This window comes from Argopecten irradians, chromosome 14, assembly GCF_041381155.1.
Source record: "Argopecten irradians isolate NY chromosome 14, Ai_NY, whole genome shotgun sequence".
Classification (NCBI taxonomy): Eukaryota; Metazoa; Mollusca; class Bivalvia; order Pectinida; family Pectinidae; genus Argopecten; species Argopecten irradians.
Genome location: NC_091147.1, coordinates 35,495,277 through 35,554,613, shown reverse-complemented (window position 1 = coordinate 35,554,613; position 59,337 = coordinate 35,495,277). Strand labels below are relative to the sequence as shown.

The 59,337-nt window shown below is 35.1% G+C and overlaps 3 protein-coding genes across 4 annotated transcripts; all 3 read right to left on the bottom strand.

Moving 5' to 3' along the window:
• Window positions 1-16,243: 16,243 nt before the first annotated feature.
• LOC138307810 (amine sulfotransferase-like) lies at window positions 16,244-29,035 on the bottom strand. Its single transcript, XM_069248701.1, has 5 exons — window positions 28,306-29,035; window positions 22,101-22,412; window positions 19,064-19,167; window positions 17,210-17,396; window positions 16,244-16,666 (listed from the first exon to the last, which is right to left on the bottom strand). Exons 1-5 carry the CDS (start codon window positions 28,478-28,480, stop codon window positions 16,557-16,559), a joined length of 888 nt encoding a protein of 295 aa, XP_069104802.1. The 5' UTR covers window positions 28,481-29,035; the 3' UTR covers window positions 16,244-16,556.
• A 2,691-nt stretch (window positions 29,036-31,726) lies between these two features.
• LOC138307788 (uncharacterized) lies at window positions 31,727-43,284 on the bottom strand. 2 transcript variants are annotated; one of them, XM_069248672.1, is made up of 9 exons: window positions 43,176-43,284; window positions 42,135-42,167; window positions 41,697-41,779; window positions 40,489-40,566; window positions 40,054-40,159; window positions 38,057-38,145; window positions 36,322-36,390; window positions 34,565-34,688; window positions 31,727-32,118 (listed from the first exon to the last, which is right to left on the bottom strand). In XM_069248672.1, the coding sequence occupies exons 1-9, from the start codon at window positions 43,183-43,185 to the stop codon at window positions 32,078-32,080; spliced, it is 633 nt and encodes a 210-aa protein (XP_069104773.1). In that variant the 5' UTR covers window positions 43,186-43,284; the 3' UTR covers window positions 31,727-32,077. The 2 variants fall into 2 exon arrangements, with proteins under 2 accessions (XP_069104773.1, XP_069104774.1); XM_069248673.1 differs by lacking the exons at window positions 41,697-41,779; window positions 42,135-42,167; window positions 43,176-43,284 and adding an exon at window positions 41,442-41,624.
• A 4,541-nt stretch (window positions 43,285-47,825) lies between these two features.
• LOC138307979 (SCO-spondin-like) lies at window positions 47,826-59,116 on the bottom strand. The gene is made up of 14 exons (XM_069248931.1): window positions 57,859-59,116; window positions 56,360-56,459; window positions 55,989-56,039; window positions 54,763-54,957; window positions 54,212-54,382; window positions 53,891-54,061; window positions 53,348-53,518; window positions 52,970-53,140; window positions 52,469-52,660; window positions 51,748-51,918; window positions 50,929-51,099; window positions 50,230-50,426; window positions 49,318-49,483; window positions 47,826-48,940 (listed from the first exon to the last, which is right to left on the bottom strand). The coding sequence occupies exons 1-14, from the start codon at window positions 59,086-59,088 to the stop codon at window positions 48,873-48,875; spliced, it is 3,225 nt and encodes a 1,074-aa protein (XP_069105032.1). The 5' UTR covers window positions 59,089-59,116; the 3' UTR covers window positions 47,826-48,872.
• Window positions 59,117-59,337: the final 221 nt, after the last annotated feature.

Genomic DNA, 59,337 nt, shown 5'->3' with positions numbered 1-59,337 from the left:
AATTGCATATGAAATAATTCATTTTGCTTTTAGTGCATGCGCAATCAGTACTTAATTCCATAAAAGGCATAGAGTCATCGAAGTTTTTCAAGACGAAACAAATTATTTTTAATATTTTTATCTTGAATCAAAAAGAAGATCAAACTTTTCAAATGTGGTAATGTTATAAAGTTAGTAACTTTTGTAACCGAAGAAAAATACTAGATCGTCTGCTCCTGTTTTTGATAGAGAAAAAATGTCGTTCTTGAGCGGCGGAACATTAAAGGCAAGTCATCTTGTCAAGATCACATTTAAGTATAATCAATGTCAATACATTAGTTTACTCAATATAAGAATAGTAAAATGTTTATTAAGGTATTTAACACTTTCTATCAAGTCCTTTGTCCTTGTTTTTAGATGTCCGTTTCGAAGTAGTAGTCAGTCCGTTCTATCGGTGTCTTCTCACTTGGCCAACATTGTGAATTTTGAGCTATACAGGTAAGATATTTAATAGGAGATAATTACCTGTAAGACTAAATAAAACTTCCAACTTTTACGGGTATGTACTAACTTTATGTAAAGAGAAAAAACGCTGGATATTTAAGTATAACATGTATTTTTATTTCATACAAACAAATAACTTCATTTAAAATAAATATACATATATGTACATACATGTAGTATATCAGAATGCATACATACAATATCTTGGTGGTATTAGACCCCCGAATTATCCTCGTGTGAACGTTATGGATATAAACTATTAATGCATACTAAACCTAGAATATTTTCTGTAGAAAGAAGCTTTAAAGGCCCACTACCTTTCCGGAGCAAAATTTAAAGGTTTCTTAAAAACATTAATAACAAAAGAAAATATATATCGATGGCTTAAGATGAGGTTACAACACCAAACATATGCAAGATTTCCTGTCTAATGTACGATAACAGTGAAGATTCATTTCGCTGTTTTGCCGTCTGGCGCAGTGATAGTCAACTACCTCACGGCATTTAGGACAACGGCGGGAAACATAAAACGACCCGCGTTATGAAAATTAACATTTTATTTATTCTAATTAAACAGTTCTGAAGGTGATGATAAGTATGCTAGTAAACGTATAGTTAATAACAACTTCTGCGACTCTACAAAATTATTGATCTCGTTTTACATTCCTATTTTAAAAATTAAAAGCCGTTTCGGAAAGGTAGTGGCCCTTTAAAGAAATGGGTGGGGGGATACTCAGTTTCTTGAATTTCTACAAAATGTGTGGCAATGTGGACCCTTAATAACTCGAACACCATCGTCTCGAACCAAAACCGTCCGGATTACGAGTTTTTCTCTAGACTGGCGAATTCCCATCGTCGGTTACCCACGTTAATCAGCATATGGTCCTTGTCTGGCATCCCAGAATTCCAAGTTTTCAGTCAATTTATTTTTTGTCCTATACGAGTTATTCCCCCTGACCTTGTAATTGATACGTTTTGATTAGAATATATTTCGCCACACGTTGAAATAAGTTAATTTAACAGTATTAATTCTTAGGAAAGAATTTACAAATTATCTCTGCTGTATGCCGTACATACAGCATACAATTCACGTGTATAAAGAGGTATCAATTAGCAGTCCCAACATTATCTAAAACGTTCGTCCTAGACCTATTACATATAAAACAAGAGGTCCATGTGCAATAACGGTCTTCTTAAAAATATATGTCTGTTCAGGGTTACATTGGCAAAGAAATATAGGGTCGGTAAGTCGGGAGGATGTTTTTTGTCTTTCACTCTAAAATAATGGCTGGAACCGGAGTCTGAGATCAAAATCCCGACTTTTAAATATCTAAATTTTTTCGTTTCTAATATAATACGACGGTCAAGTTTGCTTGTTTGAAAAAAAGTGGAAGGGTCGGTGGAAGGTCGGTCGGGTAAACCCTAAACAGACATATTATTTTTTTGGGCCTTAGCACAACACAGTCAAATTTTACAGATGTTGCAAAACACTTTGAATCATCACAGAATAATAAAAAAGATTGAAGTTTTTCACCTTTTATTTGATTAACAATTTAAGAATTATGTACTAGAAACTCTCCCGTTCTTAGTTTAGCCTATTTGACCCATATGACCTTGAGTGAAGGTCAATGTTATTCATTTCAATAAACGTGGTAGCCCTTTATCACAGCATGTTACAGATCCAGTATTATGTATATTTGATCTTTTTTCAAATTTCATATGAAGCTTTTCCTAAGGCCCTTGTGCATATTGCATTTTGGGACCGATTGGTCTATAAGATGGCCGACCGCCCACCATCTTAGATTTTGATAGTTGAATGGCTCTGGAAGTTCAAGACGAGCAAATCGTTTTAACACGCCTATCCATCTAAAATAATTAAGTTTTTTTTTTAGACAGACAACATGCCAATCAGCTACAAGTGTTAGAAAGTTACATTTATTTTAACTATGGTTGGGATAACATTGTATTATCCAGCAGGAGAAATATAAAAAGCGACCGTATGACGCTCGAAAAATAACGCGGTTTTACAAAGTGTGAAAGTAATCATTATATCATTACAAAAAGACATCATCTTACTAGTTGTAAATTTTGCATACTAATAAATATTTAGTTTTGATAAAAATAGTATCCTTAACGTTATTATTTTATCAAAGCATTGGAATGATAAAGAAATAATGCACATTCTTACAATGTTTTTAACTTAATATATGAATATAATATATATATTTTTTTGCTATTATTTTACTTTAGTCATCTAAGAGTTACTTCCCTTCACTGACTACAGTATGTTGTTTCACACTGATCACAGGGGCCCGTAACTAGTTTTTATCTTATAATACATATTTTCAGTCACTGGGTACGTTATATCCCAATACTATTCGTATATAACGAAGCCAGACACTGAAAATATATATTATTATAAACGGGTCCCTATGGTTCAAGTTTAAAAAAAGTTTGCAATTAATATTGTCACATCAAAGCAATTCATCGCATGGAAATATCTCGTTGACATTAAAGATGCTCCACCGCCGACAGGACATAAATGATATTCATCATTTGAACAATAATATGCGTTTAATCGTGTCTGTTTATGTCTTATTAACACAAAAATAATATAAAATAATTTATTTCGACTTTGGTGCATGTGCAATCATTACTTCATTCTATATAGGATATAGCGCCACGGGATTTTTTTTCGGGATGCAATTAATTATTTTCCATAGTTTTAACTTAAAGTAAGATTAGAAGCTCAAACTTTTCAATGGTGGTAATGGTGTAAAGTAAGTAACTTTTGTAACTGAAGAAAAATACTAAATTGTCTGTTGTTGTTTTTGATAGTGAAAAAACACTATTTGTCAGCGGTGGAGCATCTTTAATATTTCAACTTCTTTTTTGCCTTTGGTTCCTTGCAACGATCTCAAGTGCACTTCACTTTCTGATTGGCGATAGTGTCCATTTGTCTCAGAATTCGGCAGGAAGAGCTATTAGAAGCCTAGATCGTCATATCGTAGCACGTAGGTGTTTTTCGCCATTATGTTTTAAAATTTCACATAGGAAGAACTATCTCAACAAATCTTCAAAATCGACTGGTCGAAATAAGAACTTCGGCATAGTCAAGTTACCGTAATGGGACTTAATACATTTCGATGGCAGAAATATGGCACCATAGTATCGCTCATTAACCCAAGCTCAAATATATAAAACCATTATTGTTATGCTTTTGCCCACTGTCGTCATCCAGGAAGTAAACATACGGATTTATGGTCCCCAATAGATTTCATACTCCGATACGACATAAATATTTATGAGCTTATGTATTTTTTTTTTATTTCTGACACTCGGGATTGGATTGCTTTTTGTAAAGTAACTTAAAGGATTTGTGCAGTCAAAAATGATAATTTCAGTTTATGCTGGAAATGGCTTTATTAGCACGTGTAGAAACCTCTCTGTGTCCGGGTTTGAGGATTCTCCTGTCTCGCTCCAAATGGCTTGAAAGATTCTATTTGTCCTATAAGAGTGACTCCCCCTGCCTTGATAACGATTATACATTTTGATTAATGTGTATATATATTGATACATTTCAACCACACATGAAAGTAAGTTAATTTCAGAGAATTGATTCTTAGGAAAGTAGAAACAAATTATCTCTGCAGTATGTTGTACAGACTGTATAGTATTCGCGTGTATAGAGAGGAGTATCAATTAGCAGTCCAAATTGAGAAACCTTCTTCATATGAACTTATTCATTTGAGTATCACATTAAAAATGCTACACCGCCGACAGAGCTTTAATGATATTCATCATTTGAACAATAATTGGTGTTTAATCGTGTATATATATATATATGTAATCAACGCAAAAAATAATATGAAATAATTCGTTTTGCCTTTGGTGCATGCGCAATCAGTACTTCATTCTTATATAGGATATAGTGCCACGGATTTTTTTCGGGATGCAATTAATTATTTTTCATATTTTTAACTTGAAGTAAAATTAGAAGCTCAAACTTTTTAATGGTGGTAATGGTGTAAAGTAAGTAACTTTTCTAAATGAAGAAAAATACTAAATCGTATGCTCCTGTTTTTGATAGTGAAAAAAAAACAACTTTTGTCGGCGTTGGAGCATCTTTAAGGTAGTCACACTCTAATTATGTCTTTTTTTTATCGTTCGTTTAATCTAAATTTTTCTTGTTGTTTTATAACAATAGATTACGCTTGTGAATTCTATCCACCAAATTTTTGGTTTAGGGTCGAACTATGGGAGATAAACACTGCTGAAGAGGTCAAGGTCAACAAATGGTAAAATCAGAGTTAATTTTGACAGAAAAATCACGTTTTAATTTTTTTTCTAACGCTTAATACATAATTTAGTAATTAACTCTTGAAGATTATTTATATATAAAAAAAAATCTTCCTGGTTATTCCGAATTTATTACAATATTTATCCCGATTATCTCCCTTTGCGGTTAACACAATATGGAACCAGAAATGTGGAAATAAAAATAAAAAATAAAAATAATAATAATAACTAGATTTGATCGCGATCAAAACACGGGATTTCCACCTATGTAATGATATAAGTAATGTTAGCGAACAGACGATTGCTTGAACGAACGGACGATCTCACTCAATATTAATCAGAGAGCGTTTCTTACGAAAGCAGTCTGGTTCAACCGAAAAACAGATTTAGGGGAATCCCCCTTTGGGCACAAGATTTCATAGAGAGGTGAATATATCGGAGCCTGCTGATTGGATATATTCAGGGTACATTAGTTAATGGTTAATGTGTGGGTCGGGCAATAGATGTAGATGTAAAATTTGTAAAGAATTTTGATGTGAATTTGTTTGGTTCTGTGGTTGCAAAACTGCCGTGTATTTCCCCAACATAGCACCGGTTTTGCTTAAACAGCCGGTGTCACATGTGACAGCTCTGCCACACACATAAAAGGTTTTGAAACTGTCAGTTATTGGGTTTGTGCATTACCTTTCTTTGATTAAATGTACATCCTATTAATAGTTAGGTTCACGTAAGGACGGTCTCCCATACATGCGGTGTAGCTACACATGTACATGTACGTGTATTAACGCAAACATGGCGATTGTGTACATTGTTCATGCAGAACTTAAAACATCTCGAAATTATAGTATTCAAGTTGGGTATAGGTAATAACCAGCCAAATGAGAAAAAAAGACCTTCGAAACGGCCCGTGTGTTACGAAGGTTGAGCCCAGGACAGAATTTTAACCCGGCCGCTGATTGGCTGGCTAATCTTGAATTTCAAAAGTAAAAATGTTTTCTGACAGGTAATTATTCCTTGATAACCATGATATGAATTTGGAAATTCAGATTGAGATTTAGGTTCAAAATATCAATTTTGATAATGAATAGGTAAAAACATTAGAATTTCAGGTTTTTTAAAAGTGCAAAAATTCTCCTTTTCTTATGAAGATCTTGGACCAATGCGGAATAACACGTACAGTTAGAGTTTTAGTATTAGATACCGATTATCTCCCTTTGGCCACATGCCACATCATGTAATCACAACTCAAAATCGCTGAAAGTTCTATACCTCCGCCATTTTGAATCATATGACATTGAAATTGGTCATTTTATGTGTCTGAAAGCATGATCTTTCACATCCAATTCAAAACATTTCACCTTTGAATTTTCATGAATTACGCTAAAATTTACGTTAAAAAATGAACGAAACGCCATATTCGGAGGTCTATATTTCCGCCATTTTCACATTCATGTCTTTGAAATTAAAAACCTGTACAGACAATAGGATAAAGCTTACATTTACAAAAATTCAACACTCTACATGAGATGATAAAGGCCCTACGAGCTCACAAATAACGGACAAAAATAAGAAAAAGAAACAAATTGCCATATTTGGAGAGCTATATTTTCCGCCATTTTTCTATATAACCCCTTAAAAATAAATAACTTTTGAAGACAAAAGTTCATACAACATAGGTATGAAAAATCAACACTGTACATACAGGTTTAAAGGCGCTGAAACGTCTCGGGCAAGGACAAATATAAACTAAAATTTCGATTTTCGATGTCCTATATCTCCGCCATTTTGAATCTTATGACCTTGAACTTGGTCATTTTATGTGTCTGAAAGCATGATCTTTCACATCCAAATTCAAAACATTTCACCTTTGAATTTTCATGAATTACGCTAAAATTTACGTTAAAAAATGAACGAAACGCCATATTCGGAGGTCTATATTTCCGCCATTTTCAAATTCATGTCTTTGAAATTAAAAACCTGTACAGACAATAGGCTAAAGCTTACATTTACAAAAATTCAACACTCTAACATGAGATGATAAAGGCCCTACGAGCTCACAAATAACGGACAAAAATAAGAAAAAGAAACAAATTGCCATATTTGGAGAGCTATATTTTCGCCATTTTTCTATATAACCCCTTAAAAATAAATAACTTTTGAAGACAAAAGTTCATACAACATAGGTATGAAAAATCAACACTGTACATACAGGTTTAAAGGCGCTGAAACGTCTCGGGCAAGGACAAATATAAACTAAAATTTCGATTTTCGATGTCCTATATCTCCGCCATTTTGAATCTTATGACCTTGAACTTGGTCATTTTATGTGTCTGAAAGCATGATCTTTCACATCAAATTCAAAACATTTCACCTTTGAATTTTCATGAATTACGCTAAAATTTACGTTAAAAAATGAACGAAACGCCATATTCGGAGGTCTATATTTCCGCCATTTTCACATTCATGTCTTTGAAATTAAAAATATTTACAGATAATAGGCTAAAGTTTACATTTACAAAAAATCAACACCCTACATGAGACGATAAAGGCCCTACGAGCTCACAAATAACGGACAAAAATAAGAAAATGAAACAAATTGCCATATTTGGAGAGCTATATTTTCGCCATTTTTCTATATAACCTCTTAAAAATAAATAACTTTTGAAGACAAAAGTTCATACAACATAGGTATGAAAAATAAACACTGTACATACAGGTTTAAAGGCGCTGAAACGTCTCGTGCAAGGACAAATATAAACTAAAATTTCGATTTTCGATGTCCTGTATCTCCGCCATTTTGAATCTTATGACCTTGAACTTGGTCATTTTATGTGTCTGAAAGCATGATCTTTCACATCCAATTCAAAACATTTCACCTTTGAATTTTCATGAATTACGCTAAAATTTACGTTAAAAAAATGAACGAAACGCCATATTCGGAGGTCTATATTTCCGCCATTTTCTATATTCATATCTTTGAAATTAAAAATATGTACAGATAATAGGCTAAAGCTAACATTTACAAAAAATCAACACCCTACATGAGACGATAAAGGCCCTACGAGCTCACAAATAACGGAAAAAAATAAGAAAATGAAACAAATTGCCATATTTGGAGAGCTATATTTTCGCCATTTTTCTATATAACCCCTTAAAAATAAATAACTTTTGAAGACAAAAGTTCATACAACATAGGTATGAGAAATCAACACTGTACATACAGGTTTAAAGGCGCTGAAACGTCTCTTGCAAGGACAAATATAAACTAAAAATTCGATTTTCGATGTCCTATATCTCCGCCATTTTGAATCTTATGACCTTGAACTTGGTCATTTTATGTGTCTGAAAGCATGATCTTTCACATCCAATTCAAAACATTTCACCTTTGAATTTTCATGAATTACGCTAAAATTTACGTTAAAAAATGAACGAAACGCCATATTCGGAGGGCTATATTTCCGCCATTTTCAAATTCATGTCTTTGAAATTAAAAACCTGTACAGACAATAGGCTAAAGCTTACATTTACAAAAATTCAACACTCTACATGAGATGATAAAGGCCCTACGAGCTCACAATTAACGGACAAAAATAAGAAAAAGAAACAAATTGCAATATTTGGAGAGCTATATTTCCGCCATTTTTCTATATAACCCCTTAAAAATAAATAACTTTTGAAGACAAAAGTTCATACAACATAGGTATGAAAAATCAACACTGTACATACAGGTTTAAAGGCGCTGAAACGTCTCGTGCAAGGACAAATATAAACTAAAATTTCGATTTTCGATGTCCTATATCTCCGCCATTTTGAATCTTATGACCTTGAACTTGGTCATTTTATGTGTCTGAAAGCATGATCTTTCACATCCAATTCAAAACATTTCACCTTTGAATTTTCATGAATTACGCTAAAATTTACGTTAAAAAATGAACGAAACGCCATATTCGGAGGTCTATATTTCCGCCATTTTCACATTCATGTCTTTGAAATTAAAAACTTTACAGATAATAGGCTAAAGTTTACATTTACAAAAAATCAACACCCTACATGAGACGATAAAGGCCCTACGAGCTCACAAATAACGGACAAAAATAAGAAAATGAAACAAATTGCCATATTTGGAGAGCTATATTTTCGCCATTTTTCTATATAACCCCTTAAAAATAAATAACTTTTGAAGACAAAAGTTCATACAACATAGGTATGAGAAATCAACACTGTACATACAGGTTTAAAGGCGCTGAAACGTCTCGTGCAAGGACAAATATAAACTAAAATTTCGATTTTCGATGTCCTATATCTCCGCCATTTTGAATCTTATGACCTTGAACTTGGTCATTTTATGTGTCTGAAAGCATGATCTTTCACATCCAATTCAAAACATTTCACCTTTGAATTTTCATGAATTACGCTAAAATTTACGTTAAAAAATGAACGAAACGCCATATTCGGAGGTCTATATTTCCGCCATTTTCCAATTCATGTCTTTGAAATTAAAAACCTGTACAGACATTAGGATAAAGCTTACATTTACAAAAATTCAACACTCTACATGAGATGATAAAGGCCCTACGAGCTCACAATTAACGGACAAAAATAAGAAAAAGAAACAAATTGCAATATTTGGAGAGCTATATTTCCGCCATTTTTCTATATAACCCCTTAAAAATAAATAACTTGTGAAGACAAAAGTTCATACAACATAGGTATGAAAAATCAACACTGTACATACAGGTTTAAAGGCGCTGAAACGTCTCGTGCAAGGACAAATATAAACTAAAATTTCGATTTTTGATGTCCTATATCTCCGCCATTTTTGATCATATGACCTTGAAATAGGTCATTTTATGTTCCTGAGAACATGGTCTTTCATATGCGCCCTTCAGAACATTTCTACGGTAAAGTTCATATTTGACCTTTGTTTGACCTCATTTGACCCTCTAGCGAACTCATGACCTAGACATAATCTCTGATAACATGTAATGAGAAAAAAACTTTCAATATCGCGATCTACCTGAATAACTAAACATGGACGATGTACAGCGTATAGTTATGAAGTTATGAGCATTTAAACTTCGTTCGAAAAAAGTAGTTTTTTATGTCTGTGACCTTGACCTTGACCTTTATCGTACAAAATCGAACGTACGTTTCAAGCACTCATGTACCTACATAACGTGTCCAAATTTGAACGTCGTACCTTGTTCCGTTCTTGAGAAAAAGTGTTAAGAAGGTTTCGTGGAAATAATAAGAATAATAAGAAAAAAACAGAACAATAACAATAGGGATTTCCATCCTGAATGGAAATCCCTAATAATAATAATAAAAAAATAACAACACAGAATCATTGGGGAAGATGTAATTAATAATTTGAAACCAATTATACAAAATTCTATCCATTCATTTTCTGTAAACTTGCGTTCGAAAGTTGTATCTGGTAATATCCGCCAACATATCCATTTATGTCCATTCAGCCATAAAGACCTTTGTTTTCATTCTACGCATTAGATAATGCATACATAAAATGCATAATGTAGGTTAAATATAAGAAATATCTTAAAAGTTCGTCCTAGATCTATTACATAGAGGCAAGAGGCCCATGTGCTTTAACGGTCATCTTACTATTGGCACAGCACAGCCAAATTATACAGTTGTGGCAATACACTTTTGATTAATACAAAATAATCCAATAGATTGACCATTCTGACCTTTCTTTAATTAATAATTTAAGAATTGTGTAATAGAAACTCCTCAGTTCTTAGTTAAGCCTATATATGTATTTGACCTCTGTGACCTTGAGTGAAGGTCAATGTCATTCATTTGAAAAAACATGGTAGCCCTTCATCACAGCATGGTACAGATTCAGTATGATATATATTTGATCTTTTTCAAATTTCATTTCGTGACCGATCAGTCAACACGATGACCGCCCGCCCGCCATCTTGGATTTAACACATTCGCTTTAATTATAATGAATGGTTTTTATTTTTTTTGTTCTTTACTGGTATGTAAACTGATTTTTTTATACAGATATTTCAACAAGACGCGCAATATTTTAAATGACGCGCGTTGGCGCGTCATGTTGAAATATCTGTACAAAAAATTCAGTTTACACACCAGTAAACAACAAAGAGTAAAAAACATTTCTTATACATGTATTTAAATTTCTACCGACCATTTCATTAAAATTAAATGTTCAAATACAATAAAACTTTATTTATTCAATGTTATACGATTGTTGAAACAGCCGGCCAATTAATGGAATCCCGGAAGAGCTGGCTTCAATTTGTCGGAAAATGTTGTCAAATTCAGAGAGTACACAAAATATCGTTCCAAAATAAGTTTATCTCTTTTTCCCATCCCATTAATACAATCTTTGTTAAATATTTTATTTCATGATATATAATTTAAGATTTAAATTACATTCATACTAGCATTATATTAAAGATTTGTCAATACAGATACAATAGGCCTAATCGGATGCTCATTCACGCTTCTTGCGGAAGTCAGTGTTCCGGTGTGTATTCTTGCGCGGCAACCACTGCGTTTACGCAAGTGTAAACGATTTCGCAGTTGGTAAGGTTATATAGCAAAGAGAAAACGGAAAAGGAAATATTACACTAATATTATTATCAAAATTATTAAAGGAGAAAGGTTTATTTAAAGAGATATTGAAATAACACATCAATTGTACATGCCAATCATCAACTATTCTGTATTTGCATATATATTGAAGAAAATTATCTGCCCTTGCGGATAGGTATTAATTGTGACGTCATGTGTTTGCGAGCGTAACGTCATACTTTTCAGACAATCTAATCAGCTTTTTAAATACGCTTACACTTCATAGCATAAGCGTATTGAAGAGCTGATTTTAATCAGATTGATTTTTTGGAGAAAAACGACGTGAATTGCGCTCACAAAATAATGACCTAACAATCGATACCTACTCGCAAGGGAGTTAACTGTGTAATGTACAAAGATAGACTTCTGCAAATAACAAACGTCTTTTTTTTTTAAATTTAGGTTTTGGGTGGGATAACATTGTGTTATCCATCAGGAGAAATATAAAAAGCGACCTTATGACGCTCGAAAAAAACGCAACGTAATAATGTGAAAATAATTATTATATGATTATAATAAGACGTCAACTTACTAATTGCTAAAATTAACATACTATTACATTTACTTTAATTTTGATTATAAAGTTGTATGAACCTCATTATTTTATCAAATCACTGGAGTAATTAAAGGATAATAAAAATTCTTAAATGTATTTATTTTAATTTACAATGTTTAAACTCATTTAATGATGTATTTTAATTTTGTAATTAAAATTTCAGTTTTGTCATCTAAGAGTTACTTCCCTTGAATCATACATAAACATAAAATATGAAGGCTCACACTGATTATGTCCCTTGCAACAATTCCATGTGCTCGAAAAGGTGCTCTACATTATCATTGGATTTTGATTTAAACATATTTTATTGCAAAATGTGCAATGGGATTGGGCACAAGTTATACAACTTAAAACATTCAAATTACATAGACAAGATGGCATTTATTAGATAAGATATACATAATATATAAAGTTGTATTTGAGACAGAGAGAGAGGGAGAGAGTGAGATGGGGGAGGGAGAGAGCTATTTTATAACCAGTAGGCTCCTCAAGGTGATAGTTTCACCTCCTAATATACTATCATTTTAAAATCTGCCCCTCCGATAAAGACGACAGAAGTTTTAAACACTTTTCTTAACTTTCGACTTCTCAATGTTCATATCATACTTTCCTTCGTTTGTCTTTCTTCTGGTCACTCTAGGCTTCCCTTGAATATACGTTTCTCTTTTGTCGTCAGTATCGGAGGGTTATACAAATTTAATTTACGTGTAAATACAAAAACAGTAAGATGTTGGGAGTAAAGCTTTGTGGAAATATTTGATAATAATAGAAGGACGAAGTTAAAAATCATGAGTATCTTTGATATATTGCTGAGTGTGCATGAAGATTAATTCGTTATCATTGGAAATAAGAGTATTGAAAATCTTCAACATAAAAAATGAAATCATATTAAAATAGAAAAAAAAAAAAAAAAAAAAAAAGTTGATGTTTTTACCGCCTTTTCTCAGAAAGTATCTGATGGATCTCTCTCAAATTCCATGTGTAGGCCACGGGTTCTTGGGCCCTAGTTGCACATATTTCATTTTGAGACCGATCTGTAGATTTTGATAGTTGAAGTTTGTTATCGCTATTTCTCAGTATTGAAGGGATATGTCTTAAATTTCATATGGCCGACAGGCTACATCTTGGATTTTGATACATATAGTTGAAGTTTGAAAAGCAGAGAAAAGATCCTTCGATCAATTGTCATACATATGCCATTCTTTGGTGGGCGCCAAGATCTATCTGAGATCTCTTGTGATAGTTGAGGATAGTTACAGCTATTTCTCAAAAAGTACTAAAAAGACCTGTCTCAAGTTTTCTATTCCGTCTGTGCATATTACACAGTTAGCTCACTTGCGGGTAGGTTTCCATTGTGACGTCATTATTTTGTGAGCACAATTCACGTTGTTTTGTCAAAAAATTATGACGTTACGCTCGCAAACAGATGACTTCACAATCAATACCTACTCTCAAATGCAGATAACTCTGTAATATGCAAATATATTTACAATTGCCACTGTTTCTGTATCGATAAACTAAGTTGGAGCAAATATGTTTATTTCCCAATAAATTGAGTGCAGAACGTGACCCGATTCGGTGCGTATGAATACCTGAAACATTGGCGGACTTCCTTTGACATTCCACAATATCACGTGTCAATGTTAACAGATAACACATATACGAGACAATCGGAGGCATGCAACTAAACAATTTAAAAAAAAGATCTGTTATTGCTATTGACATAAATAAAATAACTGAAATATAAGAACTATTTACTGTGACGTCATAGTAAAAAGGGCGGATGAAGCTGTCAGTCAACGGCGCGCTTTTTTTGAATGGCCGTTGTGCAAGGCAAGGTGAAACATGACGGCAGTATAATTTTGAGGACGAATAACGTTTGTGCGGAACTAGTATCTCCAGTAGTGATAGAACGTAACTCTTTGTAATATCCCCGCTGAAATGAAGTTATCCTGCGAAAACGTCATTTGACGTCATTCCATCACCAATAGATACAATAGTCCCGCACAAACGTTATCGGGTATCACGTGGTACGTGAATGAGTCCCAATAACCTCGTGCTCCATTGGGTTTATCATCTCATAAACTAAACAAAGTAAGAGGTTAATCCTTAAATAGAATTGGTTTCCCTAGGGTCCTATAGATGTACATATTATAATTTTGGGACTGATCAGTGAACAAGATGGCCGAGAGACAGCCATCTTGGATTTTGATAGTTTGTTACAGCTATTTCTCAGAAAGTATTGAAGGGATCGGTGTAATGGGTTTTACGTCATCGCTGACTCGGGGAACGCTGATATCTCGTCGCTTGGCTGAGAGGTAGCAAAACAACCATCTTCATTCTTTCCATAACTTTTTTCATTCACCTCCTTTTCAGAGAGCATCGCACAAGGGGAGGGAATACATACCACACCGTGAGACAACACATCATGATACAATGACATAAACACACGTGGATGGCTATATAAATATATATATATATTTGCTTAGGCAAGCTTAAAGTAGGAATTTCTGAAGCTTTGCATGAGATATCATTGACAGACATGCAACGTTACTATTTGTAATTCTTCTGTGCTCATTTTTGACAGATTGTATATTATCTCTAAGATAATCTAAGATAATCAGGCACCTGACCGTGTTTACACATGAATTATAAAAATGAATTCTTCCCTGTATTGGAAGGAAGGAACGAATACGGCGTAGTAAGCCCAAAGATTGTCTTATCTTTGCCAAAGTTTTATCGATGTGATTTTTCCATGACAGACAAAATATTTTTTTTATCCTTCTTTAAATTCTCTTTTATAGATGGATGTTAATTGTGAATCAAAGGACTATATATGGTTTGGGCCCTTTTTGGCCCACAAATCTGGCAAATTTATAAAACTATTATTTAGTATTTAAATTGTTTTCAATTTAAAATGTGTGTTAATTTCATATGAGATTTTAAGTAAGCCCTGATTCTCACAAAAGTTTGTAAACAAAATTTATTTTATACCCCGATGAAATATAAAAAGTAGTGACAGCAATGCTTATAATCAATTTTCCAGACTACTTGATAAAATAAAATACATTTACACGTACGCGTACATTCCCTTGAATTTCCAAAATGATTATTTTTCCGAATCAATGCGCAACTTCAGTGTTTCTATTGTGACGTCACGATGACATCGGGTTTTCGCGACAATCTGGGAATTAGAAAGCCAGATTTAGTATGAAAAATAAAGTTTAACGGTTCAGTACACTCCGTGATACTGTGAAGTCATTTATTGTCGTTGGACACGATTTTCGTGGATTACCAAACTTCATTGACTCTTACTTTTGTGGAGACGACCGTCATATTATTCTCTGAAACAGACTTTATGCAGTGGTGTACCACCCATCCTGTAAATGCATTATCTTATTAGTGCTTGACATTTGACATAATATATGACATATATTGTAAATTTTATCTCAAAGTTAAACTTTAAACATCTTTTGTGGTCATTGTATGTTTCATTAACATGTTTTACCGGGAAAAAAATAAAATCTTATTAAAAAAGGGTATGATTATTTGTTCTAATAGTGATTACGTTTGACGTCGAATCCCAGTAAAAAAAAGTCAAAAGACACGGAAATGTGAAATTGATTCACCGTGAAAATAAACTCGTCCACATTATTCATTTTATCATAATCTATATTTACATTCAATTTTCATTTTTTTTATTAAATCAAGAAAATTTAACTTTGATCAGGCAGAAGGCAAAGCCTATATAAACCCTTTTCAAATGATTGCATGCATGAATTTCTATGTATACCTGTAACCGAACCATGAGATGAATACAAGTTATACACGTGAAGGTGTATTTGTCCTGGATTGGATTTATATAACATTAACAATCATTTGAAGTATTGACATACATGTTACTTACAAACGCACAAATTTACAGTATTCAGTGTTAACCAAAACACTTTCCATTGCGTCAGTACTTTATTGTGTTTGTAATTCTATCATTTTGTAATTTTCAACGATTTTAGAAACATAAAAGACTTTTTTAATTCAATATTTATTTGGCCTCATTGCCTTAATCAATCAATCTGTTAACATTCATCAAAACCAGGCTACATTTTGCTACCTCATACCGTAATGTATGATGAGTTTTGTGTTTATGTTTTTTTCTTACTGCAATAAAATCTGTAATCTAAAGTATTGTTACTGTGTGATTTATTACAAATTAAAAGTGAATTAATTATATTTACAGATATGTAAAATCACTCTGGAGTTTGCTTTTCAAAATATGCGCCATCATCAAACATTTGAAATGTTAAATATAAATAATGTAAAAGTACTCTTCTCGACACTATCATTTTTATGTTTTATTTATTTTAAACAATGTATCAAATATTACATCTAACACCCCAGGTTGACAGCCAGACAAACATTGTGTATTAAATTACAAACTCTATCCGAATTTCACCTGTCTCTGGAACAAAAATTACTAAGCCAAATGTCTTTTATATTCCAGAGACTGGTGGCCAGTCTTCCCTCAATAGTGTCACGTGATGTTCTAGAACCCAAAGAAGGCCTTTGCAGGCCGCATTGTGATCGAAGACTAATATCATTTAAACTGAAAAGTGAAACTTGAGTCCTTCATCTTCTCTTCATACACCTTGTCAAAATATTCGTTTTGTGCAACTGTAAAATGATTCAACCAGTCACCAATTTGCCCTGCAATGAAATAAAAAAGGTAAGATTTAAAGCACACAGAGTGAATAACGTGATCTTAATATCACAAGAGAGAAACAAACATATACGAAGCCACCAAGGGGCGTGTACAATGGAAATTGACCAATCGCCAGGTAGTAATTTGTGTAGCAAATGTAACATACGCCATACCAAATGTAAAGGCATGTGCGGTACCCGGATAGTTTCGTTGACAACTGGTGATTCGTCAATGACATCTTGATCTATACATTATGAATTATAAAATTTCCCATTTTCATTTAAACGACACAACCTTTTTTATTCTAATATATTTTTAGTAGCAAAGATTAAAAAAAAAGTGTTTGACAATGTTTTGTGACGTTAGAGAAAGTGGTTGAAACCTTTCGTTGGCTTAGAAGTATTTAAGGGTGACTTAAATATTCATACTTTTTTATTGAAAACAATCCTTTTAGACATGCAGTGATATTTTCATTGCATTATCTAGGCTATTCTTTAACTACTGGAACCTTTTCCCTGTAGGCTGGAAGTGTTATATTTTAAGCCAACCTTTTCTATAGATAGGCAATGTTTTTGTGGATGTTACTTCTTTCCATTGATCAGAAGGTTTAAACGTCTTTGTGGCTTCCGCTGCCATGTTGCCGAAAGTACACTTCTCTGTCACTTGGTCAAGGAATTCCTTCCCCGTATCGGCTCCAAGGAACGACGCCATCTTTTCAACGTGCGATCGGAGATCCTAAATACAAGAAACGGCATATGTAATGATTGTACACGAGTGGAAATTTACACATTAGACACCACACTTAACATTGATTATCAAAACGTATTGCATTAAATATAATTTAAATATGCATGAAAATTAATTTAGACACTTCACAAGGATATGACATGTAAGCTAAGGTAATGTATCAAATTTAGCTGTCGTCTAAAAGTTGGAAATATTAAAACGGTATCTGACGTCTCACTCACAAATATTTCATAACTTACCTGGAAACTTTTTTCCAAAATAAGAAACACAAAACATAACAGTTGATCGTAGTTCCGTTATCGGGCAAGTATTACCGACAATGACCTTTACTCAGACATTGGTATTCTCTGCCTTTAAGTGTCATCGCCATGACGGAAAATTGTGCCATGAATTTTTCGCTGTCACATGACCAAATGAACGTTTTTTAATCTCCTTCTCAGAAGAGTTCCTTGTATCCTGGAATCGGCGTGTTGAAATGGGTATTTTCTCTGTTTGCAATATTTAGTACATCCCTGATTCAATTGCAATGGAAGTTTTCTTTATATTAGCTTTAAATACCTTGGTAACCATTCATAATATGCATAAATCAACTGTATTTAAATTTATTTTTGTCGTTTTGCCTATTTAGTTTATTGTTTCGCCTAAGAAAGATCAGAGCGAAATCCTCAACATATTTTTTTACCTAGAAAATGTAGCCATTTAAGATACATGTTAAAAAGAAATATAAAGTTTATTCAATGGTTTCTAGATGAAAAACAAACAATCCAAACATTGACAAAAATCCACATTTTCATTACAGATGGATACTTACTGTGGTTACCATATCAAATGCAGTTGCGAGATAAATAACCATCACATCTTTTGTATGAAGGATATTAGAAATTCACGTTTAATCACAAAATAACAAGTTCGCTAATTTGACGGATTTGGCTGCCTAAAAGTGCACAAATCATACGTAGTCCTTTTCCACTGAAAAGAATGTTTTCTGAATTGTATATCATAAAATTGTAAGAAGTTCTTCCAAAGTGGAATTATGAGTATTTTTTCTCTCTTTTTTAAAACTTATTTCGGATTAAACAATATCTGCGAATACGTTTGAGCGCAAATCTACCAGCAAGTGCAATTTGGATTATATGTACTACAGACGCACAGCGCGAAGATGATCACACCACGAACAGTTTGAATAGCGAAAAAGATGGTTACGCGAAAACATCGACATTAAGAGTCGTCAGACCTCCTTGGTTTCACTTTTTATGTTTTTTTTTCTAATTATATGAATTTTGTCTCTGTTTTTGTCTTGATCAGAGGGAATTATTTTTATCAACTCAAATTCATCCAACACATGAAAACATTGTCATCATGCTTTATTCATGATTCGCTGTCGTGTTTGTGAGTTTGTTTGTAATATCAATACAGTCAAGTAATATGACTGAATGGTGATATCAATTTGAAATGAGGGTGGTCTGGTGCAGCTGAACCAAGCATTAATGACTAACCTTTTTTTGTAATAAGGTAGTATTTTTAAATTTGATACATCAGTAGCAATGTGACATAGCGATCCAATAAACTATTTTTATCATAAATCCCATGTATGCGTAGAATAAAATATGAGATTATGCTGATCTGTTCTGGATAATTCAGACTGAACATTATACCTGTTTCATCTCCTCGTATATGAGATACATAATATTGTCTCCTTTGTATTCCTTCTTTGTCTTCTCCCAAGCCTTTATATGATCAAACCAGGACCCATAGACCACTGAAATAGAAATCATCATCATCATCATAACCACCACCACCACTATCATCATCATCATCATCATCATCATCATCATCATCATCATCATCATCATCATCATCATCATCATCACCATCATCATCATCATCATATCATCATCATCATCATCATCATCATCATCATCATCATCATCATCATTCATCATCATCATCATCATCATCATCATCATCATCATCATCATCATCATTCATCATCATCATCATCATCATCATCATCATCATCATCATCATCATCATCATCATCATCATCATCATCATCATCACCACCACCACCACTATCATCATCATCATCATCATCATCATCATCATCATCATCACCATTCATCATCATCATCATCATCATCATCATCACATCACATCATCCACATCATCATCATCATCATCATCATCATCATCATCATCATCATCATCATCATCATCCACCTCATCATCATCATCATCATCATCATCACCACACACACACCATCATCATCATCATCATCATCATCATCATCATCATCATCATCATCATCATCACCATCATCATCACACACCACATCATCATCATCATCATCATCATCATCATCTATCATCATCATCATCATCATCACCATCATCACCACTATCATCATCATCATCATCATCATCATCATCATTTATTATCATCGTCATCATCATTTATCATTATCATCGTCACGATAACGTCGGGTTTTTGCGTCATTCTCGGATTTTTTTCTTTATAGAGGTGTAAAGAAAATAAACAGGCCAATTTGTATGAAAACAAACAAAAAATTATTATTATAATAGCAACTTATTTCCCTTGTCTTTCTTTATTTCCTTTTTCTGTTTTTTCCTTTTTTTTGTATTTTTCTCTGTCTTTCCAAATATTAAACTTTCCATAAATACTGACTTTTGTAAAGTTCGTATTGGTAAGGTTATGAAATAATGAAACAATATATATTGTTTTATGTAAAAATTGAAAATATCTTGAAAAACTATAATGTCATCAATGTCGGTCACACATTGTATGTTTTACAACAGTTTGTTAGAATGGAAGATAAATGAAATACAATTTTAAAGATGCTATAACGCTGATAAATGGTATTTACTCTCTATAAAAAAAAGGGACAGACAAATTAGTATTTTTCTTCAGTTACAAAAATTACTTCACACCATTACTACCATTGAAAAGTTTGAGCTTCGTATTTCATTTCAAAACAAAAATATTAAAAGTAATTAATTGCATATCGAAAAAAATCCTTGGAACTATCCCCTATTTTGAATGAATTACTGATTGCGTATGCACCAATAGTAAATAAATAATTGTATTTTTGTGTTAATTAGACACGTTTACTGTATACACAATTAAAAAATAGTTGTTGGTCAAATGATGCGTATCGTTTATGCTCTGTCGGCAATGGAGCATCTTTGAATAATTGTAATTCGTATCCTACAGGCAAACGTTATGAGGACTCCCTGTTACCGTTGATATTACTTCGTTAACCAAGATATATGTTGATTGACCTTTGCCTTTTTTATCGGTTTTTCCTTTCAGATGCTACCTATTTGCTATGCTTACTACATTTATGTTTTACAGTGAATATGTGTATACTTTTATGGAGAAACATCCGCGAAAGTCCAGGGACTACTATCACTGTCGTTATATCCACCCCTGGAATATGTCATAGCAGAACTGAAGGCTCTGTGTGCGACAATAGATAAACAGGTATGGTTTAGTCCTTTGATGTACATCAAAATATTTGTATAATGGTACACTGTGGTTGACTGTGTTGCTTTGAAACCGGGTGTCACTGTCACTTTAATCTTCAAAAGAAGACTCTGTAGCCCCGTGGTTGGTCAGAGTTTTATTCATGAAATGCCTCCAATTTCACTGATAGATAGTATATAGGGTTGGGTATTACGACAGTGACAGTTTCCCCTGGAATATTGAGGGTGATGGAAAGACGTCATATTGTAAACTAAAATCACCACACTAACTGATTGTTGATACTTAAAACAGTTCATAAATGTTAAGTTGGTTGGGTATCCATGTTTGTTTACAGTATCTTATCACAACATCAGCCGTCACCTACTTCTAGTACAGAGACCATCGTCTCCTACCATCCGTAAACCATATTAGCTGATAATGAATAACTAATATTTCATAAAGTACGCCCTTGAAAGAATAAACGTACCCGGCCTACTATACCTTTTGGCCTGGTACGAAATGGTGTCTATGTGTCCTAGTGGAACAGTGCCTCAGAAAATCACTCGGGCACAATTTTCGATAATTCTTTGTAGGTTTCCAATTATCTAATGCGTATACATGCATTTATTTTTGCCCAAAACAAACATAACTACCATTCTTAATATCTACCGTCCCGCTCACAAGACGTGAACAAATTCTTTCCAGAAAGACCTTCATATGTATATGTAAAAAAATAATATCTCGCTGAGAATTTGATATTTTGTTCGGTTCAGATATTCCTTTGTTTTAATAATACATTACAAAACATTAACAAACTTTAACACTGTGGTCTATGTAAAATTAATTAGTTGGTTGTTCTCTATAGGGTAAGTATTTAATGTGACCTTACGAGTATGTTCGTATGTGTTTGCGAACGTAACATCACAGTTTTCATAGAAAACGACGTGAAATTTGCGTCACAATGGAGACTTACCCGCAAGGGGGATAACTATGTAATATACAAAGAAGAAATACCGCCGTCACTTTCCCATAGAATTTTTTTTTCAATGTTGGTAATGATTTCTACAGACTTCGTGACAACTCATTCACCTCTGAAGACACACTTGGCTCTCTGATTAAAAGGTTGGAACAGTTCATTTTGAATTTTCAGGGGTTAATTTGCAATATAGTCAAGGGGAAAGCATGACAATAAAGAAACATGTGCTTACTTTTGCCGGTGAGGAAGAATTTAATAAGACCGTCCCAAGAGGCGATTATATCGGAATGATCCAACTTCTTGATGAAAGTATGAAGAGACACGACAACATCCTTGGGGTTCCTGAAAACGGCCAATATTTTCCCCTTCCCTTCTCTTGCCTGTTTCGGAAGTCGGTCAAAGGTCATATGAGTCGCAAAAATTCTAGGAGAGGGCATATTCTTTAGCATTTCCATCTCATTGAAGTCTAGGAATGTTGGGGAACCGTGGTAGGTGGTTTCCCCTGTTCGTAGCATACTGCTTAAGGTGAATGTCCAATGTGTTCCTAAAAATAAAATGTAAAACAGTTGGTACTCGTGATACTTTGGGTTAATGCGTGACAAAGCAAGTTAAACCATCTGCGTTATGATGAAAAAAAACCAACAACTTTTTTTTTCGAAAGGTTTGCAGATGCGCTATGTATATTGGTCATCGTTTCTAAGGAAGTTGACGGCCATTTTTGTTCTAACTAACCTAGTTACAAATGTTTGAATTTATGGGTACAAAATGTGCACCTGTGTAAAACCGGCTTTACTTTCAACTCAGAACGCACATATAAACAGAGGATATCTGCAAACCATTTGAATTTTTTTTATCTCAATATGAACGTTTTTTTAACTTGCATTGTAAGCTGTAAACATCGGTCTTATTAAAGTGTGCCAGATTTAGAAGATGGCAAAAAACTGGAATACCCGAAGAAAGTCCACCGACATACGATCTTTACCGAGCAAGCCAGATGTGGATTACTAGTTATTCACTTCGGCCCATATTAACCACTCAGAAATCTCGACGTCGCATGCCAATTTCATCTTTAATATTCGATATGACATTTTAACATAATACGTGTATTTGGATCTGAGATTGATTCGTATTGGAAAAATCATGTGGCATCAAAATGAACACAAAATGGAGTCTCCACGAAAACGGCTTTAAAGACGCATTACTTTTCCGAAACAAAAAATTAAGGTTCCCGAAGAGCAATGATAATATATGAAAATCTCTATTGATGGCTGAAGATGAGGTTATAACACCAAACAAATGAAAGATCTCATGGATGATCTTTGTTAATTACAGTGACGATTCATTTCGCTGTTTCGCCGTCTGGCGCAGTGATAGTCAACAAATGTGCGGTAATTAAGACGACGGCGGGAAACGTAAAACGACCCGCGTTACGAAACTTAAAAATTGATTTGATTTAATTACATTGTTCAGAAGGTGGTGATCAGTGTAGTATTAGTAGTTAAACTAGTAGATTTTTCCTCTCTACACAATTTTATCAATCTCGTATTACATTTTTAAAATTTACAAAGGTAATGAGTCTTTAAAGTGCAAAAAACAAAATTGCCTCGAAGTCAAAAAACATAGTTAGAAATTAATATGGGACCAACGAATTAATACAAACCTGATTTTGGGTACGATAATACAAATGTATCATTGTCTCTAACTTCCATGTCTTCTATTGCCTGTAGATGATCTTTAACGTTTCCAATAAAATGGGAAACATAGTACCTCCCGCCATACACCTTAGTGTTAAAAACATTTCCCTCCTCATCTTTTTCATCTACCCATTCGGCCATTGTCCTTGTCTGACTGTTAGTTTTCTTTCTCAACACATTTATCTTATTTTATCTTGAATATTTTTCAAATCGAAAGCTCAGTAGGGCAGATAGATTTAGAATCTACCCTTATCGGGTATATACATATATTTAGGTTTTCATAATCTACATTTGTATATAATTAGCCTTGTCGTGAACTTTGACTTCTGAGATAATAGCTATAACATTGAGAGTCCGATAGTTTATTTCTATATTTAACTTATTCTACTTTATTTTCTTTTCTTTTTTAACTTTTCGAGTATATTTTTATTCATGCCGTGTTCATGTATATATATATTTATACATATACTATATAAAAGGACAACCGAATAGCTGAACGAATCATATCCCTATCTTAATGGAAGTTGAGGTTGTTTGTATCACTGTGACCTGCCTTCAAATGTCTAATGTAGTCAGTTGTTTGCAAATATGACGAAAATCTCTCTCGTCGCCATTACAAACTTGCAAAGGAAGTTACGTGTTGTAGGCTGAACCCATCCCGCTCTAGTGGAGTAAATTACCTTACTACTTTACATGATGGCTCTAACTAATATCTTATAAGAAAAGACGCTCATAAATGATGTTAAACTACACATGGGTGAAATACTTAATTAACAATATTTTACAATGAAGTGGAGGGGCCAGGGTATATGATACGGCGTACAGGGAAGAGAGTAGTAGATATTACAAGGTAGAGGGTAGAGGGCACACGGGTATATGATACGGCGTACAGGGAAGAGAGTAGTAGATATTACAAGGTAGAGGGTAGAGGGCACACGGGTATATGGTAAGGGTACAGAGTAGGAGTATGGGTTAGAAGGTAGAGGGGTAGAGGTAGATGGTAGAGGGTAAACGGGTACAGAGTAGGAGTATGGGTTAGAAGGTAGAGGGAAGATGGTACAGGTTAGGGGATGCAGAGTACAGGTTTATGGTAGAGGGTACGGGTAAAGGTTACAAGTTAGGGGGTAGGAGGTAACGGGTACAGGGCAAATGTAGAGGGGTAGAGGTAGATGGTAGAGGGTAAACGGGGGTACAGAGTAGGAGTATGGGTTAGAAGGTAGAGGGAAGATGGTACAGGTTAGGGGATGCAGAGTACAGGTTTATGGTAGAGGGTACGGGTAAAGGTTACAAGTTAGAGGGTAGGAGGTAACGGGTACAGGGCAAATGTAGAGGGGTAGAGGTAGATGGTAGAGGGTAAACGGGTACAGAGTAGGAGTATGGGTTAGAAGGTAGAGGGAAGATGGTACAGGTTAGGGGATGCAGAGTACAGGTTTATGGTAGAGGGTACGGGTAAAGGTTACAAGTTAGGGGGTAGGAGGTAACGGGTACAGGGCAAATGTAGAGGGGTAGAGGTAGATGGTAGAGGGTAAACGGGTACAGAGTAGGAGTATGGGTTAGAAGGTAGAGGGAAGATGGTACAGGTTAGGGGATGCAGAGTACAGGTTTATGGTAGAGGGTACGGGTAAAGGTTACAAGTTAGAGGGTAGGGGGTAACGGGTACAGGGCAAATGTAGAGGGGTAGAGGTAGATGGTAGAGGGTAAACGGGTACAGAGTAGGAGTATGGGTTAGAAGGTAGAGGGAAGATGGTACAGGTTAGGGGATGCAGAGTACAGGTTTATGGTAGAGGGTACGGGTAAAGGTTACAAGTTAGACGGTAGGGGGTAACGGGTACAGGGCAAATGTAGAGGGGTAGAGGTAGATGGTAGAGGGTAAACGGGTACAGAGTAGGAGTATGGGTTAGAAGGTAGAGGGAAGATGGTACAGGTTAGGGGATGCAGAGTACAGGTTTATGGTAGAGGGTACGGGTAAAGGTTACAAGTTAGACGGTAGGGGGTAACGGGTACAGGGCAAATGTAGAGGGGTAGAGGAGGTAGATGGTAGAGGGTAAACGGTAAGGTACAGAGTAGGAGTATGGGTTAGAAGGTAGAGGGAAGATGGTACAGGTTAGGGGATGCAGAGTACAGGTTTATGGTAGAGGGTACGGGTAAAGGTTACAAGTTAGACGGTAGGGGGTAACGGGTACAGGGCAAATGTAGAGGGGTAGAGGTAGATGGTAGAGGGTAAACGGGTACAGAGTAGGAGTATGGGTTAGAAGGTAGAGGGAAGATGGTACAGGTTAGGGGATGCAGAGTACAGGTTTATGGTAGAGGGTACGGGTAAAGGTTACAAGTTAGACGAGGGGTAACGGTACAGGCAAATGTAGAGGGGTAGAGGTAGATGGTAGAGGGTAAACGGGTACAGAGTTTATATGGTAGAAGGTAGAGGGAAGATGGTACAGGTTAGGGGATGCAGAGTACAGGTTTATGTAGAGGTACGGGTGAAGGTACAAGTTAGAGGTAGGGTAACGGGTACAGGGCAAATGTAGAGGGGTAGAGGTAGATGGTAGAGGGTAAACGGTAAGGTAGGAGTATGGGTTAGAAGGTAGAGGGAAGATGGTACAGGTTAGGGGATGCAGAGTACAGGTTTATGGTAGAGGGTAGGGTAAAGGTTACAAGTTAGACGGTAGGGGTAAACGGGTACAGGGCAAATGTAGAGGGGTAGGGTAGATGGTAGAGGGTAAACGGGTACAGAGTAGGAGTATGGGTTAGAAGGTAGAGGGAAGATGGTACAGGTTAGGGGATGCAGAGTACAGGTTTATGGTAGAGGGTACGGGTAAAGGTTACAAGTTAGAGGGTAGGGGGTAACGGGTACAGGGCAAATGTAGAGGGGTAGAGGTAGATGGTAGAGGGTAAACGGGTACAGAGTAGGAGTATGGGTTAGAAGGTAGAGGGAAGATGGTACAGGTTAGGGGATGCAGAGTACAGGTTTATGGTAGAGGGTACGGGTAAAGGTTACAAGTTAGAGGGTAGGAGGTAACGGGTACAGGGCAAATGTAGAGGGGTAGAGGTAGATGGTAGAGGGTAAACGGGTACAGAGTAGGAGTATGGGTTAGAAGGTAGAGGGAAGATGGTACAGGTTAGGGGATGCAGAGTACAGGTTTATGGTAGAGGGTACGGGTAAAGGTTACAAGTTAGACGGTAGGGGGTAACGGGTACAGGGCAAATGTAGAGGGGTAGAGGTAGATGGTAGAGGGTAAACGGGTACAGAGTAGGAGTATGGGTTAGAAGGTAGAGGGAAGATGGTACAGGTTAGGGGATGCAGAGTACAGGTTTATGGTAGAGGGTACGGGTAAAGGTTACAAGTTAGAGGGTAGGGGTAACGGGTACAGGGCAAATGTAGAGGGGTAGAGGTAGATGGTAGAGGGTAAACGGGTACAGAGTAGGAGTATGGGTTAGAAGGTAGAGGGAAGATGGTACAGGTTAGGGGATGCAGAGTACAGGTTTATGGTAGAGGGTACGGGTAAAGGTTACACAAGTTAGAGGTAGGGGAGGTAACGGGTACAGGGCAAATGTAGAGGGGTAGAGGTAGATGGTAGAGGGTAAACGGGTACAGAGTAGGAGTATGGGTTAGAAGGTAGAGGGAAATGGTACAGGTTAGGGGATGCAGAGTACAGGTTTATGGTAGAGGGTACGGGTAAAGGTTACAAGTTAGGGGGTAGGAGGTAACGGGTACAGGGCAAATGTAGAGGGGTAGAGGTAGATGGTAGAGGGTAAACGGGTACAGAGTAGGAGTATGGGTTAGAAGGTAGAGGGAAGATGGTACAGGTTAGGGGATGCAGAGTACAGGTTTATGGTAGAGGGTACGGGTAAAGGTTACAAGTTAGACGGTAGGGGGTAACGGGTACAGGGCAAATGTAGAGGGGTAGAGGTAGATGGTAGAGGGTAAACGGGTACAGAGTAGGAGTATGGGTTAGAAGGTAGAGGGAATATGGTACAGGTTAGGGGATGCAGAGTACAGGTTTATGGTAGAGGGTACGGGTAAAGGTTACAAGTTAGACGGTAGGGGGTAACGGGTACAGGGCAAATGTAGAGGGGTAGAGGTAGATGGTAGAGGGTAAACGGGTACAGAGTAGGAGTATGGGTTAGAAGGTAGAGGGTAGATGGTACAGGTTTGGGGATACAGACCACAGGGTAATAGTATATGGTACGGATAGAGGTTACAAGTTAGAGAGTAAGGGGTAACAGGCACAGGGTAGGGTGACTGTACAGGGTAGGGGTAGAAAATACGGGTAGAAGTTATAAAGAAGAGGGTAATGGGTAACGGGTACATGGCAAATGTAGAGGGTAGGGGTAGATGGTAGAGGATAAACGGGTACAGAGTAGGAGTAGAGTGTTAAGGGCAGGAGGTAGTGGGTAGAGGGCTGATAGAATGTAACGAGTAAGTTACATGGTAGTAGCGGTATTTATCTAGTTCAACTGAAGACCTTGTTTAAATGTGTGTGTGTGTGTGTGTGTAATTGATTTCAGGATATTATATTTGCTATACGTTACCGACAACGAATAAATCTCATGTAGCATGGTCGAAAAGCAAAGTAATGCTTGCTTACCATCAAGACGACCGCAGGTCGATTCCTCGTTCGGAATAAACATGGTGTCGCTTCTTGACAGCGTGAATTTTCCCAGGTTTTCCGACTTTCTACCTCATTAAGGTTTCTTTAATATTTGACCTTGAGGAGAATAAAATCAAACAAGATATCTACAAACCTGACTTGGGGTACGACATGACGAACGTATCGTCGTCTCGAACCTCCATTTCCTCTATCGCAGCTAGATGATCTTTGACGTTTCCGATGAAATGGGAAACAAAATATTCTCCGTTGTATTTCTTCGTCTGTAGCATATTGCCTGCCTCATCTCGTTCCTCAACCATTTCCGCCATTTTTGTAGATTTTGACTTTTTGTGTGACTGATCACAAATCTTCACCGATTCGTTTATGATCTATTACGTTGTTAATGCTATCATGTGAGATAAAACGCGAAGGATAGCTGTTCTACTAAACGATATTCCTATCTGAGAGAGCAAACATATTTTCCGTATATCACAACATGTCGTCCCGGGTTTAACTACATTTTGTGACTCTTGCGTAGAATATCCCTACCCTTCATATCTATATATGAAAGCGTCTTATAATATTATCTATCCATGCAATAAAATATACCAATGGATTTTTAGATATGTCTGCCATATGCATTTAGTTTGTGTCTATGAATTTAACATTGAGAGATGCTTCATCGCCTACGATTGATTTATTTTCCTATCAAAAATCGGAGAAGACGATTAAGTATTTTTCTTCGATTATAAAGGTTCCTTAGTTTACTTATTGGAAAGTGTGAGGTTCTTATTTTACTTCAAAGTAAAAATATTAAAAATAATTAATTGGCACAATGCGGTAAATGGAATAAAGAACTGACTGCGCATGTACCAAAATAAACTAAATTAGTTTATATGTATTTTAATTGTGTTAATAAGATACATACTTACACGATTAAACATCGGTTACTATTCAGATAATCAGTATCGTTTATGCTCTTTTGGCAGTGGAGCATCTTTAAAGTTGTATGGTCTATTATTTTCGCTCTTTTTGTCATAGTGAAAACTGTTTAAGTGTTATACATATTTTTCTCCATTTCTCTGAGTTTTAAACTTTCTAATTTTACCACTTTTTATAAAGCTGCAGCACTGTAAGTATTTTTAATTATAAAAGTAAAAAATCTTTTTAACGTGTCACGTGAAAAATAGGCTCGAAAGAGGCCGAATCATTCCGAACTCTTCCGAACATCGTCGCAACAATCTCGAAGTAACACGAGAGTTGTGAAACCAAGAGAAATGTCAACTGTATTTCGTAAACAAAACACGTGGTCGACCTCAGCAGACTGGATATACAAAGAAAATAATGCTCGCACATTACAATGTTTGATACACACATTATTGAATTACGGCAATGTGTGAATTAGATGTTTCAAGTACTCGCACTGTGGACATTTACCAGCACAATTTGCTCATATTAGCCAGAAGTAAAACGTAAACAAACACATGTGCGCTTACGCTAGTTACCTAGATCACAACGTGCAGGACGTGTAGACGTCAATCACGTGATACGATTCGGATATCCGACAAAACCCGAAGGCACTGAACATGGCGTTCATTTGAAGGCGTTTTATTCAAAACCAGGAATATATGATCCCTAGATTTCGGCTCTCTTATAGGCTGACATATGGTTTTGGAGAGCTAAATCATCAAGATACATGTCCATGTTCAAATATCAAATGTTAAAACTAGATATCGTTCCAGTGAAAATTACAAGCAATACAACTTTAAAGTGCAAAGTCATCATAGCCAGAGTTTGTGTTCGGAGAAGACCCATGTAAAACACTAAATGTTAAATTATGATAAGAAAATTTGCATGCATTACATCAGATGATGTAACAACAGACACGAACATATATGAGTTATCCCATTATTACGCTGTATGTATAAGAATGTCAATCGCAACAACTCGGGAGAAATGGCCACCATTCTACACACTGATCATATGTGAAAGTGCGTGTCTGATGGATAACGTGCTTGGCTAACAGTAAAATAGAATTCAGTGTTACTATTTCACAATATAAAGTCATGTGCGGCAATCTCATTTGAAATTTTCAGGAATTATGCCACGTGATGTATGACTAATCTGGCAAAATTTTTGTGCTAGTATTTTTAGCTCACATGGTTCTATAAGAACCAATGCCAAACACGTTGTACTATTATTATATAACCTATATTCAAGATAACCATGTATATAAATAAGTCAAATGTATATAAATAAGTCAAATTGAATTTTAAAGGGCCACTACCTTTCCGAAACGGCTTTTAATTTTTAAAATAGGAATGTGAAACGAGATCAATAATTTTGCAGAGTCGCTGAAGTTATTAACTATACGTTTACTAGCACACTTATCACCACCTTCAGAACTTTTTAATTAGATTAAATGAAATGTTAATTTTCATAACGCGGGTCGTTTTATGTTTCCCGTCGTCGTCCTAAATGCCGCGCGGTAGTTGACTATCACTGCGCCAGACGGCAAAACAGCGAAATGAATTTTCACTGTTATCGTACATTAGACAGGAAATCTTGCATATGTTTGGTGTTGTAACCTCATCTTAAGCCATCGATATATATCTTCTTTTGTTATTAATGTTTTTAAGAAACCTATAAATTTTGCTCCGGAAAGGTAGTGGCCCTTTAAAGCAATATTTAAAAACTAAGGATATATCAAAAACAGTTACATTAATTGTTTAATTATCTAAACTGAGCTACGGTGGCCGATCGGTTAAGATGTATCGACATATTACCACATGCACTCCACCTCTGGGTCGCGAGTTCGAATCCCATGTGTAACCGCTGATCAGTGGGTTTTCTCCGGGTACTCCGATTTTCTTCCACCAACATACCTGTCACGTCCTTAAATGACCTTGGCTGTTAATAGGACGCTAAACTAATCAAACCAAACCAAACTAAACTAAGCATACCTCCAACCCATTATGTTATTGATGTAGAATTTGCTTGTCGCAAGCTATCCTGTACCAGTCTGTATGTTTGTTTCTAAAATCACTACCAACTTTACTTTAGTTATCTAGATATGTTTGAGGAGTAGAGTGTTTAGTTTTACGTTCTATCAACAGTAAGGGTCATGTACGAACGTGCTAGGTTTGATAGCGGAGAAAAATCGGAGTACCTGCTATGTATCCGGAGAAAAACCACCGAACAGCGGTAGTTATCTGGCACTTGCCTCATATGGTATTCGAACTCCCGTCTAAGACTGAGATGTGGAGGACTTGTGGTAACTCGGCCATCGCAGCCCCGGCTATCTTTGAACAAAATTATTTATTGCAAACCAATCGAAAATGGTTTATCGTCGGTAAAGACTCAAATGTTTTACTTTTTATATATTTAAGCGTTTCTACATATGTCTTTCTTAAATATGATATTTATAAAACTATTAACATGCTTTTTGAATACATGATATCTATTTTGTGACATTTGAATGATTTAATGTGTTTTGAAGATTAACTTTAATTTTTCTATACCAAATATGCTTCTGATTATAGGTCTAACGTATGCTGGTTTATTATATTGGTTGAAAAAAAAAAAAAAAAAAAAAAAAAAAAAAAAAACATGCTGAGATTCATCGATAACGTCTTATTGCCTTCAAAATGGCCTTTCACATATTCCACTTCAAACAGTCAACTATAACCACCCTGTGCGACGGCACAAAGCATAATGGGCGATAATTTCTATCTTTATTCGTTGTAATTTAATTTCGATTCTGAAACAGTGATGTGTGACCATCGGAAACAAATTACACATCATTGAATACTATAAGTAGGATATGCATTTGCCATGTGCAATGTAGAAATATGTGTAGTTTAACTACAAAATTAAAACGGTTCATGATATCAGTATATCATTTATGTTTCATTCATATACAACCCTTAGTATCCTGGCGTTGATGTGAACATGTCTTGCGTCATACCTGTAATCAAAGAACAGTGGAATAAATAGTTTTTAGAAATTGATACGAATTAAATAATTCATAAATAATCACTCTGGTAAGATATTATTTGTTTTCTAATATTCCGAATTTGCATATTACAGAATTATCTGCACTTGCGGGTTGGTATTGATTGTGACGTCATATGTTTGCGAGCGTAACGTCATACGTTTTGGAGAAAACGACGTGAATTGCGCTCACAAAATAATGACGTAACAATCGATACCTACCCGCAAGGGAGCGAACTCTGTTATATGCAAAGACGGAATAGACGGACGACAGTAACTGATACAGGTTTTGTCATTAAAGAACACTGTCAGAATTATTCAGCACACGTTTTATCATACGGGTATTTCCCGTGTTACTTCACTCAAGCACAATACTACATAAGTGAACCTAACAATATTACTTCACTCAAGTAAGATATTATTTCAATCGAACGAACAGTAACCTCTGTCTGCATTGTTTGTAATGTGTCTTGTAAGATGGTCTGCTTATGCAATTTAAAGACTGCCTGAGTAAGTTCGCATTGTGTCTCCTTGTAAAAGTGAGAACAAAATTCTCCGTTTAAGTGCTATCTAATGAACATGTCAAGATCTTGACGTATCTGTGCTTTGCGGGTTGGTCAATTCTCTATATTGACAACGATAGTGTTTGGCAAATGGATCTCGCAACTCCTTCGATCACTTCCCCTCCTTTAACTCCCAACCCGTACCTCACAGTATCTCTCTCTTTTTCTTTTCTTTACTTAAAAACCCACTTCGAAATAATTGTGCTGACTTAGCGTCAAGCTACAGGTGTGGCGGTACATGCAGACCGTTTCATGATAGTAAAAAACTATCTTAAATTATGCATACTTTCTTTATATTGTTATATTGTACGGCTTTATTATTTGTTATGCGTTATCTTTTAGTTTTGAAGAAAATGCCGAAGACTTTCGAGAATTCATGCGTAATACTAAGCAACGTAACAATGACGTCAGCGTCACCGCTGTTTGTGGCACAATTATTTGCATATAACTGAGTTATCTGTCCTTCCGGGTAGGTAGTGATTGTGACGTTATGTGTTTAGGAGTGTAACGTCATACGTTTCGGGGAAATTGACGTCAATTGCGCTCACAAAATAATGACGTAACAATCGATACCTACCCGCAAGGGAGCTAACTCTGCAATATGCAAAGATGGAATAGCGACAGCAGACGGTAAATTCCATCGTGTTTGGGGTATCGGAATCGTTGAAAATTTAGATTATTGGGGAAAAAATGGGTTACTGTGCTCTAGTACCCGTGCCTTCAGCCTCGTACAATATAACACGTGTTGATACCACCACCTCGGGTTAAATAATATGAACTAGAGATCATTGATCCATGAAAAAATTGTATGATATGACACTAATACAATATGACCTTGATTTACTTTGGCTGTAAATCTAATATGACGTCATGACAGACACAGTAAAAAGACATCGTGGAAAATGACGCGACTTCAGGATTTCGAAGACAATGGGACAAAATAGTGATCTCCGCTGACTTTTTGCGATATAATTTGTCGTGACATTCTTCAAAATGTAGGTTGTTGTAGTTCTGTGAAAAAAAAATATCTAAAATTTGTGCGTGTTTATAAAACACGTCTCGAAATTTTAATTTTTGCTCACCGGGGCTTGCAAAAATTAAAAAAACAAACTTCTTAGACTCATTTCATAAAAAAATGCATATGAAACGAACACTCATTTAAGATCCTATATATATCCGCTGTGTCACAAATCGCACAATCTGATAGATTGTTTGCTATCGTAGAAAGTTTGTATTTCACCGCCTAATTCTAATTAGTGTGAATTTGAAGTAATATGTAGTCATTGGATAAGAAAACAGTATAGTTAGAGAAGACAGAAAGGTCATTCTATAATGTAACATTAATATATATGGAATCGTAACATTGATAATTGACATTGGTAATTGTTTATTTATTGGTTTATTAACTTATTTTTCATACAGGCCCCACTCGAATATCTTAGACAACTTATTTATTCCTTTTTTTCTCTCTTCTCATACCCTTATCCCCTACCCCTTTCCTCTTTCTCAGTCTTCTTTCTTTTTCTTTTCCTTCCCCCTTTCTGATAATAGAAAATAATGTAAGTTATCTATAATGTATGAGAGAGCAAAATGCCAGAATGGAAGGAGACTAAGCAATTAGCATGTATATGTGGCATTAATACATTCTGTGTTGAAACATTGTTTTAAAAATATTTTTTTTTAAATACATAAAAAATAAAAAAAAAACCCATTGTATTCGAATTAAGCATGGACAGTTGTTTAATGAATTTGATTACGTCACAGTCACTCAGAATTCAGATTTGGTTATTGTTTAAGTCAAATGTCTCTAAACATCTCTAATGAACAGTTTCAGACGGATAATGAAGGACAACTTACTATGATGTAGAGTGTAACAGTCGTCGTTCTCATTGCAGTTATTGGTGACACAGCATGCGGAACATATGGTTACTCTTTCATTATTGAAATTTCGTATGTCTGATGATAGGAATGCTGCGCATAGCTGAAATATGAAAATTAAAATGCATCGTGACGCTAAATTTGAACACCTTTTGAAGATAATTGTAAAAAAAAATTCTAATGTGTGCATGAATCCAAATTTTTCTCTTAAATTTCAACAAATAGATATTTTTAGTTTTTAATTTCATGATTTGTTTACTTGTCAGCATTGCATATTTTTTAAATAGAGAGCTTAAATCATGCCCGGTCTAGCCCCGTGTTTCAGCAGGTTCGAGTACCCAAAATGGAACACCTCCTAAATATAGTTTGATTAAAAAATGTATAGACCTCATTAATAATGTTTGAATTCATTTAAGGAAAGTTCAAACATTTTTTAGTTTATTTAAGTCACATATCTGTCAAAAACATCCCATTGTACATTTGTTTTTCTTGTTTTAAAATAAGGTGTTTTCAGGGTTGTCGTACGACGTCGTTTGCCGGATTTTTTTCTCACAATTTCATTGTTTTCGTTTTTAAATACAGGTAATAGGCAGCTGGAAAGAAAATAACATCTAAAAATTGTCACATTTACTATTCAACACCTGAATTTTGTTCAGGACAGTTATTGGTTGTTAAGATTGTAAACACAAAATTCTGTATCACATATTTTAAAAGTGTTTCATTTATAGTAGCGTTCCAATTTGGGTAGCGTCACGTTCGACGGATCGCCAGCTGTCAATCAAACCGCACGTGACTTTGCATTTTGTATTGTGTGTGCTACAATGTTTGCTCCGACATTGACTAGAAACACGTGCGTTTGTGAGCACGAGGCGTGGCTATATTACACCTGGCGATCGGTCAAATGTGATGCACACCGGAAGAACATAGACACGAATGATAATAAAAGAATATTAAGTCCGAACCAGTCGGCTATCGGTAGGTATTGATGATGAAGTCATGTATTAGCGAGCGTAACGTCATACTTTTCATAGAAAACAAAGCGAGTTTCGCCTACAATACAGTGACGTCACAATATATACCTTCCTGCAAGGGAGGTAACTCTGTATTATGCAAAGAGGGAATTGACAGATAAAGCACAAGTTTACCCGACAGTAGTTATCTGTCAGTATGTGGGACAGTTGCAGGATTAATACCCGGTACATGTATCTTGGTCAAGGAATTAATATCAAAGGTTGTTTTCTAGATAACACTATATCCTTATAAACGCATGTCTGTAGGATACGAATAACTAGCAGTAGTAAATATGGGACAAAGAAGTACTTCTAACTGTGGACAGAATATTGTCGAGTTTTCGGGGCGATCTGCTCGTTCAAAAGGAACAAATACAATTATATACTAAGGATAGTCACATATGTTCACAAAAATATAAACAATGAACACATATAGAACATACGGATAAACTATAGAGCCAATGACGATGAATAATGTCTGGATGATTCCTTTGGTCAGTCGCTATATATAGTTAGAAGGGTTATGAAGTTTATCTAATGAAAGGCATAATAAACTTTTGTTCAGTTTAAATTAAAAAATTGAATAGATATATATACTAGGTGATACTTACTGTTTGCAGTAGCATACAGTATATAAACGTTTGCCTCATTAATTTTAAAAATCTTCATTCCTATTTTGTGGAGGTCTGGTTGATTAGAAAATTGTCAATAAAAGCCTATAGTTACATGTTTCTGCTCGCATCCGTATTCGTACCGTATTACCCCTCCGATGACATGTATGGCAGTCTTACACGCCTTGCAAAATAATTAAGAAAATTAATTATTATTTCTGAACACAGCAAAGACAAGGTATGTGGGTCATCAGTGATAACGATATTCAGGCCTCAGACCACAATCCACTGCATTATATGTTATACTAAAGGAAAATGAAAATGACATATTTTTAAAATATTGCAATTCTGATTCAGATATGAATAAAAACAACTGTTTAAGTAGAACAATATAGTAAATTCAAGAATACCCCAAAACTTGGTCGTTTTCAATATATTTTCATTTTAATGAGACTACTATGCAAAGTTTAGGAAAATTCCGGAAAAACGCACTAAACATCACTACGCGAGCCTTCTAACTGACTGTGTCCTTACCACAAAAACGTAGGACATGTGTTAAAATGTCTATCAATATAATATGTACTGTTTTACATGCATATGCTAATAAAGCATATAATTGCAAAAGCTAAGACAGGGAATGTTTAGTAATATACCTAAACTTTCCTTGTGCACTACATTTGTTTACAGCGACCCGGAAGTGTTATTGTGGTCTGAGGCCTGTATAGAGATCGCAGAACCAAATATTTGGTATAGACGACAAATTTAACATTTGCCACTGTCCAGGTTAAATGAGGTTTTCATGTTAGGTCATTCATCACTAACTTTGAAGATGGCCATCTCACACAACTGTGAATAAAACATGTTAAAGAAGTACAATCTTGCTAGACTGTTATGTGGGGGATTCCATCTGTTGTCGAAATTCGCACTAAAATTTGACCAACATTTTCATAAAATTCCGATCTTGATTACCTCTCCTGTATGAAACAGACTTAAAAGAATTCCAAAATTTCTTAACACATTTTACATCTAAAATAAAGTAAACATTATTACCCGACCCACACATTAAACATTTGAAACTGATGCAATCATAATACCCAAATCAGCTGACTCCGAAACATTCACCTTACTATCAAATCTTATACCCAAAAAAGGATTTCCAGACATTTTTTTTATTGTGCGGTCGCTATGTCATAGAGTCAGATGTTAACTGTGTAGCACTTTAAATTCGATCAGCATTTCGCCCTTTTCTGAACGGAACATATTAATGGGGGTTGGATTTTGCGGTTCACCGATCCTCATACTTCTTCCATTAATACGATATTATTGTTCTTAGATACTCTTTCTGTATATTTCACCGTTGGTTCCATGTGGAATTTACAAATTGCGATGATAATGCGAATGTAGAGTAAATAATTAAACCATGCACGTAAGTAAAACACTACACAGTAAGGACAAATAAAATATATATGTCTGTTTAGGGTTAGCCGACCGACCCTATTTTTCCCTCACTTTTCTACGAAAAAAATAAAAGTCGGGATATCGATCTCAGACTCCAGTTCCGGCCATTACTTTAGAGTAAAAAAAACTGAAAAATATATAGCGGTCTACCAACCCTATATTTGCCAATGTAACACTACACAGACATATATTTTTTTTGGCCTAATAGATTTAATTTTGGAAACGTAAACAATAAACAATATATTTTCACCTTCTGAACTTTGACCTCGAGTGATATACATTGCGCAACTCTGATTCTTGATAATTAATCATTAATTAATTCATAACCGTCTTAACAATATCATCCTACTTAACGTATACTTTATTAAGCGACAATAATGTAAAAAATGTACTTCTGTTGGATCACAGGTTGTGTGAGTAGGACAGGAACTTAGGCCCGGGACAAGATAGTTACAATACCGGCAACTTAGAGTCGTATCGTCTGAAAAGCAAATTCAAACAGGTTTGATACTTACAAATACGCAAAGCTGCAATGAAAGTGTGAAATACAGTAGCTGGACAAACTCACTTGAACACTTCATATTTTTGCTATATATTTCTTGTGTTTATCCTTTTTTCCGCTTTGAATTGTCCTAATCTAATCTATAGTCGGATTTCAACTAAAGGTATACGTTAAGTGAATTGTTCTCACTTTCAGTTCATAATATTTTCATAATTTTACCTTATGTCTTTTTTGAGAAAACCTTGTCTTAGCACTTTTTTGTTGCCATTTTGGTAAGAACAAGGATTTATAAGTCCTTGGTGAGAGCAATGAAGGAAATGACGTCAAAATAATGAAGCGTTGCACAAAAAGATAATGTTTTGAAAACGGAACATCGGAAAATTATGATAATATTTTGAACAAAAAATGTTAATACTTTTCAATAAGTATGCCAAATTTGGTAAAAAATCGATCCATAGATGAAATAAAAAAAAAAGAGAGAAAAAAAACAAAAAAAACCCTCCCCCATCGTCGGAGACCCACGGGTGATCGCACTACACAACGCTACACTTATCACCCGTGGGCAAATGCTAATTCACATACTAGAAATGTCCAATTAGAATACTCGATACATAGTTCGGAACTCTTCAGAATGAAAGCTGGTTTATTAGCTTGAAGATAAACAAAAAAATGGCGGCGCCCATAAAAAATGTAAGTTTTGTATAAAACGATCAAGGTCAAATCATACAGATCTCTATCTTCCCAAACTAGTCAAGTGCAATATGGGGAAATATTTCGGTATTTATCATTGAGTCGGTGAACGAACATGTCTGGAACGTAACCAGTGTGTAAACAAACTGTACAAAATATATAAGCTGTATGGAGACATCCAATCCAAACTGCAAGGTCACACAGACCAGGCGTTATTGCGATAACATTGACGAAAATACCTTATACCTAATAACATTAAGACTATTAGTATAAAACACTCATATGACAATACCTATTTCTGCCCTAATAAAGCATATTATTATTACAGAAATACCTAATAAAGTCCTATACTGCTATGAACGAAGCTAACAACGCTTTTGTTCATAGTTTACCTGGCCCATACACACGTGTATACACCGCTCGTGTGCCCACAGTATCGCGTACCCAAACATTCGCCAGGTGCAAGTGTTGTCCACCTTTGTTGTACTGCCGTGTACTTTACATCACGCTTACTCTGATTGAATGAAATCCCGTCGCAAAAATGAAAAATTCTTCATGCATATAAATTGTCTACGATGATTTTACGAGGAGTTTGCCCACGGGTTATATGTGTAGCGTAGTGCAGTGCGATCACCTGTGGGTATCCGACGATGACACCTTCCCCCCCCCCCCCCCCCAAAAAAAAAAAACCCAAAAAACAAAACAAACAAACCAATGGAAAATTTGTATGAAACAGGGTAAACGCAGTATTAAAATGTTTTATCAAAACATTATTTAGAAACTCCAAAAAGATCCAAATATCGATATCTTAAATGTCTGTAATATTAAATGCAGCAAACATGTTTTAGACATTGACATCTATGAATCTTCACGAATTTACTACATATTGAAATTTCAGAGTGCATAGGCACAAGAAATGTCTGATTCATGCGTTTATCTTATCAAAATTATATTGCAGGAAGAGAAAAATAAAAAAAAACACATGCACAACTTGTAGCATTGCCTCAATTATTGAAAATCAACATAGTTATTGTGAAAACATCGAAAGAAAATTTACGCAATGAATATCTTAATTTATTTATGAATAGACTAGACGAATGATATACATGTGTTTGTTTTCAAATCATTCATTACATGAAAATCAACATTTTACATTTCATAACTGCTGACAATGATTTAGCGTGCGATCTTACATACTTCCCGAAAGTCCACATAGTTTTTGCTGACAATTTCGTCCAGTACAACATGCCCCGCACTGACCTCCGCTTCTACGGCCGACCGAGTGGGGTGTCACCAAACAAGCCTGCAATAGAAATAAGACCCATTTATCATAAACATGTTGTGTTAGATGTCATATAAGGTCATGTGTCAGACTAGATATGTCGATATCTTGTTGATTAATTGTGAAATTGATTTTAAATATGTTGAGGTAGAATTCAGGTGATCGATTACCAATTTTCCATCTTTTAATTTAACATATACACTGTACATACAACCGGAGGGTATATGAAAATAATGTCTAATGTCACCAAAATCGATTGCATTCTTGCCAAAGTAAACTCAACATAGACAGTAGCGTAGTCATAATCTGTATTTGTATCAGTGATCTGCTGTAAAAACTATAATACATACTATAGCTGTTTTGGACCTGCATCCTAGAGTGTATAGATTTTCTGCATGTCCGTTCACGAAACGTTCAACAAAACACACCTGCACATTAATGAAATAGTATTATATCGTTGTTTTATTATGCATTTACATATGTACCTGAGACGTAACGAAGCATTATAAATGTCCATCTTTCTAGACACACAGTCCAAATATTTATATTTGACTGTCCCTATAGGTAGAGTACAAGAGGTTGTAGGTAATAGATTAAAAATAACATTTATCATCATGTCTGTATAAAACTTCATATGAAAACAATTATCGTATAGACGATCTAGATTGATAAGCCTATTACTATCTCTCTCAACGTTAACACGTAAACATTTAGATAAGAATTGTTAATTGAAAATTGAATATGTGTTAGTGTCTTGGTTAGTGTAGCTAGTTTTTCATGTTTTCATTGTTCAAATACTTTGCGATTGATATATATATATATATACATATTTTTAAATTGAACATTGAATTTGTTTTAATGTATTGGTCAGTGTAGCTAGTTTGTAATGGAACAACAACATATAAACGCAAGAGAGGCGGATGGCAGGAGCAAAGCAAATAAACCTTAACACAATAGAGAAAGAGTACTCGGCGAAAAACCACAGCAAGAGAGCAGATGTCACTAAAGGACATGAATACCTCGAGAGCTCGCAAACTGAAAAAAATTTCTAATCCGAAATACGTTGAAACTGATTAATTATTTGAAAAATTACATATTTTAAATAATTACCTAATGAGATGTCCATTGAATAATAAGTGTAAATTAGCTAAAAATACCGAAACTGTAAAAACACTGTAAAAAAATCACATATCGTGCCTGGTTATACACTGTAAAAGATTGGGCGTTAAGTGCTAATATAATGTACAATATAAACAGTTTTTGGAGATAGCTCATGATTTTTTATCCACCAATTCCAACTTACTAATTGGCATAGAATAGACCAAAGATGGCCGTCACTTTCGTAGAGACGATGACCTGTATCGCAGGTGCATCTGCAAATTGACATTTGACATTTTTGTTTTTATATCAACAATATTTTAAATTTCATAAGTACGCAAACATTATTCTTTCATACGTATAAGCAATACCAGGAAGATCAACCAAATAAGCCGGATTTATTGCATTTCACTTTTTTTCAAAAGAGTACAAAAAATAGAATATAAATAGAATATAAAACCTCATTAGCACCGCACGTGACTGTTTGACATGTAGAAATGTCAGTCACAGCACTACACTGAAGACAGTGTTCCAAACCGTGCACTGAAAGAACAATATGGCAGAAATAATTTGTTTTTGTATAACAATACCATTTAATTCATCGGTTCGCTAAAAACTGAAGTTCATACGTTAAGGGGGAAATGTATAGCTTAATAATGGATATAATTTTGTTGTTTATTGAGGCATATATGTAACCAATGTTCATATTAATCAATAATGCTTCTATTTTATCAAGATTTCTTAGAATATCCAGTTTTATGTAAGATAATGACAATTTTTGTCGATTTCAGACAGCACATTAACTAAATACTTTGTGCTATCATGGATATCTTTTATATCAATTTTAGACAGAAAGGCTCATTTTTATTTATTCAGTGGAATATAAGAAAAACATTACCTGCATGTGATGCGCAAATGAAAAGGAGAATCTCTGCAAAAAAAAATTTCTAGATCCACACAATTAATTTAAGAACGGCCTTATCTTTGAGCGTCTCGCCGATAAGCAAGGAATGTTTTCTCTTGTGTAACACTTATCATGTTTTACCCTCATTCTAATTTAATCTATTGTCTGGTTATATTAAAATGTTGATCAAATTAGATTACGTACATCAATGCTACATGTACGTGTTTTCTCATATAACGTTAGATTTGAATTTGGATCATGGTTCCGTTACAGATAATTCATAATAGGAAAATAGCTATATAATTGTATGATACTAAGGTAATGTGAGGAATTAATCCTGTTTCAGTTTGTTCATTAAAAGTATATAAAAATAGTAGTTATAAAGAGAAAGACAAGTATTTGCCTTAGCAAATAATGGATATGTATCATAGCTGTAAATGAAGTATAAATCATAAAACAAATTGTTTTCAATGTATTTCTATCTATGGAACAGATTTGCATCCGTTTCCCAAATAAACTTGATATTATATTATGTACTCCAGGAGTTCCAATCATTTACGATCTCTACACCCTTGGACTCCCTCATAGTAAAACTGGAGGCAACAAAATAGAACAGGTAATTTAGTCCTTTGATATACATAAAAAGAGCTGTATAACGGTAAACTGTGGTTCACTCTGTTGAAGTTGGGCTTCGCTCTCTCTGTAGTCTTCAAAGGAAATAATTGGTTTAGACGTTTTCTGCTGAGCTGCCTTCAGTTTTACTATGAGATTGGGATGTAGAGATCGTAAGTGATCGGAACCCCTATAGTATCGAGCTTTTCAAGAATAGGGAGAATATAATTGCTGCGTATGGTTCTAACTTACATACATCATGCATATAAAATAATATATTTTTATCGAATAACATTGGAATTCAAATCTATAGTTTATATATATATATATTTGTTAAGAATGTATATATTCCAGGTAATTCTATAAAATAAGCGTTGGCTTCTTATGAATAACACAAGCATTTTATCAAAAAATGAAACTTACGAATAATCATTCCGCTTCCTCTGAATAGCTCTGACTTCAACCAAGATAAGATAGTGAAAGGTCGTGTTTTTGATGTAAACTCATTGGGCGTCTCTGTGCGCGGCGTCTTTTATTTAGCCATGTGCTTCTAAATCCAGAGTGAGGCTCATGCATAAGATATATGAAGAGCAGCGGAAACTAGTCGATAATTATCTCTAGATACTCGGGCCCTGACACTAGACTTAGACATTATGACATATAGATGTCTGGTGTGTAGGCGTCACCGGACACATATCTCATGAGCCTCACTCTGGATTTGAGAGCACATGGCTAAATGAAACTTTTTACAACCCCTTTCTTTTTAGTTATTTGAACATGGTATAAATCTACATATATTTTGGTTAACATTTAACAAACTGTATGTCAATAATAAATTAACTGCTAACTGCTCAACTCACAATAAAATAGAGACAATCTTTAAACATTAACAATCTTACTTTGAATTAAACCTCTGTCTACTTGATCATAACTGATTAAACTCATGAAATGTCATCTGTCCTCATCCTCGATTCATATTTTATTTTTGTTCTTTACTTATACTAACTAATGAATTCCTTGATATGGTGTCATGCGTGGGTGAAGTGTGAGTTGCGTAGTTTGAGAGACTGGTATATTCATTTTGTCTTGTATAGCGAACTTTTCCTGCCGCCAAAGACAACAAGCAACATATCCGACCCCATCCTCGATTCGCCAGGAGTTACTATCATTGACGCTGGACTATCTCATAGGGAAGGCAGTTCAGTAGAAGAAAATGACCTATCATAGGCTTCAGAGACTTCCTTTGAAGATAACAGATAGAGCGACGCCCGGCTTCAAAGCGACAAAATCAATCACGGTATACCATTATACAATTCATTTGATGAACATCCAATTATTAAATTGCATCTGTCTTCTGCTGCCTCCAGTTTTACTATGATATAGCCCAAGGGGCCGCGGTGGCCGAGTGGTTAAGATGTCCCGACATATTGCCACAAGTCCTCCACCTCTGGGATGCGGGTTCGAATCCAATGTGGGGCAGTTGCCAGGTACTGACCGCTGGCCGGTGGTTTTTCTCCGGGTAGTCCGACTTTCCTCCACCAACAAACCTGGCACGTCCTTACATGACCCTGGCTGTTAATAGGACGTAAACTAAACAAACCAAACCAAACCAATGGAATAGCCCAGGGGTTGATAGTGCGTCAGTGATAGTAACCCCTGTAGTATCGAGGATGACCCCATTCGGTCACATTATACTGACAATACTGAAATAGTCCAGGGGTTTAGAGATCATAAGTGATCGGAACCCCTGGATTATCGAGGACGTTTAATTGTGACACCAATCGTCATGTATTACGCATTTGTGTTTTATCTTTATGTTTGTTTACACAACACGATATTTTGTAGTCTTGGTGGTCTTTGATACATTAAAATGTATATATCTTAATAGCCAGTTTGTATTGTTTGGATAAGGATCATATAAAATTTGACATGAATTACATCAGATAATGCAAAAAAAAATAAGTACATGTATACGAGTTGTCACCCTTATTACGCTGAATAAATAAGAATGCCAATCGCAACATTTCGGAGATAATTTTCCGCCAGTCTTGGGGAAATAGATTGCTGGAGATATTGCGATTTTAAGCATGTTAAATGTTTGGTGTATATACAGAAAGCTGAAGTTGTATTGGTGGGCGAATCAAATGAAGATTTTATTTTTAGCTCTAGCTATAAATCGAATACGTCGGTTTCAAAGGAACATGCATTTAAATGCATAAATTACTGTGTATATTGTTATACCTTGATATGGTGTCATGCGTGGGTGAACTGGACTATCTCATAGGGAAGGCAGTTCAGTAGAAGAAAATGACCTATCATAGGCTTCAGAGACTTCCTTTGAAGATAACAGATAGAGCGACGCCCGGCTTCAAAGCGACAAAATCAATCACGGTATACCATTATACAATTCATTTGATGAACATCCAATTATTAAATTGCATCTGTCTTCTGCTGCCTCCAGTTTTACTCTGATATAGCCCAAGGGGCCGCGGTGGCCGAGTGGTTAAGATGTCCCGACATATTGCCACAAGTCCTCCACCTCTGGGATGCGGGTTCGAATCCAATGTGGGGCAGTTGCCAGGTACTGACCGCTGGCCGGTGGTTTTTCTCCGGGTAGTCCGACTTTCCTCCACCAACAAACCTGGCACGTCCTTACATGACCCTGGCTGTTAATAGGACGTAAACTAAACAAACCAATCCAAACCAATAGAATAGCCCAGGGGTTCATAGTGCGTCAGTGATAGTAACCCCTGTAGTATCGAGGATGACCCCATTCGGTCTCATTATACTGACAATACTGAAATAGTCCAGGGGTTTAGAGATCATAAGTGATCGGAACCCCTGGATTATCGAGGACGTTTAATTGTGACACCAATCGTCATGTATTACGCATTTGTGTTTTATCTTTAAGTTTGTTTACACAACACGATATTTTGTAGTCTTGGTGGTCTTTGATTCATTAAAATGTATATATCTTAATAGCCAGTTTGTATTGTTTGGATAAGGATCATATAAAATTTGACATGAATTACATCAGATAATGCAAAAAAAATAAGTACATGTATACGAGTTGTCACCCTTATTACGCTGAATAAATAAGAATGCCAATCGCAACATTTCGGAGATAATTTTCCGCCAGTCTTGGGGAAATAGATTGCTGGAGATATTGCGATTATAAGCATCTTAAATGTTTGGTGTATATACAGAAAACTGAAGTTGTATTGGTGGGCGAATCAAATGAAGATTTTATTTTTAGCTCTAGCTATAAATCGAATACGTCGGTTTCAAAGGAACATGCATTTAAATGCATAAATTACTGTGTATATTGTTATACCTATATAGGAAGATAACCGGGTTCATTATTTAGTTGTCTAAGCAACTGCTGGCCTTTTAATTTTCAATTTGCAGAGTGTCAAAAATACCCCATTGAAGATGTTTTAACTGATCGATAAAATACAACAAACTGTTGCGGTCGAAATTCAAAACTGTAAACTTCGATAAATCCAAAGGCAGTATTTTCCTGCCTGAAACAATAGCTAAAACTCCCGACTGATATTCGGAGGTCCCGGTTTCGAACTCTGACTGGCTACATTTTCTCTCAAATTACCTTCTTAACAAAAATTTAATTCAATTAGCCGTCATTGAGTAAATCAGTATTTGTTATAGAGATGATAATTGCCTTCTTTAATATTTTTTCGAGGTGTTACTGGGACATGGATTGCAATTGGCAATGCATAAGTTTGCCACTTTATCACAGAATCCGCATGGTATCCAGTCTTTTCTTCAGTATCATATTTATGCAATATATAACACTAGTGTAATATGACCTGGAGCGAGATGTTTTCATTGGCTAAGCCGGGCAGGAAATCCAACGTGACGTCATGACAGAAACAATACATTGACATCAGGAGAAATTTGTTTTCATTTCATGTGCGACTTTATGAAGCTCGTCTCGATTTATTAATTTTATTCTCCAAAAAATGTTATATGAAATAGGCAATCATTTTAATTTCTATATGTACATGTATGTTGTAATGTAATCGAATTCAAATGATCCATTTTGTTTTACGTTTTATCCGATTTAACTCCGAACGATTTGGTAATCTTTTGCCGGTCACTGTTTAATAATACTCTATAATCTCAGGTCAAGAGTGTTAGATATTTAACTCGGGTACATTTCACACCCACAGACCTGCCAGGTTTACCAAATATACCACATAATTATTACAATCACACAATAAAAGAAACATAAGTTAAGAAGCTTTCATGTAGATCGGTACATATTTTTTTACAATAATGCGACTACATGATTAAGATAGTTGACCCGATAGGGTCACCTGAAAGCGTTATGAAAATGTACTCTAAGTTTACCTGAACGAGTTGGATGCCAATCGGGGTAAGGTATTATCGAATTATTGTATTATTATTGTATGTTGATTTATATATGGACGTAATCCAATTCTTATAGGAATAGGCTTTAAAAATGTAATCCCGTCTATAAAAATATGTTACGACTAGTATTTGGTATAGTTTCACACAGTATTGGTAAAATATAAATAGGGTCATTTGATGTGTCCGCAATAAACAAGACAGAGAATAATTTACGAAAAGGCGGTCGTATTAAAATGCAGGAAAAAAACCCACACTGGATTTCAAAATTAAATCGACTAAACCGGAATTACGACTCAAGCGATTTTGAGATAGCGAGTTAAGACTGTGTTACAAATATTAATGTTATTGAATTTACTTGAAGTGTTTTATCTAGATAGCAAATTTTTCAGGAAATCAGTATACATTTTTTTTGTTTTATTATGAATTAAAAAAAGTAAACAATGTAACAGGTGATGATTGAATTTGTTAATATTTTCAACTAAAAATGTGACAGAAATATCTCGTTCTTGACTAACTCAATATATCTAAATCTATAATAAAACAACACTTTCTGTTGATTTTTCTCCATAACATTTTACATATCATTCTCCATTTTATTGGATTCGCTATGTTTAATTTAAAAAATAAACCTGAAAACGTCACATTAAGATATATATCGCCTGGATAAAAAAAGGCAAAAGCTTATGTATAGCGAACATTTTTATTATATTTCAAAACAACATTTAACATCATGACATTATGCTTCACAAATGTCATGGAGAATATCTTCCCAATTATTAATAGAATCATTGATTGTATTGAAATAAATCACAAATAGTATGCTACATGTATATACAAAAATGCGGTAAGCTCTATTTGTTATTATCTTATAATAAAAGTATTTCCACTATCACATTTTGCACCAACGACACCAATTCAGTTTTCTTAACAAATAAGAATTTTAGTAATAAATCTGTTTATAAGCAAAATTTTATTATTCAAATTCACTGGTATACCCTAATCAATGAAGTTATCATTATTGGGGACAAACACAATGTACATGTTATGGTTAAAGGATAAAATTATTCAACACAATGCACTTAATACGGTAACGTAAAAATGTAGATCGCACAATTTGTCACCAGAATATATACTGACCAGTCTAAAATAAGTATGACAATTAAAGACCCAATACCTTTGTGAAACAAACATTAAGTTATTAAAAAACACACACAAAAAAACCCCAAAAACCCCCAAAAAACAATCATGTTCCAAATTGATGGCGATAGCCTATGATGAAGTTATAATACCAAATAAATGTCAACTAACGCACGGAGCGACTGCGGGAAACATGATACCATCCGCGTTGTGAAAATAATTTTTAATATTTAAGATGGCTGTTCATTTTTTTCAGAAGCCATTGATAAGTGTAATATTACAGATAAACTAATAACTTTTTCAACTTTACATAATCATCAATCTCGTTTTTTTTCTCCATTTTTAGAATTTAAAAAACCGTCTCGGAAAGATATAGTAGGCCTTTAAAACCAATTTATCTTCAATAATACAAAATAACTTTATATGGTATATAACTTATAAATGGATAAGGTAACCACTGATTTCTATTGTCGAAACATCAATTTGTGATCAATTCATCGGAAATCTGGATATACAGTGTTCTTCAGTTTTAAGACGATAATGTCCCTCCAGGAAGAAAAGGGCGATGGTTTCAGTTGCGTCCGATTCAACTCATATCAATAGAAAAGACGCAGTGCAGAATACCAGGACACTTAACCATGTGGAAATCCGCAGGATGCCTAAAGAGAAGAGAAGAAATAACAATAACAAATATACAATTGAAAATTTCGAATGAGTGTAAAATAAATTCCTCATTTTGTTGACTAATATTCTGGACCATTTGTATCTTCTTGCATATTATAAAAGTTTCTACGTACACATTTTCTTAAAACTGAACTATAACATAAAATTCATACTGTTTGGATCTATTAAATCTATAAACATATATTTATTATTATCACATATATATGTATATTTATATTGATAATAGCTATACGAACATCACTAAATATCATAATAATGTTTTGAATGCATCTCCTTATTAGAATTAAAAATTGAATTCCCATTTCTCTGAAAATTATGACGTTGCGCTCGCAAACACATGACGTGTACTTACTTTCGGCACCGTTCCCACAAGCCTGTAGCAGGGCGGCGTTACATCCGGCGTAGCCTTGTGTTTCGTCACTTCCGTCGTCACAGTCATTCGCACAGTCACACATATAGGACCTGTCTATACACGTGATCTGGCCGCTTTCACAGGTAAACCAATTTGCAGGGCATAACTAAACGATAAACAGGTAATTACATTGTAGATAAAATTATATATGTCAGGCAAAGTAAGATGGTAAACATTAAAATAAAACAATGGTTTCGTTTAGTTTATTAAATTTACTTTTAAGGACTGACCATTGTGTGCATTGTGTTGCAGTGTACGAATGTACTATGCTTTGGCAGGCTGCGGTATACTCATTTTGTGTCTCCTTGTCATAAAGTATAATGATATTTGAGTTTCAAGTTTTCAAATATTCGTATCTTTTTTAGTTATAAAGTATTTACAACATTGACCCAAGATTTTAAAGAAATAGATAAAATTGTGAAACAAAACCATTCAAGGGTTCTTTTTGCTAATGTATCAAGACATACGAACTAGGTTTATTTAATTTTGTCGCGTTGCAATGTTATGTTTAGTCTTTGGCATTGATTTACGGTAACAATTCTAGCTTTAGGAGCGGTTGATCTTCAAGGTATGAAATGAATGGTTCGAACGGGATGTGGGATCGCTTTAATGGACGTCTCGGTACTCTAATATATTATTTTTGACGAAAGTTGTGGTCAAATCATATCTTAAACATTAAAATATCCAACGATTACGCTTCACTTTTTCACACTTTTGGTTGGGCTTATATGCAAGCTGTGTCAATTTATAAAGCAAAATGTTAACATCTATGCTGTTCAGAACGTACAACGAATTGTGATGAGTGTGTAAGCTACTCACATTTAATTTTTATTTGTAAACGTCCAATCTTACCTGTTGGTATACGCCAGCTTGCCGCACTGGACAGTCTTGTGTGTTACACTCGCTGAAATCACTGGACGTTCCCGGACATTGTTTTCCGCCATTGAGAGGGAGGGGATCAGAACAGCTCCTAATACGGGACCTGGTTCCATTTCCACAGGACACTGTGCACGTGCCCCAAGGATTCCACGCAGCCCATTCGCCATCGACTGGAAAGGTAAAGATGCATTTCAATACAAGATATTCTAATACCTTTAGAAATCAGTTTTATATATCAGCTATCACATTGTCAGAAGAGACCATTACTCTCGCAAAAGAACTTTATGGCGTCATCCTCGTTTAAGCAGGGATCTTCCCATTATTCTTATGATTCATATTTGATATTGTAGCTTGTTTTTACGGAGTCTAAATGGACCATTTCTCTTGAAAGAACTTATGACCTCATCATCGTTTTTACTTTGGCAAGGATAACCCTATTATGCTACTGATTCACATATCGTCTTTATCAATTCGTAGTTACTGATAATGTTCACGTTGGACTAATGATCAGTCAAAACTATCAATGAAATTCACCCCATGGATCAAGACAAATTATCCTATTAGCTAAGTGGTCTTTATACCCAGGTCTAACAATATCAGAAGCGGACGTAAATATTATAGTTTGTAAATTTTTTGTGAAATCTTTCAGAAATTAAGAAAACACCAACTTACTCTTACAAACATCCGGGTTACATCCTTTGGTATCTGTGTCATTACCGGAGCACGAGGCGCCGCCATATTGTGGAGCGGGATTTGTGCACGTGCGTTGCTTAGTAGAAGTTCCTCCCCCGCAGGTAACCGTACACGCACTCCACGCACTCCAACTTGTCCAGGCGCCGTCAACTTTAAAATTTATTCAGAGAGACAAACATCAGCCATTAACGTCAGCCATTGATAGTATTTCAACTAATTTGTTTCAGTAGAATACTACTTATGTCGGAAATATTGCATAGACATTGTCACTCTATAAGCAAATTAAGCAAAAAGGTAAAGATATGAAAAGATATATGCCCAATTCAGTGCCGTCTAAACAGGGTTATGCCGAGTTCGCTTTTAATATATTACCATTTAAAGACGCTCCCCCGCCGACAGAGCATAAATGATACCTATAATTTGAACAATAATTGGTGTTTGATCGTGTATATATATGTCACATTAACACAAAAATAATTCAATATAATTTATTGTGCTTTCGATGCATACGCAATCAGTACTGCATTCATTACGCAATGGAATTTTTGAGATGTAATTAATTATATTTAATATTTTTATCTTGAAGTAAAATTGAAAGCTCACAGGTTTAAATGGTTGTAATGGTGTAAAATAAGTAACTTTAGTAACTGAAGAAAAATACCAAACCGTATGCTTCTGTTTTTGATAGTGAAAAAAATGTCATTTGTCAGCGGTGGAGCATCTTTAAAATATTAACAAAAGACTTACGTACTTGTTTTCAATATAGCAACGGTATTGACTAATACAACCATTACATACTTGGACATGGTGATAGAGTGCACACTTGGCTATCAGCGGTACTCCCAGCGCAAGGCTGGCCGCCATATTGGGCAGGTGGGTTTGTGCATGTCCTCGACCTGTGTTGGATTCCACTGGCACAAGTCACAGAGCAGGTGTTCCAACCACTCCATGCTGCCCATACACCATTAACTAAAAACAATGAAGTGGCATACGTGTTATTGATGATGTCTAAATATTAAGATGCATTTAAAACAAAATTTAAGTCAGATTGGATTTAAGACTGGGAATTATTTTAAACTACGAAGTGTATGCATTTGGATGGTTGTCGATGTCTGACTAGCTTCCAAATTTTATTTTGGATTAAGAAAATAATCTTTTAAACTTGATAGACCAAAAATAATAAAAAAAATGTTCAAAATCATCCTCTTTGCAGCATAATTATTAACATGCCCACATAAATGACGCTTTTAAAGAACTAGAGACTCCATTAATAGATTTGATAACAAAATCGCTTTAATTAATGTAAGAATATAACAGGAAAAATAACAAAACCAGTTTGAAATAGGTAACATTAATCTGAACACAAGAATGGTTTATAAATGTATAAACAAAACCTAATGATCTGTCGCTTTAAGGACAGAAATGAGGCATGATTTGTCGAGACTACAACATTTGATGACGGAAGCCAATGATTTAGATTTATGCTACTCAGATTTGTAAAAGTACACAATGGACTTACTTGGACAGTAAGTGGAAGTTGTACAGGTTGCGACATCAGTGTCCGAGTTAGGACAGTTCGCCCCATTGTATTGCGGAGGGGGATTATCACAGGACCGGGTCCGTGTCTTAGTTCCGGTCTGAGATGTTCCGTAGTCCTTACAGGTCAGTGTACAAGAGGAATAACTCCCCCACGAACCCCAAACTCCATTAACTACGGATATAGATGAAATATAATATATAAAAAATGTATAAGTTTGATTTTTGTCACTAACTCCTCAATATGAAATAGTATTTTTACGAATCCATTAATGAAAGAGATTAAAACTATTTTTTCTCTTAACAAAGTATATTTTATTATTGGTAATATAGAATGTGTCAACAAAAACATACACAACATTAAAAGTATAAAATGCATGTTACTTGAAGCAATTCTCATATATTTCATTAAAGCTAAAATCCATTTCATTAGACATGACATGAATCTACAAATGAACACATGGAGAGAGATGTATGAACTCACTCGGACATGGGAATGTATTGCATGTTGTGCTGCTGGTATCAGAACTAGGGCATGCTGCACCTCCATATTGTGGAGCTGGGTTCGTACACGAACGCGTCCGGTATTTTACTCCTCCTGCGCATGTCACGGAACAGGAACCATAACTACCCCAGGAAGACCACTCTCCATCGACTACGAGACAAAACATTTTCATGAGTATTGCTTAGAAATACGTTACATTATAACTGCAATAACACTTACTCTTTGTTTATCAATACACAACGTAAGCCTCAAACGATTTCTGGTCAGTAGAAGCATAAATTATTTACCATACACTTTGACGATTCATTATACAAGTGTGATTACGATACATTTACTTTTGTTTTAAAGAATACATACTTGGACAAGGATGTGTGTTACAGCTACCACTACTGGTATCGTCGTTGCCACATGACGCTCCTCCGTGTTGTGGAGCTGGATTCGTACACGAACGCGTCCGAGACTTCACACCTCCTGCGCATGTTACGGAACAGGAACCATAGCTTCCCCAAGAGGACCAACCGCCGTCAACTGAAAGATGATATGATGTTTTTACTTTTTGTTTTTCTGTTCATTCGTTTAATGTTCTCTACACAGTGATTCAATCACTTACTCACACTTAATAATGCCGCTTACTCCGAAACGATTTTTAATTACAATTAACTGACAAACCTATAAAATCATTTTTAAATACTTCTTCTCAAATTATATATATATATTCCCCCTCTTCAGGACGATTGTTTGAAATGATTTCTTTTTAGTTATATAAAGTTCACGATTTCTTAATCTTTTTAAAATTTTGATTGTTTTCGACATCTAAGATGGTATTATAATTTGCTATATATCGGATGCTTTGAATATGTGTGTAAACCTTGGTACATATTTTATCATGGATTTGCTTACTTGGACAAGGATGGGTGTTGCAGGATTCTGAGTTCGAGGAAGATCCGGCACAATTTGCACCACCGTGTGCTGGTGATGGATTGTTACATTGCCTTGTTTGAGTACGTGACCCAGTCCCACAGCTCCTCGAACATGATCCCCAACTTCCGTATGAACTCCAGCCACCATCAACTGAAAAAAAATAAGAAATCAAGAATTCTTGAATTTCTCTACACGAACGCATTCAACAGGAGGTAAATAGAATAAAACCACTATAAAAACCATGATGTTCCACAAGCACATTAGGCATGCATAAGTTATACTTTTCTTTTCTTTACGTACTCGGGCAAGCGCTCAATGTGCAACTGGTAGTTTGTGTACCGGAACCGCTACAGGAACTTCCGCCATGCGCAGGAGTAGGATTGTTACATTGCCTCGTTTTCGACCTCGTACCACTGCCACAAGTAACGGAACAGGAGCCGTATGATCCCCAACTACCCCAGCCACCATTAACTGTTTAGAATTAGAAATATATTTTTTATGAAACTGAAAATATGCATGTCCTAAATCAGCATTAAAAAGCTCTATCTACACGACGGGAACTCACTATCAATGATAAAACAAACACTTCATCATTCTTAAATTTCACAATATGTATAATTTTTAATATAGCTATGGTTCAGCACAAATTGTACATTCCTTTAATTAAATGAAAAATATAATTTCTAGAAATACAAACAAATATTCATATACTATATGACATGATGTATTATAATCAAACTGATATCTCTTACTGAATTTTTGATACAAAGGAAAATATGAACATAAAATTGGATTTCAATATATGAATTTCTTTATGAATGCATTCAACATTTGTTTGTGATATTTCGTACCTGGACAATAGGTTGATGGAGTACAGGAAGCAGTGATGGTCGCACTTCCGGAACACTGTTTTCCATCATATTTAGGTTCAGGATTGTTACAATATCTGGTCTGAGTCTTTATTCCAGTAGTAGCGCCCCCTGTTGTTGATCGACACGAAAGCGAGCATGCGCCGTACGCACCATATGAACTCCATCCTCCATCAACTGTATTTAAAATCAATTTAAGGCATTAACCTGTCTATAAATATCACCCAAGTGACCAAGAAAAAATGTTCTCTATAGCTATAATGACTTTTTATCCTGCAACTGTCCCACATACTGACCGATAACTACTGCCGGATAAACTTGTGCATTATCCGTCAATACGATATGCTTTATCCGTCAATACGATCACGTGAATTTGTTCCATATCTGACGGAACTTTTTCTAACTTGACCCAGAACTTGAAACTTCCGGTGAATGAAACGTCATTCAGTCCCGCTAAAACGTGACGTCACATTCATCGAAATGACGTCATTTTTACGATATCGAAAATTTCGTAAGGCGGTGTCGTCTTTTTCTTGGCTCATGACAAAGGTATGTATTGTTAAGTAATTCTTTAATGGGTATTGGTTGTTATTTGAGTATTTTCCTTTCCTTTCAGTGATATATCACCCTGAATAGAATTACGGTTACTGTTTGTGAATGCGCTTATTTATTTCCCACGGCTGTAAAAAGGAGTACACTCTCATTCGGTTAAGTGAATGAATCTTTACCTCCGCATCAAAGAAGCGTCTCGCTTCGAGCGAAACAAAGTAAGGAACTGTCAATTTGCTTTCGTTTTGAAAGCCATAATGGTTGCAGGATAAACAGAATACACGGTTAGTATCTTACAATACAAGGATTATTTTGGTGCTCGACACGGAAAGCCGAGATGACTCGGCAAAGCCTCGTCATCTCGGCTTTCCTAAGTCTCGCACCAAAATAAACCTTGTATTGTAAGATACTAACCGTGTATTCTCTATATACACAGGACAAAGTTGGTTGAATTTTAACATTTCGGGGACCCTAAGGAAGTGTTCGTATTAAGCGAATATTCTGTATACAGAGGTGGTCGCTAAAGCAGGGTTGACTTTGATAAAAGTATCAGTGTTCGACTATTAACGTTGATAGAGAATGTCTTACATATGTTGACCCAGTTCAAACTCTTGATGATATTTAGCAATTGCAAACATCGTCAGACAATTTATACTTACTCGGGGGAGGAGTTGCACAATCCTCTTCTGCCTGACCATCTCCATCATCATCTAAAGGGAAATCGAAACAGATTGGGTAATGCCTTTTATGCTATCATAATGCATCGTCAATGTTTCAATAATTGAAACTCATTATATATTACTGTAGATATATATATATATATTCGCGAGTGGTTATTTTCGTGATGTTGTTGCACATATTAACGCTATACACAAGCCTTCGAGCGTCTGCCATCATATAGTTTCATGCATACACTAAATATGACGCGCGGATGAAATAACTGCGGTTAACAGGTTTCCGAGTAATCAGCGTAAATTTCCAGCTCGCGGAAATTACCACGTTTACAGCAAGTTACAGGAATAACACTGACCCCGTCCTTGGTTTTCTGTGGTACACAGTTCCTCATCAATCAGGCCGTCACAATCGTTGTCTACACCATCACCAACCACTGTGGGGGTCGGGATGCAAATCTGTGTAGGGATGATAGTATATTATTATAAATATATTAATGATTTTAATAATAAATATATTGATTAGGATAGTATTACATATATCAATTATGATAGTAATACATTTATTTACTATAATAATATGAAATATATCAATCATTATAGTAATTATAATATTTTAAATACATATTATAATGGTTATAATTATAAATATATTAATTATGATAGTATTACATATATCAATTATGATAGTAATACATTTATTTACAATTATAATATGAAATATATCAATCATTTTAGTAATTATTATATTTTAAATAAATATATTAATGATTATAATTATAAATATATTAATTATGATAGTAATACATTTATTTATTATTATAATATTAAATATATCAATCATTATAGTAATTGTTATATCAATTAAGAAAATAATAATTATATTAATTATTAAATTTATAATTTTATTGATTATTATAGTAAATATTATATCGATTATTATAGTAATAATTACATTGATTATCATTACAATATTTATATTGATAATTATTTTAATAAATATTTTTGTTATTATAGTAAAATAAAAAAATAGATTTATTATAATAGTTATAATTATATTAATTGGTATAGAATAATTTATTAATTTAATTACAGAAAATAGATTAATATTATTTATCATTTCAGTGCGTTTTCCCATAACGATCCTCCTCAAAACAGGAGAATATCTTGAACTCGAACGATAATGTGATGTACGGAAGGATTTGCTCTATATTATTAGTGATTAAAACTTCACATAACATATAAAATTTATAAACAGTGACAATGTCAGGATTGTTGATTTTATTCAGTTTTTACACTTAATTCACTCTTTTGTGACAACATTCATATAAATAATCGACATGTACATGTTGTGTAATATAATATAGAAAACGAGTTCCGGACAAATTATATCTGGATGGTAATTGTCGTTCTTGGTTTCACTTCTAGAAACCGAATCCTCTCTAAACCGGCCAAAATTCTATGCACCTATCATGATCGGTTTAGGGAAGTACGACAGTAATAATTATATTAATTACTATAGAATAATATAATCAATTTAATTGCTGAAAGTAGATTAATTTATATACACTTCATTGTTACTACTCATGTGAAAATATTAGTATTAGTTTTTTCTATAACTCTTACTTATATGTATACATTTTGTTAAACGAGTGTCTAGTCGGATGATCTATATACTCTTACCCAACTTTTTCTGTGATGCAACTAAGGTTAAAATTACAAATCTCGGCAAAAATGTTTCTGACAAAGTCACGGAATCACCTTACATTGGATTGTCAATGATCATGTTTGCCAAATAAAAAAACATTTATTTTGTTTGATACATTATGCGTGTGTTTTGAAATTATACGAAACTTACCGTATTGATTCCGGCCATACGCATGCCTGTGGTAAACCCGTAAGTCTCCCAATTAGCCTGTCCGTATAGATATCCACCAAAGATTGAGATTGGAGATGTGTGACGTACAGTGTGGGACCCCTCAGACACGCTGATGTAACCCCCTACATAATCGGTACCACTGATCCTGTTGTATCTTGTACTTGAGGGGAATGCATTGCCATCGACGCGAAGTCCTGATTTTTCTGATTCTTTGACAATGAACATAAAGTAGCTGTTGTAAGACCCAAGAGAGTACTTCGGTGTGGTGAAAGTGTAGTCGGCTCCGAACTGTTCCACTGGAGGAATGATCATCATCATAGGGTCAGATTGTTCATACGATGACTGCTGACTTAGACAGAATTGAACTAGTAATATCGGCTTGTCTGATTCCACAAGACAGTAAGCGGTGGAGGAAATCGTCTTCTGGACAACAGTTCCCGGACTACTCAGCGTAAAAGAAGTAGAATAACCACCACTTATTGTGACCCTTGTGTTACTCTCACTGGCTATGAACTTAAAGTAATCACCGACAGTTCTCAATGGTATAGGGACAGTAACGAAGCGCTTTCCCCAAGTGTCAACGTTCGTTAGATGTTCAACCAAGTGATCAGAACTGCCTCCTGAACCGATATTTGTCTTCCGATTTCCACTGAATACAGAGACAGGCTTTGATGATTCAATGTAGGTTCCAGACAGATCGCCGTATGTAACTAACTGGAATGTGTCAAATCTGTTCATCGTTACGGTCAGTGTATTTCCGCTATAGTAGTTCCTTCCTCCCCATGATATGTACCGACTGCCAATCGCTTCCCCAACTCTGATATTCACGGTTGTACTGTCGTTCACGCCAACAATCAGCAGCTCACATTGGTAGTACGGTGGGTAATATGTAATGGCGTAATATTCCGTACCAAGGACGTCAGTGGGCAGACCAAGGAAGGCGTCACAGGAGTAAGTCTCCTTGTTAACGCCATATATAACCACCTCATCATCAGCAGTGATCCAGACAGCTTTTGAGCTCATTTCGTTCCCAGCAAGACGTATAGATGGGGTAAAGAAGAGCTGTTTGACAGTTCCAGCCGTGACGGAGAAGGCTTCATTGATTCCAGCTGCGCTGTATCTCGGAGCGGTCACCTTAACATTGACTGTCGTCGTCCTCATCGTTGTGACGAAAAGTTCGACGTTCATAGAAACAGCGATGTTCTCCATGTATCCTATGATAAATTCCGTACCGCGATTGTCGGGCGCACCTTTTCAAGAAATTGTTTAAAATACATTTCGAGTAAGAACATTTAGTAATTAAAATATTGTTATATGATATCATTTTCCAATGGATAACTGAAAGATTATGTTTTCGCTTTTCTGGTTTTCCTTTTATTTCTTTTCTAAAATTCATCTTACTGGTCAATTTTACAAAAATACCAAACGGATATGATAAATGCATACATATCACGTCGC

Excerpts from the sequence above, each read along its gene's own strand:
- LOC138307810 (XM_069248701.1), bottom strand. The coding sequence starts at position 28,480 with ATGGCGGAAATGGTTGAGGAACGAGATGAGGCAGGCAATATGCTACAG. Across the intron at positions 17,397-19,063 it reads TATACGAGGAGATGAAACAG|GATCTCCGATCGCACGTTGA; the intron begins GTATAATGTTCA and ends TCTTGTATTTAG. Across the intron at positions 16,667-17,209 it reads ATTGCCTATCTATAGAAAAG|GGCAAATTGGTGACTGGTTG; the intron begins GTTGGCTTAAAA and ends ATTTCATTGCAG.
- LOC138307788 (XM_069248672.1), bottom strand. Across the intron at positions 38,146-40,053 it reads ACTATGTGGACTTTCGGGAA|ACGATACGACTCTAAGTTGC; the intron begins GTATGTAAGATC and ends TTTGCTTTTCAG. Across the intron at positions 36,391-38,056 it reads CAACCTGTGATCCAACAGAA|GCGTGTAAGACTGCCATACA; the intron begins GTACATTTTTTA and ends TTATTTTGCAAG.
- LOC138307979 (XM_069248931.1), bottom strand. The coding sequence starts at position 59,088 with ATGGAGAACATCGCTGTTTCTATGAACGTCGAACTTTTCGTCACAACG. Across the intron at positions 56,460-57,858 it reads GTATGGCCGGAATCAATACG|ATTTGCATCCCGACCCCCAC; the intron begins GTAAGTTTCGTA and ends ATCCCTACACAG. Across the intron at positions 48,941-49,317 it reads TTGTGGGAACGGTGCCGAAA|GCATCCTGCGGATTTCCACA; the intron begins GTAAGTACACGT and ends TCTTCTCTTTAG.